We start from the raw sequence: 72,089 nt of genomic DNA, 5'->3' as shown, positions 1-72,089 counted from the left end.
CCATTTCAGTGTTACACCAAAGCTCCTCTTTCTGCACCTTGGTAACCTCTCTCTCTTTTCTTTTTCTCCCTTCACTTGCTTGTGTTGACACCTAATCATTGGGATTGGGTGAATAAATGTAAATATATGTAAATAATAAATAATGGAGAATAGGAATATGAAGAGATGCTAGGAGGTGAAGCCCAAGAGTCTCTCCCTACTTATATATATCCATGATCTATCTCAATGCAAAAACACAATTTAGTTTGAGGAGTTATCTCTTGACCTGACATGGTATCAGAGCCAATGACTTTTTTGGCATCCTTTTCTGCCCTTGTAACTCCCTTCTGCCATTCTTTTGCAATCTATCTTATGCCCCTCTCCTTTGACAGAAAATCTATCCTGCCTATATTCTGCTGACTGATACCTCTTTTCTTCTTAGAATCCAATACGTTGGCTCATCTCTGTGTCTGCAAATTGCATAGACTCTTGGATTGAATTGAAGCTTAGTTGTTGTGGATTGAACGGTGTTGAAACTATGTCAATGAGCATTGAAGGATTTGTATGATATGAGTTGCAACTGGAGTTGTATGGTATACGTTGCAACTGATTTGAGGTATGAAAATATATGTAGACTAATTTTTGAAGACCAGAATATGTTGATGCTGCCTCCATTGTGTTATTGAGGCCCCTTGACAGTCATTCAACAATGTGTTTTGAGCTATGTCAGTCGAATGCGGCCTCTCAGCGCTCTCGACTGCTCTATCCCATACTGGGTCCCTTTTCTGCACTTCCCATACCACCTGTGCCATGGCATATTATGTGTGTCCAACCTTTTTGTGAAGGCAGTGTTGGAACACTTGTTATACTCCTCCCACTTATTAGCGAATTATTGTTGGCGTGATTGTGTATTAAAGCGCGGTTCAGTCAAAACATTGTGCATGTTCACTATGTATGGTCCCCCGATTTACGTTTAATCTTGCACATCAGTTGCTCCCAAGTGAATGGTATATACCACTCCAACACCCAAATGCAACAAACATTGTCCCGATCTTGTGTATCATGCCGGTCTCCCAGTTTTAAATTCACTCCACGCTGTAGTACTGCTCCATCCCACCAGTCATACCACCATACCTACATATTGTAGCCTCCCCATACCACTCTACTCGCAACACCGATACCGCCACTCGACCCCTCAATCTGATATATATTATATTGCAATTTTACACCAGAATTGTATTTTTTTACCACTACAAGTGCAATTTGTTTTTTTACCAACAAAAGAACAATCTTTTTACACAGTACACATTTTTAAATGCATTCATTGATCTCTATAGTTGGAGTAGTTCTCTCTGGCAAAGATAACCATCCAGAATGGTCGCGGAAGATAAAACACACTCTTATTTTCAATGAGTTGAGGAAAGGAGTTTGGATAGGAGAAGGAGATAATGAACCTGTAAAGCCCACCTCAGATAAGGAGTTCACCATTTGGGAAAGCAAGAACAACAAGACCTATGCCTTGATTGCAACATTCGTAAATGAAGAGGTAAGTCACCATATTTCACCATTTTCAAATGCTTATGAAGTCTTACAGAAGTTGAAGGAACTCTATGACTCACACTCTAGACTTGAAGTTGTACAATTGATGATTCAATTGTTCAGTCTTGAATTGGAAAATAATGATCCTCTTGCTTTCGCATCAGAATTAAGATCTATTATGCATGATACCAAAGCCATTGATGTTCAACTAGACATTCCTCTTATATCTTTTGTCAAGGCACTTTATTCCACTTAGTCAAATTATCTTGATTCATTGCAAGCAAATGGAAACCTCAAAGATATTACCCTTGATTCCCTTATGAAGAAAGTTGTTGAGAGAGAGAAAGCTTTTGGGAAGAAGAAAACTCCTCAGTATTCTGAAGAAGTTGTGTGTCTTGCACATAGAGAGGAGAATCGTGCCCAAGATTCTTCTAGAGGAAGAGGTGGTCGAAGAGGAAGAGGAAGAAGAAATTTCAGAGGGGGGGGGGGGGGGGGGGGGGCAGACAATTCCAAGGAGAAAAGTTTGATCTTCATTGCACATGTTGCAATAGAGATGGACATGATGCATCCACATGTAAGTTTCCTTGGGACAAAATTGAGCAAGAAAGAAATCAAGCCAAAGGTAAAACCAATGGCAAAGAGAAAAGTAAATCTCCTGAATCCGTTCACTATGTTGTGGCACATTGTAATATTGGAGTAACTGAAGACTTGTTCAATGCTTCACTTGCTTCTTGGAAAAATGATTGATTGCTTGATTCAAGGACAACTTGCAACATGACTTTTAGAAGATATTTTTTTTGAAGAATTTACTAACAATGTTGATGGAATAGTATACTTTGTAGACAAATCAAAACTCAAGCCATCAGGGCTTTGCACAATCAGGCTCAAATTGTTTGGTCTTCCAGACCTTCTTCTACATGATGTTTTATATCTCCCACAACTGAGGAGAAACTTGTTGTCCTTGGTTCACATCTGCCAGCAAGGACTCTCCATTCATATATTTGATGGCAAGGTTGGGGTTAGAAAAGTATCAGATCACTCGCTTGTCATGATGGGGATAGAAGAAGAAAGACTTCTGAAGTTGCAAGGTAACTCTATTTGTGCACAAAATTTCTCATACAATTCTCATTGTGATGAAGGTACATCTCCATCAAGTCTTTTATGGCATGCTATATTTGGACACTTGAACTATGACAACCTTCACTTATTGAAGAAAAATGGTGTTATTGGTTTGCCTACAATTCCTAGGAAACTTAAGCAATGTGATGCTTGTATTCTAGGAAAGCATAGAAAATAGCCTTTTCATCATTCACATTCCAGAGCACATAGAAAACTTGAACTAATTCACTCATATTTATGTGGTTCAGTGCATGTTCCTTCTGCAAATAGAAATAAATATATGATGACATTTATTGATGATTGCACCAGAATGTGTTGGGTTTATTTATTGAAGAACAAATCTTATGCTTTTCAAACATTCAAGAACTTTCATACATGGATTGAAAATGATGCACAATCTCATATTGGCTTTATTCACACTGATAATGTGAAATAATACACTTCAAATGATTTTGAAAACTATTGTCGCCAGCATGGGATCAAACATCAAACAATTGTACCTTATAATCCCTAATAGAACGGAGTAGCTGAAAGAATGAATAGGACAATCTTAAATATCGTACATTCCATGATGTTTTTAAAGAATGTAAAATTGATGTTTTGGGCTGATGCAATTCTATGTGTTGTGTATGTAAAGAATAAATGTCCTTCTAATTCTATTAGAAACAAGACACCTTATGAAATGTGGCATGGCCACATTCCTTCGGTAAATCATCTCAGGGTTTTTGGTTCCACCCGTTATGCCTTGATACCAAAGGAACAAAGAAACAAACTTGGTGCAAGGAGTCATAAGTGTATCTTCTTAGGGTATTCAAATACCTCCAAAGCATACCATCTATATGATGAAGTTAATAAGAAGTTTGTTGTATCTAGAGATGTAATCTTTCTTGAATCTTCCAAAGTTGTCAATGTTGTTGAGCGATAGCTTGATCACTTGGATAGATTCGGAAATGCAAAATCATTTCAAGAATTTGATAGTCAGATTCCACATCTTGAAGGAGGGATTTATATATTGTATCAATCTGTTGAATCTTCTTCTGAAGCACTCTCTCCCCCACATGAATCTCCAACCAATGATGATATTTTGAGTGATGTGATTGAAAGAATTAGAAGACTCAATCTTGATTCATTCCCAATGCACTCAACTGAGCAGCCTAGACCATCTCAGAAAGGTCCCCCAAAATGGCTCACAAAAACACTTGAAAGTATTGATCCTGATAAGGTTGGAAAGAGAGGAACAAGAAATTCAACCAGGAAAAATGGAGGTGATGTAGATGATTTTGATTCACCTATTGATATGGATGTTTCTTATGATTTTGAACTGAATTTGTCTACAGATTTTGAACCAACTTCCTTCAAAGAAGTCGCTTCTCATAATGAATGGAAAGAAGCAATGAAAAATGAGTATGATGCCTTGATAAAGAATGACACTTGGAAGTTGGTTGATCCTCCATTGGGAACCAAACCAATTGGTTGCAAGTGGGTCTACAAGAACAGGTATAAATCTGATGGCTCACTTGACAAGCACAAAGCCAAGCTTGTGGCAAAAGGTTTTGCATAGAAGGAAGGGGTCAATTATGAGGCAAATTTTGCCCCCACAACAAAATGGGCTACCATACGGACACTCTCTGCCTTGGTGACTCAAAACGATTGGAAAGTCCATCAAATGGATGTAAAAACTTCTTTCTTGAATGGAGATCTGAAAGAAATTTTTATTTTTATTATTATTTATTTATTATTATTATTATTATTATTTTATGTCCCATCCAGAAGGATATTTTGTGAAGGGACATGAACATACAGTATGCAAACTTGTGAAATCCTTGTATGGCCTCAAGCACGCACTACGAGCCTGGTATGAAAAGTTAACTGAGCATATTCTGAAACTCAACTTCAAACATTATGATCTTGATGATGAAACTTTGTTTGTCAAGAAAGTTGGCAAAACAGTTGTATATCTTGTGGTATATGTAAATGACCTTTTGATGACAGGGAACAATGAGAGCTACATTGCATCCATAAAGAAGGAATTGGGGAAAGGTTTTGAGGTGACTAACTTGGGCTATGTTCATTACTATCTTGGTATTGAAGTAAATCAACATCTGAGGTATATATTCCTCTCTCAAAAGAAGTACATTGGAGATCTGTTGAACGGGTTTGGCATTGCTGAATGCAATCCTTTGACTACTCCAATGGAACAAAACTTAAAGCTCACATCCATTGAAGGAAAAGAATTTGAGGATGAAACAAAGTATAGACAACTTGTAGGAAGTCTAAATTACCTAACTACTGCCAGACCATACATTTCATTTGTTGTTGTGATCCTCTCGAGGTTTATGCAAAAGCCTTGTGAGGGACATTGGTTTGCTACAAAAAGAGTTCTAAATACTTGAAGGGAACTCAAGACTTTGGACTCAAGTATACTTCATCTTGATTGGATACTTTGATTTAGACTTCGATGGAGACAAAGAAACTAGGGTATCTACTTCAGGTTATGCTATGAGTCTTGGATCAAGAGCTATCTTTTAGAGATCACGCAAACAATCAGTTCCAATGGATTCCACAACAGAGGCAAAATATGTGGTAGTAGCTGAAGCAAAAAAGGAAATTGTGTGGCTTAGGAAAATTCCAGAAGATTTGCAGTTAAAATAAGTGCATTGAACTTCACTCATGATTGACAACACCTATGCAATAAAGGTTGCCAAGAACCCAAAGTTCCATGATTAAACAAAGCACATTAATACAAATACCATCTGATTCGACATCACGTTGAGGCCAAGACAATCCATCTATGCCATTGTTCCACTAATGAGCAGATTACAGACATCTTCACCAAACCACTTGGAAGAGAAAATTTTGAAAGGTTCAGAACGATGCTTGGACTCACCAACATCCCTTCAGATTAGGGGAGAATGTTGACACCTAATCATTGGGACTGGGTGAATATATGTAAATATATGTAAATAGTAAATAATGGAGAATAGGAATATGAAGAGATGTTGAGAGGTGAAGCCCAAGAGTCTCTCCTTGCTTGTATATATCCATGAGCTATCTCAATGCAAAAGCACAATTCAGTTTGAGGAGTTACCTCTTGGCTTGACAGCTTGTCCTGGTTGTGTGACTGCATTAGGAGATTGCATAAGTTCATCTACATTGACAAGATGGGATTGAAGCCATTGTTGATATGCCTCACTTAGTGCCTTCAGTTGTCTTGGATTACTACCAGAATCCTAGAGCTGAACAAAACCTTGGCAAAATGGACTTGACATGTTCCTCTCATATACTGCCCTTGGAATGCTGACAGGCTCCTGCAGTCTGCTAGTACTTTCCTGACCGGTGCGCAATTGTTCTGGTGACAATAGAGTGCCACTCCCACTCTCTTGTGCCATGCTCGAACCCTGCAAAGGTACCACATCCTCCTTTTGATCGACACAAGATACATATGGTCCTAGCCCACTTCCAGTGGGGTACGCAAGAATACAGAATCAAGAGTGCAAACATGTGGAGGGATCCATCACATTGTGGTTGCACTAAGATATTGTTGATCCTTTTCCCTCACCAACTCCATCCATCTCTTCAGAACACCCATAACCAACAACTATGATAGTTGAATCATGGTCTTAATTAAGAGATATTTTAGACCATGCTCAGTTGCAACTTTATGCCAAAATAAATTTGACATGTGCATTGCCAAGAATGAAGAGGCTTTAATGATTGATTCTTAATTTGTAGCGTGTTATGTCAATATGGATAATGCCTGGAAGGAAAAAGGAAAAATTGATTTGGCCTTCTACCATACCTTTATCATGAAGTATTCAAAGGCCCTTCTCTCCAATATGTCCAAGCCTTTGATGCCACAACATGGTCTTCTCTCTAGAGACCACTAGATTTTCTACTCCACTTTCAGGAACCACAAAACTGTTGCACCCATCAATAACAGCGCTACCTTGCAACTTGTACAGAGTTCCAATCCGAACTCCTTGCGTCAATACCAGTGCTCCCCGAACCATCTTGCAGGTATCCTTCTCGAACACTGTTTTTACACCTGCATCATCCAGCTTACTAACAGAAATCAGATTTCTGGCTAATGCAAGAATATGCAGAACACCCAGAAGTGTTCTAACCCTTCCACCTTGCAACTTCAACTTTACTTTTCCGTGACCAACGATTCTAGCCTTCCTGTCATCCCCCAAGAAGACATCACCACCATCATATTTCTCATACTCGTAGAACCACTCTCTATGGGGAGTGAAGTGAAAAGATGCACCTTAGTCAATCAACCATGCCTCATGATCTACATGTGTACTTGAAGAAGCCAAGTACACATTCCCACCTTCATCTGAGGTGGTTTTCGCCTCTATAGAAGGAGCATCATCAGATCCCTTTCCTTTATCAGGAGCTTTAGATTTACAGTCCCTTTTGTAGTGCCCTTGCTTTCCACGTTTCCAGCACACCACCTTTATAGGTTTTCCTGGAGATTTAGATCCCCATCTAGATTTAGATCTCCCACTCGATGACTTATTTTTGTTTCTGTTTTGGGACCGTCCTCGTACAGACAAGGCATCACCATTCTGGCTCTCCATATTTTTCCGTCTCATCTCCTCCGTCAGCAAGGATGAGACTATTTCATCAAACTGCAATGCAGTTGCATTGCTACCTATTGCAATAACCAGACTATCCCATGAATTTGGTAGAGAACACAACAAATTGATGCACTTACCTTCATCTAAAATTTTAATATCAACAGATGCTAACTGACTTACCACAGTATTAAATACATTCAGATGCTCTGTCACCGAGTCTCCATCTTTCATCCTCAAGTTATACAACTTTTCTGCAGGAATAGGTTATTCACCAGAGACTTAGATTTGTGAAAGTCCCTAACTTGTCCCACAAAGCCTTCGCCATAGATTCCCCTGACACATTCAGCAATATTGAATCTAAGACACACAATCGTATTGTGCTCTTTACCTTCCGATCCAACTTCTTCCATTCTTCATCGACACTCCTGTTGGTTTAGTACCCGGATCTACCGCAATGCATTGATCTTTATCCACCAACAGATCCTCCATCTTGAGTTTCCACAACTCAAAACTCTGACCATTAAATTTCTCGATCTCTATCTTTCCATTGCTCTCCATCTTCTTTCACCACTAGAATCGATCTCGTAGATCTCCCACTGAACAGGGTCTACCACAAGCCCGAGCGAAACCCTTCAGCAACAAAGGCGTCCCCTTGAAGCCAAAATCGCTTTGATACCAAATGTAGCTTTTAACCCCGTATAGGAATTACCTGCATACGAATTCTAAAACACATCAAATAAACAATGCGAGAGCATAACACATAAACACATATAGATAGAGATTTTCCCCTGGATCCCAAAACCGAGACTACTAACTTGATTTTTCATTATTTCTTTCAATGTTACAATACATATTTATACATGTCGAAGCATCCAATACCATGGACCGAAAACTATTGCGTCCAAAACCATGGACCGAAAACCATCGCGTCCAAAAAACATGTGCAAAAATCATACACCAAACCATAGGCGTGTCGCCCAACCTAACATAGGGTCCAAAACCAAAATTTTCTGGGGCGTTGCCCTGGGCCCCATAGAGTGGGGTTACCTGCACCCCTCAAACCCCCTGTGACTCCCCCCACTATGCAATCGGCACAACAAGGGGGGCTCTCCCACCCCCCCCCCTCCAACCCCCCAGTTAACTACGTGGGCTAGTCATGGAAAGAATATAACCAACCCAACAAAGGACACTTTAGCACCAAAAGGGAAAAAAATTGATCAAAAATCTAGTCAAAGGAAGTCAAACTTGGGCTTTCTCCTCCTTTTCTCAAATGCTTCAAAAGGACCAAAGTCATGTAAATCCGTCACCCTCATCCATTTCCAACATCCAACCATCATTTCCAATTCTTTCTCATTCATTTTCCTCGTTGTCCTGAAATGCTACAGGAGGACTCTGTTTTGCTAAAGGAAGCCAAAATACACAAAGCAAAACATTGTTTTAATCATATCTTGAAAAATGTGGATCTATTTAATGAGATGTTTCATGGGGAGATGAATATGGATGATACTAACATGCTCAAACAATTTCAGAAAATTCCAATGCACACTTTTCAAGAAATCAACCTCCATCACCTACAACTATTTTTTAATTTTTCTCAAGATTAGTGCATCCACTGGCCAAGAATTTTTATGGGGAGGTGCATAAAGATGATGGAAACATGCTCAAAAACTTCAGGTCAATCTAGTCTACCATTTGAGAGATATACATAAAACAATTTTTCTACAGGAGGTTGTCTTGAAATGCTACAAGAAGGTCTAAATTGCTACAGGTTAGCCAAAAAGAAGCTACAAGAGGCAGATCCAATTGGAGAAAGGGGTCAAAAGGTCATGTATTCTTTAGGGAAGGTTGAGAGAGGTCCCCCAACACCACTTTCATCACTCATCCACTCCATTTCACCTAAACTTGCTCAAAATGTTCACTCTGTCCTGCCTAAAAAAACACACAGAGAACATTGTTCTCCATTTTTCCATTCTTCACATTACCTCCTCATGACTCCAACCTTGTTTACATGGCTTTTCATCACTCCCTTAAACACCAACATGCCCAACTGAAGACTATAAGAAAGGATCAAAAGGCTGCTACAGGAAGAAACTCCTCCTATAGAAACTTGTGCAATCAAAATAAATCTATGATATTTTTTTCTCCCCACCATCAAGAAGCATAAGGGAGAAATGTCTACACCCACGAAGGGACTCATCACCCTCAGAAAATCACTCCATCAACATATGCATCCCATTCATGAGAGAAACACATGCATACACATGAGAATATCATCAGTCAAGGTGCAATCGAGTTCAGAAGACATGCACACCAATCTTACCTCTGTTTAGAAATAAGATATGATTAGCTACAACACTCACATCAATAGCATATCAAGAGTAGAACAACAGTGATCGCAAGATAACCTAGAGGACCTCTAGAAAATTATCACATGCAACTTCAATATCATTAGTAACAGCTGGAGGACCACCAAATGAAACTTCAACATTCATACCGGCAGCCTTAATATCACCTGCAAAAACACATCAAGGGTAAGGCTCAGGTATGAAATATTTTAAACCTTTCCTAAGAACTTATTTTAGCTTGAAAAACATTGCAAGTGTATCAAGGAAAAGTTTTTTATAGCCAAGATTAGTAAAAGAGCAACCTCCACCTTATCTAGCAATTAAATTCAACCAAGACACCCGCACATGGGGGAGAGGACAAGATAAAAGTGAAGAGGACTTTACAAAGTAGGATGTAATTGTTTATTCATGATGGAAGACAAGGAGTGCAAAGGGGTAGGTGAGGGCTAGCTCATTTAACACAAAGCACTTTGAGTTTATTTTGCATGCAATGAAAAAAATAGAGAAAATTTGGGGAAAAAATAAAAAAAATAAAAAATAAAAAAAAATAAAAAAATATATATATATATATATATAATGGAAAAAATCTACAAAAAAAATAAAAATAAAATAACTAAAAGGTGGACCCACCACCTCTTGGCATGAAAATATTAGTTTCCACAGGATTTAGGTTGTGTGCAGCTCATGTACTCACCACTCTCGATCATCCTAGTAGCTCAAAAATAAAATTTTAGCCCCTCTCTAGATTGCTGCAAGAAGATTGTAATTGCTACCAGAAGATCATGTAGCACTATAGGAGGGATCCGAAAAGCTACAAGAAGCTATAGGAAGCCTGCAAAATCTACAGGAAGGCCGAGAAACTGTTATAGGAATTTAATAAGAGTGTTATAGGATGGAAAATTTCACCCTAAAGCCTTGGGGAGCAAGGAAATATTCAAAGGAAATGGCAAGGGTGCAAACGAAGATGCTAAAGGAGAAAAACAGAGTTTCTACAGGAAGTAACAGAGTTTCTACAGGAAAGAACATAAGTGCTACAAGAGTACCAGTAGTGTTGCAAGAGTACCAACAATACTATAGGAGATCTTCTTGATAAAAAAATTATTAGTGGGGTGTTGAACAACGATTAATTAATTTCCAAAAGGTACAAATAAACACAATAGAGTTGCAGGAATTTTGGGCTACATAACAGTAAATTATCCAAGGGTAAAAGGTATCCAATTTAGTAGATTGGTAATCACATCATTCCTTGTTTTGCTTTAAGTTATTCACCATCATTTATACCTCTATAAGAAGAAAGAGCTCTATGTTAAAATTCTATAATTTAATGAGAAAACAATGGATAGTATGATGTGTCATGGCCAAGAATACAAAAATTCACTCCTACAATTGAAGTGCTTACCATTTTCTAAAATTACAACCAGATGGGTTTCTTTGAAAAGGTAAGGGGGTATGATGATGAGATTTCACATGAATTTGCAGTTAATTTACAATATCCAAGTGGCGAAAAATATGAACCAAAAGCAAGATGTTTCCCTAAAAAACATGACTCATTACAGTTGAAGAATCCCATGAGAAAAAGAAGCAACCTCAACCTACATTAGGGCTTCCTTGGGAAACTGAGATAGAAAAAAAATGCAAATAAAAGAGTAGAAAGAAGAGCAGTAGAAAGAGCGTCAAGTAGACCAACAAAAAAACCATGAAACATGTCATCATACATGAAGAACAATTGGGCAAGGAGGATGGATAGATTTCTCAGAGGATGAGCAATAGTTTCAGTAGGGGTATGATGGGCCAATAAATTAGACATAAATTAAGGCCCATATAGCCTTTATTAGGCACTTGAAGGCTATATTAAACCTCTCCTTCTACACTTAATAATTTATTTATTTTTATCTTTAATGTGTTCATTAGAAAGGTTTAGAGATAATTGCATATTTGTGCATGATATTATTTAATTTTAAATAATATTGGGTAGATTATGAAGATTTGGAGGAGGAGATAATCTAAGGACTTTCTCCCTACTACAGAAGGATCAATATTGGATAATAAATCAACAATATATTATGAAATTATTGCACAAATTATGGAGCTCCAATGATTGAAAAAATCTAGGAATGTGTTCCCAGTCATTTAATGTAGATTCCTAGCATTGGGAACCAGATCCACTCTTTGAGGGATTTTAGAGGGGAAATATTCCTCCTTTCAAGGATAATTCTTCCTCTACATTTTGTATAAGTACCAATTTGAATTTTCCTCTAGGGATTGGTTTTTCTTAGTCTTCTTGTGGAGAAAACTTGTATTTTTGCAATTCCACTTTCATTTCTAGCAAGGATGTACTTAGATTGATTCAAATAATGAAGATTGATGCCATTTTTAGTTTATAAAGCTTGGTCTCCTTCATATGAATCTGATTATCCTTGGTCTTGTCCATACCGAGAGCCTTAGAACCCTTTTATATAATTTAGTTTTCTTATTTTCACTTCTTATTCACATACATCTCTTGTTCTTGTTTTTCCTATATTTGCATTTAATATCGATAATTTCTTGTTGTAGAATTGGGTTAAATGTTGAAGTGATTTATTTTGCAAGATCATAAGCATTATTTCATCCTTGGAACATCTTTGGAAGGTCATATTAATCATTGAGCTACTTGGATTAGTTTGCTTATTCACACATCTAAAATATTCTAGAAGTCCCTTGTAGCAAATAGTAGTAATTTTCTGCTATTTTTTAGCACATGCTAAAGTTTCATTTGAGTTTATTCCACTTGCATTATAACATAAAAACATTCAATTTAATAACAAAATTTACCCCATTTCATTTTCACTTGATTAGGTTAGTCATTTGATAGGTTAGCTATCTCACTAGTTCTTGAATTTCTAGATTTTAGACAAGTAATTTTCTGTTATCTTTTAGCACATGTTAACAGGGGTATTTTTGAGTGATTCCACTTTGAATGGAGACCAAAGAAATCCTATTCATTAGAAAAAATTGTTTCATGCCATTTGGATTTGATTTACTTGGTCATTTGGTGAATTATATCTTATTGTCGCAAACTTGTAACTTCCTGTAGCAAACACTATAACTTCTTGTAGCACTCCTCTAGCATGTGTAAACTTGACCATATTTGCTCAAAGCACTTGGTTTTTGTCTCTTAGGGTTTATTCATAACCCCTAGGCTCTAAATCCATGATTTTGGAAGAATAAAACACTAATTAGACATGTCATTTTAAAAAATAGATTACGTCTATTTATTTGAATTCATGCTCTTAGGATTTCAATTACAAATTGTTGGTTTTGCCTAGGATTAATTTCTTTTCAAAGTAAAATTTCCATTTATGCAATTAGTTTAAGATTTGATTTCATTACATTCACTCCATTACATCATGACAACGAAATAAGGACACATTATATGTTGCACATATAGTATTGATACATCTTAAGTTTGTACGAACCCCGGGTTGATAACTAAAGTTGGTAGCGTTAGTCAAGAATTGTCATTGATGAAATATATATCGTTCAACTCTCCTAGTAAGTGTCACCATGAAACCTTACTCAAGTCACCATTTCCAAATGACCTTACTCTCCATGAAGTCATTATGTCCTACCTCCAATTCTTCTCTAATTGATGACCAGTCACATTAAAAAATGTTTTTCACTATCTGAGAAGAGTCTCTCAATATGATACCTATACCATATTTTAGAGCATAATTTTTCCTTTCCAATGAGCTCTTACTTGGCCCGAAACTCAGAATAGTTTGGGAGATATAGATTTTTTAAATTAAGGATATTATTCTGGACAGTGCGCTAACCTCTACTAGCCTCTCATGTCGGCTTACCTATGAGACATGTCTCTTCGCTTGTTCATTGTAAAAACACTGTAAATATAGGATGATGGACCTCATTTTGATCCAGTACTTCAACACACAATCACAAAACAATTGAAGAAGGTTCATATCTCGTGAACACTAATTAAGAAAGGGTTAAATATCTCAGAAAAGGTTATACTTCTAGACCTTGGGCTTCAAAGAAAAAAATTGTGCCTTATATACCTTTGTTTGACTGTGCCTCTATGTGATGCAACTTGGACTCACTATAGGACTGCACCTTGGATTCACTGCAATATTTTTATCTCCTTGGCCTCTTTGCAGGACTGTAACTCGAACTCAGTACAGGACTGCACCTCGGATTCACTGCAGGATTTTCCTTTCATCAACCTCTTTGCAGGACTACAACTCGAACTCACTACAACATTGTACCTCGGATTCACTGCAGGACTGGTCTTTCCTCGGCCTCTTTACAGGATTGCAACTCGGATTTAAAGATTACTCTCGATGATAGCTTCAGTACTCTAAACATGGTGCAGAGGACTTGGACAATCCTCCATGGTCTCATCCTTCTTAATTTGAGACATTTCTTCTTCCATGGCTTCTACCCAATGAGGATACTTGCTTACTTGAGAGAAATTATGTGGTTTTATCATTGATAAATGAGAAACATCATCTTTCCTTTATGTACTTTTCATTCTTCTCCGAGTTTGTATTCCTTCATCTATGTTTCTAGTAATTTGTTCTTTAGGATGATGCTTTTGGAGGAATTTCATCTTTGAAGGAGTTTGAGATGATTCTTTTGGACTTTCTTGATCTTTTTCTTCTTTTGTTGGTTATTCTTCCAATTCTTCAAGGATAGGATCTTCTTCAAGGACTTCAAATTCTTTTTCTAGAATGACTTCATCAATTTTAACATCAATGCCTTGAACTATCTTTCATAGTCAGTTATTCTAGCATTTGTAAGCTTTGCTCCTTGTGGAATATCCAAGGAATATTCCTTCATCAACCGAGAATCGAATTTCCCTGGTGAGTCATCATTGATCTTCATAAAACATTTTCTTCCAAAGATTCTAAAGTATTTTACTAGAGCAGGTCTCCCTTTCCATAGTTCATATGGTGTCTTGTTATTATTTGGTCTTAGTTGAGTTCGGTTCAAGTTGTGGATTGTTGTCCCAACTACTTCCCTCCAAAATTTGGGCTGTAAATCTGCCGCTAATAACATTTTTCTTGCCATTTATTGTACGGTTTGGTTTCTTCTTTCTACAACTCCATTTTGTTTAGGAGTTCTAGCAACAGAGAGTTCTCTCTTTATTCGATGAACTTTGCAAAATTCATCAAATTCTTTTTAAGTGAATTCTCCTCCTCTATATGTTCTAAGACATTTAATCTTTGTATCTTTTTCATTTTTACAAAGGCGTTAAGATTCTTGAAACATTCAAATGATTCAAATTTGAATTTTATAAAGTATAACCACATCATTCTAGTATAGTCATAAAAAAAATAAAGCAAAGTACCTTTCGCCTCGTAGAGATGGAGTTATGGTTATTCCACATAAATCTACATGTATGATATCCAAAGATTTTGATGTAGAGAACTGTTTAGTCTTGAAATTGATTCTTGTTTGTTTTCCATGTTGACATGGTCCACAGACAACTTGATCCGGCTTGATGATTTTTGAAATTTCTCTTACTACATTTGTTTTGTTGATATTGATCAAGTTATCAAAGCTTATATGTCCAAATAGTTTGTGCCATAGCCAACTTTCATCTGCTCGGCTTACATAACATTTATCTTCTTGAATTTTGTTCAAAATGTATACATTATCTGGTGTTCTTATTCCTTTAGCTATAAGTTCACCTGAGGAGGAGCTCTTTATCTCACAACCTTTCATACTAAAGACAACCTTGTGTCCTTGATCACAAAGTTGGCTTACACTCAAAATATTGTGTTTGAGTCCTTCCACCAACAATGCATTTTCGGCTTTTCCTTTTCCATTGATGAGAGAAATAGTTCCTTTTCCAGCTATCTTGGTAGATCCACTTCCAAAAGGCCCATTTACATATTTCTTGATTTAAGGGGTAAATTCCTTTTGGCCACCTAACATGTTCTTGAACATACATTGTCTATGATACATTAATTTTCATCACTATGAGCACATAGAGATAGGCCACATTTGTCAATAACGGGTTCATCCTTTTGTAGATCTTCCTTTTTAAATGGACAATTTTGTTCATCATGACCATTGTCACACGGAAAAAAGTCTATTTTGCGGACAAGACAGACCTTCCTAGATTCTAATAAAGACCTAATGACAAACAAGACAATCAGACGCTATCTTTCTCTAAATATGCTTTGATTAAAAAAAACAAACAGGTGTTTTGAGGTCCTACCTTTGATCCAATGCAGGTTGTGGATGACCTTGCCTCTTCGATCCAAATGAGCTCCTTTGTCACGAATCTACAAACACAAACAAGGCAAACAATTAAATAGCACCTGAAGAATTGATGGCATAAAACATATTTAACATGAAAGTCAAGGAGTCCATGAAACAAATAACATGAGATACTTGTTGAGAAAAATGAGTTGATTGCATTAATTCAAATAAAAAGAGCTTTACAACCTGAGCCTTGACGCTGCACAAGCTCCTTCCAGGGTCCAGCAAGAAGTCTCCCTTACTTTGACAAGCTTCACTCACTTCCAAATGGAGTCAAGAGGTATGTGATCTCTCCTCTCAAGCTCAACTAAGGAAGTCCTAATTTCACCAGCATTTACCCTCAAAAGTTCAGCTTCTAACCTCTCTAGTCCTCACCCCAATGCCTGTATTTATAGTGCAATGGAGGGAGGTTACTAGCTCCTCCTTCAAAGGGATAAAGCCCTCCTTTGAAGGGATAACTCCTCTTATCAAGGGGTTAGCTCCTTCTCTTTTGGGATGCATGAACCACCTCAGGGCGAACAATCCACGTCAAAATTCCTTCTAGAAAGCTCTAGAATTAATCCAAAGTGAATTTTTTAAGATAAAATCCGCACCTTTTAACTTTCACAGGGGTCTGCACCCACACCCTTAGGGACAGAGCGGGCAGGTCCGCAGGTTTTGTAAGCAGAAGGTGCGGGACCGCAGGTCACAATGAGAAAAAGTGCGGAACCAGAGTTTGAATGATTTTTAATGTCTTTCTCCCATTTTCAAAGTTTGACTTGAAGAGCTGAGGTCTGAGACTTGCTTAGGAAGTCAGCACAAGTGATCATGGACCCATACTGACTGCAAATAATCATAGTGACGATATTTTTGTGTAACAGATTGCCCCCTAAAGTGCGAAGTCTGTAGTAGATGAGGATTTCATTTATCATTTAGGAAGAGTGAAGTACTTTATCATTTCGAGGATCATCTTGTGGAGAGCCCGGTCGGAACCTGTAAAAACATTCAATGCAAGATACATATATGAGATCATATCATCGCTGAGGTAGGCATTCCCATACTCAGATCAAAACTTAACTAGAAAACCTAACTACTGCTCTGATACAGGAATGATCTTGTAATACATCACAAGTATAGACTCATTTGGACACAGTATGGACGCATCCATCTGTTTATGAATAGTCCATTATATAATTAATACAAAATTCCTTGCAGCCTGGATTGCGGAAACTAGATCCATGGTCTTCATTTCTGCTTCCCGAAATAGTACTATTATATCCATGCGAATAAATGAGTTGATGTCGAACATGGTAGAAACCACTTGATTACCAGTCAATGATGTAAACTGTTAACAAGTGTGAGAGAAACCACCAGTGATGTCAATGGCTCCCAAAGCACCCAGTACAATCCATGAGATGCAAATGAATGTGTTGATGTCGAACATGTCACAGAATCCTTTGATCGAAGGTCATTGATGCAACCTGTCATCAAAGGCGATAAACCTGCCATTGAGGTATGCAGATCCCAAGGTACTGACGATTTCTGGATCATCTTTCTAGATAATAAGCTGAAGTCGATAGAAAGCGATCCGTTGCAGGCAAGCCCACAACTCGAAATCGTAGATCAAGTTGAAGAAATTTAGTTGCAAGGACTGACTCAGGGATGGTCAAGATGGATGACATATATTTTGCAGATGAATGGCTTATTGGCAGTGACCTCTTGAACACATAACGACACAACAGATGGCTTGGTGACAATTGACCCAAAGTTAATACCCAGAAACCGGCTGAAGACTTTCAATGTGGTTTGACTAACTGTTAGGCAAAGGATTTCCCAACCCAGGTGAATGAAAGTGTCGTGTTCAAGAGTGGTTACAAAGCATGGCAAACAGATTCATTTTCCTCTCTTTTCCCCCACCATTTCTGGCAAGTACCTCTTTATTTTTAACAAGCTTGAGAAGGATAACATTTGCTCGATGATAAGCTCATCCTTCGGATGAGTCCAACTTAGTTTAAATTCGAACCCTAAGAAGGAGTGGTCCGTTCCTGTTTGTAATTGAACAGGTCCTTTACTATGAAATTTTAACAAGCCCAGTATAGGAGAAACTCGGCGTTTTTCAATTTTAGAGAATCTGAAAAACTTAAGGAGACTCCAGGGTTGACCTTTTTCGTAAATTTGTGTCTCCCAAGCCCGAAAAAGTATAAAATAATACTTGAGAGAACCGCTTGATCTTTACGACCAAGGAGTACTTTCATGATTAGTGTCTCTGATCTGAAAAGTAAAAAGCGACCAAAGACACGTCGTTTTATTACCAATATCGGAGTTGAAACGACAAAAATCCGATAATCTTTTCGTGTTTTTTCGGTCAGAAAAGGGCTGTAAGAGGACCGTCTTTTTAGTTCCGTTTTAACGAGTTTAAAAAGAAAAACTCGGCAATCTTTTCATGTTTCAGGAGTCAGAAAAGAGCTTAAAGGTGACTCTGGCGTTTTTTCTACTGAAAATGACAAATTTCGGCTGAATAATCCGTTATCCTGAACAAAAACACAAACATTACTCATACCTGTTTGAAATGGATAAAAATGTCGCAAATACCTTTTCGAAGTGAAAAATAAACAAATTTTCGATTTATTTACTCAAAAAACTTATAAAAAGGACATTTATAAATTCATTTTTACCGTTTGAGTTTTGGGTGAGAAAATAGTGCTTTTGCTTAGAAAACTTCCCGTGAAGATTGCGGAAAATCCGACCGTTGGAATCGAGCGTCGTCTTCTCCAGGTAATCCACATTGTCCTCCTCTTCATTTTTAACCATTTCAATTTTTAATTTGATGCTTCATTTGATTTTTTAGGAGAATTTTAAGGCGGAAAACCCGCGCGCGGGGGTACGCAGGTCCACCACTGCGTACCTGCGGACCCCGACTTTTTCTCCATTGGGAAAAAGCCAGGGGTCCGCACCTTCCATGTACACACAGTGCAGACCCACGCACTGTGTGTAACGGGGAGGGTGCGTACCCCGGCGCAAGGGTTTTTAACCCAAAATTCTCCAAAATTAGCCAATCCAAAAGATTTTTAATGTTCTAAAACATGTTTATACTTAGTGTAGGGGCTACATCATGTTGGATTGGCGCGAACGGGAGCACGAGGATGTGGATGCAGCCGCATGGAATCACCAACCCTCTCTTGATGCTTTGAGGGCGTGCGGACTGTACAAATACTGGGCCATTCCTGGCATGAGGGCTCAGGTGGACTTTCTACAGTGGTTGGTTGATAGGTGGAGCATTCAGGACCAGTGCTTCTTCATTGGTGGCCACCAGCTCGAAATCGAGCCGGAGGACATATATTTTTTGACTGGTTTGCCTAAGAGAGGCGAAGACTTGACTTTATTCGGGGCTAGGCCAAGTGGCCAGTCTGTCGATAGCCTCCGACTAGAGTTCTGCAACAGCCAGGCTAGAGACAAAGGGATTGATATAAAAACCATATCCCGTCCTGAGCTCATGGTGATTGCATTCACTGTCACCAGACTTTGCGGAGCTGCCGCATTACATATTGCCACCGGATCCCAGATGCGGATGGCAGTGGATTGCTTCCGAGGCACCATCTTCAACTGGTGCGGTGCTGTATTGGCCAATATGAAAGGCCAATTGACCAGGGCCAAGAACGGCCAACTAAAGACCTTTGGTTATGGGGCTTTAGTTGTCAGTTTTGGCCTAGAGAGGGTTCCTATGCTGATCCCACAGCACCTTACTGTTGGAGCTGGGCTTCCTCGAGAGCCGAGACTGATGCGATGGGTTGCAGTCATGGCCCGTCACCCGGACGAGAGGACAGAGGTTGCTCGGTTCAAACCTGAGTATTTCCGATGGTTGGAAAACCAGGTTTTTTGTATACAGGACTTTCCTTATGCTGGGATAGATTTCCGTGGCGACCCAGACATGACTCTTCCGCCGGGAGAGCAGTGGGATGATTCAGGTAAAATCATTTTAAGTATTTTGCTTATTTTAATTTTTTTTTTTATTTGTAATCGTCTCAAAACTGATAGCAAAAATTTCGAATGCAGATGTGGGTCCACAGCGACCAGCCACTCTCCGGCCTTACGAGAGGAGACAACCAGCTGCGGTCGGGCCAGCCCCACAGGACAAGTCAACAGAGGTTTTGGCCGAGCTAGAGAGTCATCTAGAGCAGTTAACAGGTGACATGCCCGAGACCACGATAGATGACATTCCACTTCGACTTCAGCGCTATGTGATTGGAGTCCCAGGACCCTTCAGGAGGTTCCTTTGCAAAGTGGCTCACGCAGTGGTGTCTTATAGAGATCATCACCAGTGATAGGATGATCGCCCTTGTGGGCACATGTGACATTTTTGTTTTTTGTACTCTATCATTTTTGGCGATCATAAGGTGTTTTTCAACCTATGATCGAGGACGATGTAATTTTTGACACACTCCTATATATATATCATTATTACCGGCTTATCTTGTAAATCATGTTATGAAATGGTTTTAAATTTACATGTATGATTATTGCAAATGTCTATTTAACATTCGAGAAGCGATCGCATCTGCTAATGTATTTAAAGACCTTGGAATATGCTGATATTCAATATAATCAAATTCACGTTCCAAGAGACGCACTCTAAAAAATAACCTAAATAACATTGGATTTCTAATGGCATACACTCTATTAAGCTGTAATACAACGAGTTCAGAATCTAACCTCACTATCAAACTTTGAATCCCAAATGAAATAGATTCAGATAATAACTCAATCACTGCACTATATTCGTCAATGTTGTTCGTTGTTTGACCGAGGCTCACCCCATGCATAGATAGTAACTCGTCAGAGGGCGAATAGATAACCCAAGCTGCGGAAGAAATATTCCGTGTACTACGACAAGCACCATCAGCGAAACCAATGTATGTTTGGAGAGGCATCGACATCTGCAATATCAAGAGCAAAGCCAAGATAAGCAGGAATAACGACGAAAACACACTTTCTAAGCTAAGCACATTGTCTAAACTAAAAAACACACCAGCTAGAAAGAAAAATTATCCTAACTAAAATCTCCATACCCATTCTTTAAGCATAATACCTCTTTAGGTAAAGTCCATTTCTGGGTTTACCCAAAGATTCCCTGTCAAAGTCTACCAATTCATAGGCCCCTTTTGCTAACTTTCGTTTGACAACATAGGGACCATGCCACATAGGAACGAATTTTCCAGCTCCTAATTTATCATTAGATTGATCGTAAACTAAGACTAAATCTCCTTCCAAAAAATTTCGAGGGGTCACATTTCGGTCATACTGAGCTTTCATGCGTTTTGCATGAGCCTCGATCGCCAATGCAACATTACGTCGATTCTCATCTAATTGAGCTAAGTATAACAAATGTTTTTCCTCTTTGGAAGTGGCTGGAAGTAACTCGATGGCCATTTGCAGTGACGGGATTTCGCATTCAATGGGCAACACTGCTTTTAAACCATAAACTAGTTGGAAAGGAGTGAACCCTGTTGATGTTTTCACTGAAGTTCGGTACGCCCAAAGCGCTGAAAATAGCATGTTATGCCAGTTCGATCGATGAATCCCAATGATTCGTCGAATCATGATGACTAAAACTTTGTTGATAGATTCAACCAGACCATTAGCTTGTGGATAATAATGGGTTGAACTATCGTGACGTAAACCAAGCTGGCTTGTAAGTTCGGTCATCATAACGTTTCGAAAATGACGCCCATGATCAGTGATTATCGCTTGTGGGACACCAAACCTAGCAATTATATGATTGAGCACAAAAATTGCGGTTGTTTTGCCTTCTGCGTCAAATGTAGGCATCGCCTCGGCCCACTTGCTAAAATAATCTACCACAAGGATGATATACGCATGCCCCCCGGCCGAGTGAGGGTTACATGTAATAAAATCGATACCCCATTTGGCAAAAGGACCAACGGCAATTATAGGGTGGAGAGGAGCAGGTGGAGCGCGCATCTTTCGATCAAATATTTGGCAGTTGTGGCATTTTCGGACCGCAGTGATACAATCTTTGAACAAAGACGGCCAGAAGTAGCCAGCGCGCAATATCTTTTGGGCTGTGGCAAACCCAGACATATGACCGCCACATGCTCCAGAGTGGCAATCATTTAGAACCCTTTTAGCTTCTTCGTGAGTTAAACAACGGCGAAAAACAGAGTCCACCGCACGGCGATAAAGAGTATCTCCAATAATCTTGAATTGTTGGGACTGGAATCGTATTTTTCGACGTTCAGACCTTGAAACTTCTAGCCGAAAGGATTGGATCTGGAGATAAACGATGATATCTCCATACCACGGATCTGAAGTACTGATTAGAAACAAGGATTCGTCCGCAATGAGCTCCTCCGCCACAGTTGCTGTATCAGTACGCGGGAAGTCACACATTAACTCCGCAAAGACTAAAGATTTCTTAGACTTAGATTTTTCAAACTCCAAGTCGAACTCTTGCAGGATAACAATCCATTTAGAGTACTTGCCCCCCAGCAATTGTTTGGTCAAAATATAGATCATAGGGTTGCAATCTGAAATGATTGTAGTTTTACGTAGTAAAATGTAGTGACGAAAACGTTGGGCAGCTTGAACAGCCGCCAATGCCAATTTCTCCACATGTGAGTATTTTAGCTCAGTAGGATTTAAAGTTCTACTAAGGTAATATATCACATGTTCAGTTCTGAATTCATCTTCCTGAACTAAAACCATCCCGATGGTGGAATGAGAGGCGGCGAGGTACAAGAAGTAATCCTAGTTGTAGTTTGGAGGATGCAATAACGGCGCATGGATCAACACGTGTTTAAATGCATCGAAAGATTTCTGAGCTATCTCATCCCAATAGAATGGAATATTCTGTTTCAACAACCGGGTAAAACCCTTTGTAACCTCGGCGTAGTTAGGAATGAATCGTCGTAAAAAGTTTGCTTTCCCCTGCAAACTTTGGAGTTGGCGAAGACTCGAAGGAGGAGGCAATTTGACAATAGCTTCAACTTTCGAGGGATCGACGCGAATGCCGGCTTTCGAAACTACAAATCCCAGCAATCGACCCGTTTCTATACAGAAAACACATTTTTGTGGATTCAACCGAATCCAATAATGCCTACAACTCATAAATATTGCTCGTAAATGGACGAGGTGATCGGCTCGATGTAACGAATGAGCAGGCAAGTCATCGAGATACGGTTGCACAATGTGCTTGATGTCATGAAACGCATAAGACATGGCCCTCTGAAAATTTTCCCCGGCATTCTTGAGTCCAAAAGGCAATTTGCAATAAGAAAATGTCCGCCATGGACAAATGAAAGCCGTTTTTGGTTGATCGGCAGGTAGAATATTGATTTGATTGTATCCGGAAAATCCATCCATAAAAGAGAATATTACGTTGCCGGCACAATCATCAATGATTTGATCGATATAGGGAGTTGGATAATTGTCCTTTGGACAGGCTCGATTAATGTCCCTATAATCGATGCATATTCTTATTGTTCCCTGCTTTTTGTTAACCGGAACAATATTCGATACCCAATCCGTTAACAGGATCGGATAGATGAACCCTGCTTTGAGTAATTTTTCAACTTCTGCTTTAATTGCAGCAGCTTTTCTTGGGTGAATCTGACGCAAACGTTGTCGGACGGGTTTAGCGTCCGGGTAAGTCTTGATCTCATGAACAACAATCGCGGGATCAATTCCTGGCATTTCCTCATAAGACCAGGCAAACACGTCGCGGAATTCTTGAAATAGGGCCTTGTATATTTGAATTTCGTCATTTGTACACGAGGCACCTATATGAATGTTCTCAACAATTCCGGGCTTAACCGAAATGTCGATAGGAATAGTTTGAGAAATGTTTCCCAAATTCAACTCTGAATCAGGATGTTTCATGGGATTCTGAGCTTCCTTGACATATTCAGCTGTAAAAATTGATGAGAAATCATTTTCAAAACGATCATTCTCGGGTAAAAACAAAGATCTGTGATGGAGATCGTCCCATGGTAAATCATCTACACACAGGACTTCACGAAGTTGCTCGTCAGATTGAACAAGTTCGGGAAACGCCATTAACTCTGAGGTTGATGTGAAAAGTGATTCCTCACGGACCACATTCATTAAGTCGATTTTGGTTGAAAAAGAGTTGGTAAACGATTGCACAGCTTGATAGGAAACTTCATATGGACTCAAAGGCATAGCATCACCAAATGAGTCTATCTCAGATTCAGAAGGAATGATCCAAGGATCATCATAAACAATGGTGTCTGATGTAATCATATGAATGGATGCAAATGAAGACGATGCGTTGATTGGAGGAAAAGGAAAAGTTCCCAGTAAACCAGCGTCTTTAACTAATCCTACTCCAACATCCTTATATGGGATAATCATCTTACCAACATGCTGAATACTCTCTGAAGAGGCTGGGTCGGATGAAAAATAAGCCAGCTGGTCTACTGTTACGATCTTTCCATTATGTGGAAACTTTATTACTCGAAAAATCGATGAAACAACTGATGTCATAGCGTAAGACCAACTTCGACCCAAGAGAAGGTTGCAATCTAGATGGGCATCAAAAACCTCCACATCTAGATTAACGGTTTTTCCTTCAACCCCTATAGGTAAGTCCTGTAGAATACCAAAATGATGAAACCCACGGCCATCGAAGGCCTTTAAAATCGTCGGGGATTGATTTAACGAAGGAGAACCAAGAGATCTCCAACACTGTATCGACATAATACACTTTGAAGCTCCCTCATCAAGTACAGTTCGATGAATAGGCCTGTTTTTGACTATCACTGGAATCTGGAAAGCCATTTGATGAGGTAAACGCGGTGTACTATTTTCTAGATCGAAGATTATTAGGTTCGGGTCCTGAATGTCAACAGCTCCTATAGCCGACAAAAGTAATTTGCGCTGTGTTGGACACGATTGCAGCACTTCAAAAGCCGACATTGTTGAGGGTGAAACAACTAAATCCTCAACAATGTTATAATTCTGAGCCGCTCTCGCATGTGGATTGAAAGCGGACTTTCGAAGTATACCCTTGGCGGGCGGTTTGATTACCAAGTCTGGGTTAGGTTTCTCGATCTGTAGTGGATCGGAACCGGGAGCTGAGGTTGATGGATTCAACTGAGAAGATTCTGCTTCTTTACCATCAACAAGACTTTTACTACCATAATCGTGCGATCGAGTCGCAATCCTAACATGTGACATCATCAATATGGGTTCTTCATTGGCATTCGAGGAAGAACCTATCATCTTACTGTCTTGAGCTGGAAAAGGATCCTTCAAAACAGCAGGCGTTTGGGAACCTTTGACAATCTTTGCAACTTCTGCCCGATGGGGGCAGTCTCGTGTAAAATGTTCCTCGTCACAGATAAGACAAGGATAACGAGGTTTGCGTTTTTCGTCATTGGTTTCCGATTTTTCAGTTTTCTCCTTTGGAGTTTTGTCCGTTTTATTCTTCTTCTTCCCTTTCTTCTTTCCACCGGATTTTGATTTAGCTGTAGATGACTCTACAACATGAATATCGGCGGAAATCTCAGCAGAAGAGTCTCCTGTCGGGGAATCTGGTAAGGTTATAATAGGAGAAGAATTCTTGGAGGATTTCTTCTTACTTTTAGTGCTAACCGTACCAATCATACCATCAGCAGCATGAGAGCCCGAAGGAGCTACAGCGATTTGATTCTGCTTGGGAAGATCAGGGATTTTTTCGTGTAACATACTTGACTGAGTATAAACTAAGTCAAGGTACTGTGCTTGAGCAATTACTTGCTCCGCAGTAACTACTCTGGCTTTAGCTACATCTTCTATAATCTTCGGTAACAATGATTTAACAAACCATTCAGCTAAGATTTGGTCCGGGATAAAAAATTTCACTAAACGCCTTCGACGTCGCCATTCATGAATATGATCGGAAATATAAGTGGACGTCGATTGCTTTAATGAAGTTAGTAACTCCGTGCCATTATCATATCTGACCGACAATTGAAAATGAGTTAAAATCGAGGTAGCTAACTGACTAAAATTATAAAAAGAGGCCCGTGGTAACTCAATATACCACTTGCCCGCAAGACCAATGAGAGTGCGCTGGAAGAGACGTAAGCGGATCGAATCATCCGATATGGAATTAGAGGCACACCAGAGGTGATAAGTCATTACGTGATTTGATGGGTCCTCTCTTGGCTTACCTTCGAACTTGGGTATGTCACTAGGCAACTTATTCGACATTGCCGGCCAAAACGGAAGATAATTGATTGGATCGTTCGTTAGGCGCGACAAGTTAGGTAAATCCAAAGTTGCGATGAACGGTAACTGACGGTTAGGGTCCCTAAAAGTCTGATTCATTAAACCAGCCCCAGGAGGAGGATATCCAAGATAACTAGGAATGGGAATCGCATTAGGGATATTATATCCCCCTGGGAAACCAGGATTAACCGGACCATACTAGGGTTGTTGAGGTTGTTGATATGTATACCCAGGGTACGGTTGATACTGATATACTGGTTGTTGCACAGCGGGACCGTATTGGTACTGTCCCTGGTACGGTTGATAAGTAAACTGAGGTTGACTTGTTACAACCGTACTTGGACCAGGTTGCCCTACAGGTATCTAAACCGTAGTCTGAATTGTAGGTCCAGACTGAGGCAAAGATGCTTGAGGGACTGACGCAGGAGCAGTAGAAACTGGGGCTGTAGATACTCCAGACGTAAGTGGGGTAGATGGAATAGATATTGCAGCAGTTGCAGCAGCTGTTTGGGGCGGAGTACGAGGCGTACTAGGCCCTGGCTGTGAAACTACAGAAGGTGCAGAAGTTTGAACGGTAGACTGAACAGGTTGTTGGGTTGAACCAGAAACTAAAGGTTGTCCAGTTGAAGATGACGACTGCACATTCGGTTACAATACCGGTTGATGTTGATTCCACACTAACGTCATTCTGGGGTATGGACTCATAGCAGGTTGACCACATTGAGGACCATAACCTGGTTGAGGGTAGGGTTGATAACTCAAAGGTAAATTTTCGGTTCCTTGAACAAAAGATTGACCGGAAGGTGGTTGATAACCCTGAGGTATATACTGATACTGAGGTTGACCTTGAGGTACGTATTGGGTTTTGGGTTGACCTTGAGGTATGTACTGTCCCGTAGGTATGTACTGACCTTGAGGTTGCCCCCCAGACACAAATTGAGTACCTTGAGGTTGCCCCCCAGGCATGATTTGAAGACCTTGAGGCTGCCCCCCAGGCAGTAACTGACCACCTTGAGGTTGCTGACTAGGAACGGTACCCGACATCATAAGAATGTCCTCTACACTTAACGGTTTAGTTCCGTCATTTCCAGTTAATAACCCTTGTTGACTAGGTTGAGGAGACGCTCCCGAAAAAGTACCAGCAAGAGACTGATACCCAACGGGAACAGAAGGACCACCATGAATAAAAGATTCTGAAGATTGAGACATCACGGATGACTGTATCGATATATTAGACGAAGGATAAAAACCTCTAGGTGTCGGGTGAAAAGGAGCTCGAGGTGGTGAAAAACTTAACCCTGGGTTTTCTAAGAAATTCGTTAAAGAAAGATACCAAGTAGTACTCCTTGGTGGACTGTAAAAAATTGATTCACGCTCCCTTAGTTCGATAATAGGTTGATTTTCAGGGATAGATAAACCTTCCTCCTCTTCTAGAGAAGCAAGTTCTTCAATAGCAATAAGCCCAGAAGGAAGATCTTGGGTAATTACTCTTTCTACCCTAGGTGAATCAGGAGCACTAGAAGTCGGAGAAGCTACCGCTGATATAGGAGTAGCAGCAAATTCACTTTCAGGTTCTGATATTTCAGGTTCTTCACCTATATCACTAGTAGACGAAAAGCTACCAGTTACTTCAGAGACAGACACTGACTGTGGATTATACTCTGCTACTGACGGTTGAAAATCAGGATGAACTATCAAAGAAGATTCTCCTTCTTCAGGTGATCCAACTCTACTGTCACTAGGAGTTACGAGGACTTTCAAGCCTTCAAGCTGGCTCAGAACTTCTTCAGGAGGTTGGCCCCGAAGTCTATGGGACTTCCTCAATAAATCAGCCACGGTTACAAACTCAGGAGACTGGCCCCAAAGTCTACGGGACTGTCTTGGTAATTCAGCCACAGTTAAAAACTTTTAACTACTGCACACGCAAACAAAGTAAAATCTCAAAGAAAACCGCCTAAAGTCTCTAAAGAACCAAACAAATTCGAATCACACGCCTAAAGAATCTAGGGCGTCAAACCACACACAAACAGTAACTTTCTGTACTGAAAACACTAGTTGGTGATGAAATCCAACATCGCAGAGTTCAATACAGAAATGGCGGGTGGAACAGTTACCCCAGCAACCTGCTTAATGAATAGACTGGCACAAGTTCCTCCACTAAAAACCGTCTTGAGTGAAGTGAACCCCCTAGAAAATCCAAGTGAGTCTAGCCGACGTCTACTCCAGGTACAGTGGGATCTTCCCTCCACCGTCACCTTAGGAAGAATCCTAAAGATAATAGTCACTAAGGTTACCAACAACAACAAATATATCTGGGGGAACAGTCTACGATCCGATACACATGCAAGGGCAGAGTAACAAGCTCAATCCCCTTGCCGGCTCCTTGACAATAATCCAAGGTTTACCAACAAGTGACCCCAGGCTCCTCGACAATGGTTAATTCGAGGTTTATCGTTTTTAGTACGTGCATATCTGGCGTCTTTCCCATGAAGGAGGATTGATCCTCTCACTGGTTCGGACACGATCTCGTGCTTCTCCTTTAAGAGGAGCTTTCCCAGAGCATGAATGTAACAATTGGATTTATCCTACCGCAAGATAAGCTACTTGTTTGTTTTTACTGTCTTGGAGAGTTAATTACTCTCCTACTCCAAGACACTAGCCTGATCTATGTTGGTGTATCAGAGCCCTAGAAAATAAAAAGTTACTAAGTGAATTTTACTTTAAGCGTTATTTTTTATGGCTTTTCTTTAGGACAAGAGGTGGCGGAGATGAAACTCGTGATGTACAGACTCGACTCAAATCCACTATAAAGATGCACCTAAGATGAAAAAACAATCTTTCCTTTTCAATGAATTCCCTAGCTAAGAGAGTTTGAGAATGCAAAATTTATAAACACAACTTTCTTAACAATGAAAATCAAAGAAAAACTCTTTATCTTTTCCGAGACACACAATACAAGACCACTAATTATTTCACAAAAAATTCCTTTTCTTTTCCAAGACTTCAAATGCTACTAAAACAAACTTTCCTCAAAAGAGATTTTGTATTTTTCCTACCTTATCAAAGCATTCAAAACTAATAACAAAATTAATTTTAAGATCTATGAGAATCTAAGAAAAAATTGTCTAAAAGCTAATCTAGTAAGGTAAAAGCTTACTAAATATATATATATATATATTTGAGGATGTTTTACTTAGCCAAATGTGAGCTAAGGACTAATTTATGCAGAATCACAATTAGTCAAAGAACAACCAATCTTTCGTTCCCTTTTTTAAAAATGAAAATCCAAACTTTTAAATACAAGCTTTTTCGAAGTTTTTTAAGAGAAAAATCAAAGCAAATTTCTCAAGCAAGGAGGGATTTCATAAATGGTCAGACTCATAAGAAGACAAGCAAAAACCAAACTGATCTGAGGTCCCTACAGCTTCTAAGCTTAGAGCCACTACACAACCAAAATGAAAAACAAGCCCAACAAGCAAAACTCCTAGGAAATTCACCAAAAACCCTAACACTAATGAAATTAACCTAAGGAAGGCTTCTGACAGGTGATATGCAAGTCTGGGTAGTAGATAACAATTCCTAAAAACACAAATAAGCTAATTAACAGAGGAAATCTTAGGTTTGTCAAAGTTTTGACAGGGTCCGCAGGCCGAGAGTTAGCACAGGTGCGGTCCCGCACTGTGCTTAACAGCAACTCGCAGATAAATACGCACTGTGTTAAACTGACAGAGTGCAGTCCTCTCCCAAAGCTTTAAAAAACGCAAAATAACCCTGGATCTACAAACTCTACCCAATTTCACACACAACAAGCCAAAAACAGAAACCCTAACAACGTTTCTCAGGTCAAAGTAAACAAAAGAAAACATTCAAGTCCCCAGCGGAGTCGCCATTCTGTCACACGGAAAAAAGTCTATTTTTCGGACAAGACAAACCTTCCTAGATTCTAAAAAAGACCTAATGACAAACAAGACAATCAGACGCTATCTTTTTCTAAATATGCTTTGATTAACAAAAACAAACAGGTGTTTTGAGGTCCGACCTTTGATCCAACGCAGGTTGTGGATGCCCTTGCCTCTTCGATCCAAATGAGCTCCTTTGTCACGAATCTGCAAACACAAACAAGGCAAACAATTAAAGAGCACCTGAAGAATTGATGGCATAAAACATATTTAACATGAAAGTCAAGGAGTCCATGAAACAAATAACATGAGATACTTGTTGAGAAAAATGAGTTGATTGCATTAATTCAAATAAAAAGAGCTTTACAACCTGAGCCTTGACGCTGCACAAGCTCCTTCCAAGGTCCAGCAAGAAGTCTCCCTTACTTTGACAAGCTTCACTCACTTCCAAATGGAGTCAAGAGGTATGTGATCTCTCCTCTCAAGCTCAACTAAGGAAGTCCTAATTTCACCAGCATTTACCCTCAAAAGTTCAGCTTCTAACCTCTCTAGACCTCACCCCAATGCCTGTATTTATAGTGCAATGGAGGGAGGTTACTAGCTCCCCCTTCAAAGGGATAAATCCCTCCTTTGAAGGGATAACTCCTCTTATCAAGGGGTTAGCTCCTTCTCTTTTGGGATGCATGAACCACCTCAGGGCGAACAATCCACGTCAAAATTCCTTCTAGAAAGCTCTAGAATTAATCCAAAGTGAATTTTTTAAGATAAAATCCGTGCCTTTTAACTTTCACAGGGGTCTGCACCCACACCCTTAGGGACAGAGCGGGCAGGTCCGCAGGTTTTGTAAGCAGAAGGTGCGGGACCGCAGGTCACAATGAGAAAAAGTGTGGAACCAGAGTTTGAATGATTTTTAATGTCTTTCTCCCATTTTCAAAGTTTGACTTGAAGAGCTGAGGTCTGACACTTGCTTAGGAGGTCAACACAAGTGATGATGGACCCATACTGACTGCAAATAATCATAGTGACGATATTTTTGTGTAACAACCATAATCATTACATGATGAGAAAATTGGATCATACTTATCCAAAGGATCAAAAGAGTTGTAAGTCTTGATTTTTCCTTGTTCTTTGAGGCCAAGCGGCTTGCTTTGTTGATTCTTATTTCTTAAAGCATTGTCCTTACGAGCCTTGCAATGCTTGGCTTGATGACCAAAGTTTTTACAATAAAAACAATAACCCATAAAGATTGTTTGGTACTTGTTAGAATAGCCTTGACTTGAGGTAGTATTCTTCCTTGGTGCTGTCCTTCCTTCATTCCTTGGATTGGACCTTCGCTCTTGGTGGGATGACTTCTCTTCTTTTGGATGACTAGTTAGAATACTAGTATAGCTTCTTTGGATTTCCCCATTCACGTTCTTCTTTGTATTTGATAATTCTCCTTTGAAATCAATCCCAGATTTGTCATATTGAGGTCTTTGAGTATTAAGGATGTTATCAAGTGTTTGAGAGATTTTCCAACTCCTTCTAACTTGATCCAATTCTTTTCTTAGGGAAACAATTTCAGCTTCACGTTTTTCGCAAGTTTCTTCTTCCTCTTCTAGTTTATTGTTCAATAAGTCTTCTCTCCTTTTTGTTTCCTCCTTTTCTACTTTGAGAGAAATGATCTTCTTTCATAATTTATCATTTTATTCAATGGAATTTATTAGTAACTCATCCACACTTCCTTTGCCTTCTTGTTCAAATTCATCATCATTTGTAAATGCCATGAATAATACTTCTCTGCTTCCAGCATAGTAATTTTCCTCATTTAACTCATCATCATTTATTTTGTGAAAGTTGATATTTTTAGTTGATTTCTTCTTGGTGATTATGAATTCATCTTCATCAGAATCCCCTTTTTTGGAGAATAAGTTCTTCTTGTTAGATCCTTTCTTTTTGAACATCCCCTTTTTATATTCCTCCCCATCATCACTGTCATATTTAAGTGAACATTTTGCAGCATAATGACCTATCCTTCCACCTTTAAAACAAATGAGAGGATACTTACCTTTTATCTTGGATTGTTTTCTTAGCTTTTGTACAAATTGTGAAAGTTCAGATTCAGTATCGGAGTCATCACCGTTGGTATTCCAATTATTCCCCTTCTTTTTTTATTTTGAATCTTTGAATGTTGCTTCCTTGGAGTTTGGGATCCCCTTTCTCATTTCATAGGAAATCATAATTCCATGAAGTTAATTCATTGTTAAATTATCCAAATCTTCATTTTTTCTATGGTAGTTACTTTAGCGTCGAATCTTTCTAGAAGAGATCTAAAGACTTTTGAACAATTGTGCTTTCTTCAATATTTTATTCTAAACCTTTAAGTGAGTTGACAACTTCAGCCACTCGGAGAAAGAATGATGCAATATATTCTTCGTCATCAATATTAAGACTCTCACACTGACTTCTATGAGTTTAAAGCTTTGCATTCTTAACTTTGGAGTCCCTGCCATATAAAGAAATGAGCTTGTCTTGCATTTGTTTTGCAGAATCACAACCCATGACTTTTGTGAATTCAAAGTCAGTGATTCCACTAGTTATGGAATTCAATGCTTTGGCATTTTCAATGTAAGCTTTCCTTCCATCTTGATCAGTCAGGAGAGTGGGAGGATATTACCATGCTTCAGGTCCAAGAGAAATTAAATAGTACAACATCATCTTCTTCCAAAACCCAACGTTTGTACCAAACAAAGGAATATTTCTTTTCATTGCCTGATTCTTCATTATGACCTGTGAATCCTTCTTCCAGTTATTGGGTTGATAATGAAGAAGCTTTCTCTGATACCAATTGTTGGAAATACTATGAGGGGGGGTGAATGAGTATTTCTTTTCAATTGTTATTTTTACCAGTTAGATTTTTCACAATTTAATCAGATAAATGTAGAATAATAATTCTATTAAGTAAAAATAATTGAATACAATAATTGTTGCCAAGAACCTACTTGGTCTTTGGTGAGGCTCCAAACTCTAGGGCTTTGACCCTATCTTATCCAAGGCTCCAACCCCATGTTTAGGAGAACCAACTCCAAGGACACCAATCTTGTTGTTTAATAGAGAATGTGTAAAGCACTTACTTGAATGTTCTTGGCATATTCTTCACTGTCTTCACCACTTAAAAAACAAAATCACTTTGGATTTACTGTGTACTCGTCCTTGATTTACTTCACTGTCCATTGTCCATCAAATATACTTGTTCTTTCTCAAAAGTCACAATGATTTCTGTCATTGTTTTCACAGTGATTGAATCATTGTCACATAAATTTGTGTAAAGAATCAATTCCAAAATTAAGTGCACTTTTCAACGTTTAAAGGTATTGTTGTCCGATAGGTGATGAGACCATGGAGCACTGTCTGAGTCCATTGCACTGTGTTCAAAGTACTGAAGCTATCACCGAGAGTAATCTTCAAATCCGAGTTGTAGTCCTGCAAAGAGCCCAAGGAAAGAATAGTATTTTAATGAATCCGAGGTGCAGTCCTATAGTGATTCTGAGTTGCAGTCCTGCAAAGAGCCCAAGGAAAGAATAGTATTGTAATGAATTCGAGGTGCAGTCCTATAGTGATTTTGAGTTGCAGTCTTGCAAAGAGGCTGAGGAAAGAACCGTCCTACAGTGAATCTGAGGTGCAATCCTGTAGTGAGTTTGAGTTTCAGTCCTACAAAGAGGCCAAGGAAAGAACAGTCCTGCAATGAATCCGAGGTGCAGTCCTGTAGTGAGTCTGAGTTGCATCATAGAGAGGCATAGTCAAATGAAGGTACAGAAGGCACAGTTATGTTATTTGAAGCTCGAGGTCCATAAGTATAACCTTTTCTGAGATCTTTAACCCTTTCTTAATCAATGTTCACAAGATGTGAACCTTCTTCAATTGTTTTGTGATCGTGTGCCGAAGTACTGGATCAAAATGAGGTCGAGCATCCTATATTTATAGTGTTTTTACAATGAACAAGCGAAGAGACATGTCTCATAGGTAGGCTGACATGAGAGGCCAGTATAGGTCGCCTCACTGTCCAGAATAATATCCTTAACTTAAAAAATCTATATCTCCCAAACTATTTGGAGTTTCGAGCTGGTAAGAGCTCGTTGGAAAGGAAAAAGTATGCTCTAAAAGATGGTATAGGTATCATATTGAGAGGCTGATTCTAAGGTAGTGAAAAACATTTTTTAATGTGGTTGGTCATCAATTAGTGTAGAATTGGAGGTAGGACAGAATGGCTTCATGGAGAGTAAGGCCATTTGGAAATGGTGACTTGAGTAAGGCTTCATGGTGACATTTACTAGGAGAGTCCAACAATATATATTTCATGAATGACAATTATTGACCAACAATCTCCCCCTTTGTCATTGATAGAAATATTCTTCCATTCTCTCCCCCTTTGACATCAATGGCAAATGGAGTGCCCACGTACTCCCCCTATCAAACTGCTCCCCCTATCATGCTGCTCCTTAGTAAAAATGTATGATTAATGTGATGCAAGAGAAATAACCCCCATCTTTTGGCGAAGATGTTCAAATGCTTCTCGTGGAAGAGGCTTTGTGAATATATCTGCAATTTGTTCTTTTGTGTTGATGTAATCCAACTTGATGTTTTCTTCAACAACCTATTTACGGATAAAGTGATATTTGATTGGAATATGTTTGGTCTTTGAGTGCATCATTGGATTCTTTGAGAGACTGATGGCACTAGTGTTGTCACAATAAATGGTGATTAGTTGTTTAGTTTCTATATTGACATCCTTCAAAGCTTCCTTAATCCATAATATTTGTGTGAAACAATCTGCAGCATCTATATATTCGGCTTCCTGTGCAGAAAGAGATATATTTGATTGTTTTTTACTGAGCCAAGATACTAGACAATCTCCCATGAAGAACGCATTTATGTTGGTACTTTTTCGATTGTCCACACTTCTAGCCCGATCAGCATTGGTGTAAGTTGTCACTGTAAGAGTTGTGATTTTGGGATACCAAAGACTAAAGTCAAGAGTTCCTTTCAAGTACCTAAGAATTATTTTCACATCCAACAAATGGGATTTCTTAGGAGCTAATTAAAATCTTCCCACCATTCCTACTGCTTGCATAATATCGGTTCTTGTAGCAATTAAGTATAAGAGAGCTCCAATTATTGACCTGTAAAGAATTCCATCTGTCGAGGGGGATTCATCATCTTTTCTCAATTTGCAATATGTTGTCATCGGTGTGCTCATGGGTGCACATTCTTCCATCCCATATCTTTTAAGCATGTCTTTAAGATATTTTGCTTGAGATATGAACATGTATGTTGTGGTTTGAGATATGTGTAGTCCAAGGAAGTAAGATAATTCACCAATCATCAACATTTCGAACTCTTTTGACATATTTTAAGAAAATTCATGGCTCATCTCATCATCATTTCTAGCTAAATCATATCATCAACATATACAAGAGTGACTAGTAATTTATACTTGTCCATCTTCATGTATAAATTACTTCCTGCCACCCCCTTTTTGAAGCCTTTTTGTTGTAGATAGTGATCCAATCTTGCGTACTAAGCTCTAAGAGCTTGTTTCAACCCATATAATTCATTTTTCAACTTACATACAAAGTATTTTCCTTTTTCTAGATCAAACCCTTCTAGTTGCTCCATGTAGACTTCTTTCTTGAGTTCCCCATTCAAAAATGTTGATTTTAGGTCCATTTGATAGACTTTGAATCCTTTTGAGCAAGAAAATGCCAAAAACATCCTTATAGACTCCATACAAGCTACCTGTGCAACTATTTCTTCAAAATGAGTTCCTTCAATTTGTGAATAACCTTTACAAGCAAGCGTTGCCTTGTTTCTGATAATTTGTCCATCTCCATTCATTTTGTTTTGAACACCCACTTGGTTCCAATTATATTTTTATTTTTTGGACGAGGTACCAGCTCCCAAGAAATATTAATTCACCCCCCTCTCAGTATTTTCAAAAATTGGTATCAGAGCCATTTTCTTCATTATCATCCTAATAGCTGGAAGAAGGATTCACAGGTCACAATGGAGAATCAAGAAATGACAAGAAAGATTCCTCTGTTTGACAATACAAACTTTGGTTTTTGGAAGAAGAGGATGTCCTACTATTTGATGTCTCATGGACTTGAAGTATGGCAATCTATTTTTGATGAGTACAAAGCTTCTCCCACTCTTGGGAAGCATTCTCCATTAAAGGAGGAAACTTTCCCCTCCAAAATCCCTCAAATTGTGGATTTGTTTCCAACACTAGGAATCTTCATTAAATGACAGGGAACACATTACTAGATTTTCTCAACTATTGGAGCTCGAGAATTTGTGCAATAATTTCATAATATCATATTGATTTATTATCCAATCTTTATCCTCCTATATTTGGGAGAAAGTCCCTAGATTATCTCCTCCTCCAAATCATCATAGTCTTCCCAATATTCTACAAAAATAAATAATATTAGGCACAAATATACAATTATCTCTAAACCTTCTAATGAACATATTAAAGTTAAAAAGGAATTATTAAGTGTAGAATGAGAGGCTTAATATAGTCTTCTAAGTACATTCTTGTTAGAATGAAAGTGGTGCTGTAAAAAATACAAGTTTTTTCCACAAGAAGACTAAGGAAAACCAACCCCTATAAGCGAATTCAAATTGGTACTTATACAAAATAATGAAGAAGCATTATCTTTGAAAGGAGGAAGTTTTCCCTACCAAAATCCTTCAAATAGTGGAATTGGTTCCCAATGCTATGAATCTGCATTAAATGACAGGGAACACATTTCTAAATTTTCTCAATCATTGGAGCTCTAGAATTTGTGCAATAATTTCATAGTATCTTGTTGATTTATTATCCAATATTGATCCTCCTATAGTACGGAGCAAGTCCCTAAATTATCTCCTCCTCCAAATCTTCATAATCTGTCCAATCTCCTCACAATATTCTTTAAAAATAAATAATATTAAGAATGCATATCCTTTTGTATAATTTATTTTTATTTTTTCACTTCTTATTCACGTGCATTCCCTGTTCTTGTTTTTCCTATTTCTACATTTAGTATTGATGTTTTCTTGTTATAGTATTGGGTTAAATAGTTAGAGTGAATTCTTTTGTAGAATCACAAACACGATTTCATCTGTGGAATAGATTTAGAATGTCATACTAATCATTGAGCTACTTGGATTAGTTTGTTTATTCACAAATCTAACATTTCTAGAAGTTCCTTGTAGCAAATAATAGTAATTTTCTGCGATTTTTTAAAATATGCTAATGAGTTTAATTTAAGTTTAATCTACTTAAATTGGGTCATAAAAACATCCAAATTAATAACAAAATTTACTGCAATTGCATTTTCACTTGATTAGGTTAGGCATTTGATAAATTAACTAATTCACTAGTTTTTGAATTTCTAGATTTTAGATTAGTAATTTTCTGTTATTTTTTAGCATGTGTTAAGGGGGGTATTTTGAGTGATTCCACTTGGAATGGAGAACTAAGACATCATATTCAATAACCAAAATTGTCTCATCTCGTTTGGATTTGATTTACTTGGTCATTCAGTGAATTATATATTCTTATGGAAAACCTTTAACTTCGTGTAGCAAACATTGTAACTTCTTGTAGCACTCCTCTAGTATGTATAAACTTGACCAAATTTTCTCAAAATGTTCGGTTTTTGTCTCTTAGGGTTGAATCATAACCCCTAAGCTCTAATTCCATGATTGAAGAAGAATAAAACACAAATTAGGACATGCCTTTTTAAAAAGTAGATTAGGCCTATTTATTTGAATTCATGTTCATAGGATTTCAATTATAAATTGTTGTTCTTGCCTAGAATTAACTTCTTTTCAAAGTAACATTTCCATTCATGCAATTTGTTTAGGATTTGATTTCATTACATTCACTCCATTACATCATGACAACAAAAGAATGACACATTGTATGTTGCACATATAGTGTTGATACCTCTTAAGTTTGTTCGAACCTCGTTTTGATAATTAAAATTGGTAGTTTTGAGAGTTGCAACATTCATGTTGCAATACTAAGACTCATCACTTTGTTTCTTTGTACCTTTTGGAATTTAATTAATCATTGTTAACACATTAATAACAAAAATTTTATCAAGGAGCTCTCATGTAAGACTATTGGTATTCTTGTACCACTTATGCTCTTTCTTATAGCAACTCTATAACTTCCTGTAGCACTACTCTAACACATGTAAAGTTGACCAGATTTGCTTAAAAATATTGGTTTTTGTCTCTTAGGGTTGAATCACCACCGTTGGGCTCTAAATTCGTGATTGAAGAAGAATAAAACACCAATTAGGACATGTTTTTTTTAAAGTAGATTAGGCATATTTATTTGAATTCATGCTCTTAGGATTTCAATTACAAATTGTTGTTCTTGTCGAGGATTAATTTCTTTTCAAAATAACAATTTCATTTATGCAATTCATTTAATATTTGATTTCATTACATTCACTTCATTACGCCATGATAACAAAAAAATGACACATTGTATGTTGCACATATAGTGTCGATACCTGTTAAGTTTGTACGAACTCAAGTTGATAATTAAAATCGGTAGCCTTAGGAGTTGTAGCGTTCTTGTTGCAATATTGAAGCTCATCAAACATTTTTCATATTGATAAACGTTACAATGTATTATAATTTTACAAATCATCATCATTTTTTAGGTCTTCATTATTTATTTTACACATTTATGTCCAAACATTATGTCACCATTATGTCTTCTACTTGTATCGTCCTTAATTAGATTTGAAACAATGAATTTTAATCATTTTATTGCTTTCAAATTTTCATAATGACAAGTCATTCTAAAAATTTAGTTTGGACAATGATTTTATTTATAGGTTTGAAATGATGTTAAGGTTTCATTTATGTATGTAATTAATATTATTTAAAACATATCCCTTAAAATATTTAAATGTTTGTAATGTAAATAAAAATTGCCTTTGAATAATTTGTATTTTATAAAATATTCTTGAAATTAATACAGGTTTTTCCATTTGAACAAGAGACGCTCCCTAGCCCAATATAGAGGGATGTTGTCATGTCTTGTCTTATCTTGTTATGTAAACATGTCAACTTAGTCAAATAACACAAATATATATATATAATGGTAAAAATGCGTAAAGTAATGTAATGCAAACAATTTTACTGTGTCAAAATAAAATAAAAATAATAACAAAAATAACATTGAAATAAAAATAACTTCATGGCACCCCAATAGGGGAGACTATCGAGGAGAATGTTCAACATGAGGCATGTAACCCCTGCCCATCTCGTAGCACATGGAATGTAATTAAGAAGGCATTCCATGCGCGAAGAGGAGGAACCTTCACAAAGGCGTTTTAGTCGCTTTGTATGTTTGAAGCTAGGCATTTAGTAACATGCAGGTGATTGGTATGGGCGGAGCTCTCCTAGAGAAAAATCTAGTTCATGTTCTGCAAGGAGATTGTTGAGTGCACCCTCACTCTGTCCTTCTGGTCACATTAAGTTTGTGGGGGTGAGAACACTAAGGGAGGTTGGTTTGTTCAAATTGTAGGGACCTTGGCCCCTATGAGTTGAATTAGCCAATTCGAGTCCCTTGGGAAGATACTAGAGTGGGCAAGCCAATTTCGGTTGAGCGAAACTCTCACTATCTTTTTTGGCAGGGTTTGCACCGAAATTCATATGTTGGTGTTATGAACATTGGTTAGGGTTGTGTTCTGGTGAGAGCAGTGTGAGGCTAGTAAGGGACGGCTTTCGCCTTGGTTGTTGAGGCAGTGAGTAAGCGGCATGGGTGGTACATTTGGGGCCTTGTCTCTCTTTGGAGGCTGAAACACTCAGCTAGGTGCAGCGATCTGGAAGGGCATTGGTCGGTGAGGGAAGAAATTGGAGCAGCGGGACCAACAATGCAGACCATCTCTTCTATCTCTTCAGGCTCAGGTATTGGCTAAGTGTCTAATTATTTGGGTTTTAATTACTTACTCGATTGGGTTTCTGGTGGGCATGGTGAGAAGAGGAACGCATATGTCATCAGTTTTGGCACAGTGTCTGTCTACTTATAAGTTGTAGCTGGAGTGCCTAGGAATTTGTTGGATTGGACAGTGAGTTAAGTTCGAGTGCAAGGTAGCATGGTGGTGGGGATGTTGTCGTCGTGTTAAGCGGTCGATGAACCTTGAAGTGAACTTCAGAGGTCTTGAGGTGGTTACAACAGGGGTAATTAGTGTGGGTGGTCGGTGATTCATCATAGGAATTGCAAGTGTATCAAAGTGGGAGGTGCAATGCAAGCAGACGGAGAGAAACGGTATGTAGATATAGCAAGAAAGGGTGAGGAGAGGGATCAAACATAATTGACAAAGGGTGGCCTCCCAAGGAGAGCATCTGAATGATGGTGAGTAAGTAGATCAGTGCCAGTCACCTGGTCAAGTGATACTTCCTCCTCCTTTTGATTCCTTAGAGGCCCAACTACACCAACTTACAGTTCTCATGGAATAACTCGTGAGAGACCGACATAAAGACTAAAATGAGGTCATCTCTTTTATGAATAACCTCCAACATAATCAGTGGCCAATGTTGGAGAGAATGGCATCACTTCGTCAGGATCAGAAGAAGCTACAGGAGAGAAGTTACAAGAGAGCGTGGCTCGCCCAGAGGGATGCGTGGAACACACGAAGGCCCATACAAGGGATTCTGCCATCAGAATGGAAATGGTCTAGCAAATCCAAATGTTGTAGTATGTAAGTAGGATCCTGATTGTGGGTTGTATATAGATTTTGGGACGTTTTTGGCCCTCTTACATTGTTAGTGTATGGACATCTTGTTTTTTGTTATTTTTGTCTCACCTAGCCAACAAGTCTGGTATGAATGAGGTCAGTGGAGGATATAAGTGATACTATCATGGATGTAAAATTTTCCTAATTTAATAGAACTTTTCAATTTACGAAAAAAAAATAACTTCATGGTATTAATCCATGATATTTAGCCATGGTATGAGAACCCGTGGTATTCATGTGGAATATAGCATATTTAAGGGGGGAATTAAACCAACCTAGATCCATCTTAACTCCGAATCTACCAAGCTGCAAGTAGGATCTAATTTATTGAGATGCAAACTTCTTTTAGAGTGAAAAGAGATTTGGTCCCTCTTGGTGCTTGGTAGATCCAGAGTTAAGTAGAGGTTTTTTCATGTATTTATAATTCTATAATATGAAAATATCTGTATTGTGTAGATTAATTGGTTTGTATGCAATTTGATCTCAATAATAACAACCTACATATAGACAAAACATTAAAATAGTTAATTAAAAAAATAAAAGAAAAAAATCCAATGTGAGGATATGATTGAAAAAATTATTAACACAATTAAAACAAATATCATCCATATCGCTATGAGTGTAACTTGGTATCATTATTTATATACAAATCTAAACTCTAATTCTAATATATACCAAGAAGTATTCAATGTTCTAATATTTATAGGGAAAATACTAGTTAAACATATAACATGTTTCTTTCATATGGATTTATTTATATGAAATCTATAAATAAAATTCATTAATACCTTTTGGTAAATCCAAAATTAGGATAAATTTTAGTTGATTATATAATACAAAATTCATAATTTCGAAATTTAATATTTAGATAACATTATATTATATAATATATAATATTACATTAAAACTCTTTATCTTAATATATATGAAATATTAATTTTAATATTACATTAAAACTCTTTATCTTAATATATATGAAATATTAGTTTTATAATATTAAAACATGAAATATTAATTTTATAATATTAAGACATTTTAATGTATTAATACATATTATAATATATTAAATTTAATTATATTAAACTTAATAATATAATGATTTGAAGTTATTAAATTTGATATACCCATGGGGTTTTGGATGGCAGTCAAGTGTCCTATTAAAGGATTCTCTTAATTAGTGTTATTGTTAAACATGAGCATGATGTAACGTAACTAATATCAAACTTAATAAATTTATTAATTAATTAGAATTAAAATTGATATATTATAATAATAATATTATTATTATATTTAATAATTATATTAAATATGTTGTTTCATTTAATATATTAAATTTGATATTATTTAATATATAATAATAATTTGTAAAGTAAAGAAAGGTATAAATTTTATTTTCTATTATGTGGGTGCAATTATTCGAAGAAAGATAGTAAAAAAGAAAAAAATACACTGCAGATGTCAATGATTCATTTAGGTTTAGAAATGATTTGATTCTTATTATCTCCAATGGGGTGATTTTACGGCCAATACGTTATAACCACAAGACGCTCCGGCACCAATTCTCGCCTATGGTATTTTCCCATCAGCGTCGTCATAATTAGCATTCACAAAATTTGGGTGGTCAACAAGGTGGTGATTCTCGGTGGTAATGATGTGCCTTCACAAAATTTGCGTGGTCAACAAGGTGGCGATTCTCGATGATAGTGATGTGCCTTACCCATGGTGGAGCAGTACATAAGCGTGGCAGTATTTCGTAATGCATAAATATTTACAAATGTGTATAGCTCGAAGCGCCTTAAATGTCTGCATCAAGGAGTGTCAATCCCTATGTCTAGTAAAATGTCCGGCTATACATTCCTTTCTGCTAGTGTGGAGATGAGGTGCCCCTCTCATGGCAAATTGGATGCCTTTGCTCTCTCGTTTGGCAACCAAGATAAAACTCATTTATGAGCAAATTATGGTTCTCGGTCTCGGAAGGCAAACTTGTGGTTTCTTACTATACCCTTGGTTAGCAATGGAATGCATACCAACGTCTCTCATACACCCACATTTTGGATGCCTTATATTTGCCTAGTAAAGGAATCGGGGTGGCAGAGGGTTTTGGTCACAACAAAGCTCTCTGTAAGTTAGCTACGAGGCCCTCTCTAATATGGTCAAGGACTATTTCAGCGAAAGTATTTGTTAAGAAGTAGGGTCATGGTGCATGTAGTTAAGAACGTATTTGCTACCAGGCCCTCTATAATATGGTCAAGGACTATTTCGACAGAAGTATTTGTTACAGGCTCTTTACCTATATAATCAAAGACTGATTCTACAATCGCTCCATCACTATGGCTGGAGCTAACCAGCCATATATTGGGTATTTAATGCCCTCAGAGCAGCACGCAACTTAGCCTGATAACACAGGAGCAGGCAAATATTATTTAATGTCGAATTTGCCCGCTCCCGTGTTATCGCGTTAAGTCGCGTGCTGCTCTGAGGGCATTAAATACCCAATATATCGCTGGTTAGCTCTTTCCCCATCACTATTGGGCGCTCGTTGGGTATTAAGGTAATTTCTCAACCTACCTTTTTCATAGTGTTAACGCAACACTTCGTTACTATCTTTCTAAGGTCGACCTGTCTCCTTAAACTCAGTCTTGGGTCTTTAGTGATAGGGTTTAATTCTAATCCTCTTCCATTTCGGTCGATGGTGGGTTATATACTAGTTATTGGTCACCATTTGTGTTTCCTCTCTTCTCAAACTATGGTTTTTAATTCTTCTAAGGGTCAATGTCCTTTGTTCTTTTTCTCCATAATTTTGGGTTTGGACCTTCAATGAACTTGTTGCAATCCTTCCCTCCACGACTCCAAACAACTTGGACCTTGAAGGGTTTTTGTTTCCTTGTCCGGTTTTGGTGTGCAGAGTTTGGTATCCAAGTACCTTCTCCATATGGTTTTAATTGGGCCATTGGGAGTGTCTGCAATTTAAACTTTCAAGTCATTATTGTGCCATCACATCTCCACAACCATTTGCTTCCCTTGCAGTATCATCTCGTCTATAAGTCCATTCAAGTGGGTCATTCAACCCCCAGTGGTAGCTCTATTTGTATTGCAGGTTTATTATTCTCGCAGCTCCAAGGTTACACACTCCTAGCTGTAGAGAAGGCACTTCAGGGTCCTCTTCAATGCATCATCTGAGATTGTTTGGCTAGGAATCAGTCACCAATTACTTCAAAGTTGTGCCCCTGGAGGTACTAAAAGAAATTCTTCAACTTGAGGCTAAGAAATTCAAAGATCGTGTTTACTTCTCAGACTCGGATATAGTAAGCAGTAGCCTTAAGTTGATACTAGACCCAAGGAAGTCTCACAGGGGAACAATCCACTTCCCTCATTCCATCACTCTACATCGTCAAATGGAAACTCTTCTCAACATGGTCATTAGAGACAAACAAGTAGACAATAATAAGCTCTTTGCAGGTCAAGAAGAACGCTATGTAGTTTATGACTCAGACATTGAGTTGAATGAGCACTAGGAAGAGCATGTGGTCATCAATGCTCCAACTCAAACCTCCCCTCAAGCCAACTCTACAACCACATCACCCGTGATAACCTTGAACTAAAAAGTCCACTAAGAGATCAGGTTACTGGCCTATCAGAGGAAAATTTGGTTTACTCTTGGAATTTGGGCAGCTTTTTGTTCTTGTGATATATATATATGGTGCATAGTTCCTTTTTCTTGTTATAATTTCCAATAGCAGATTTGTTTAAGTTTCTAGACTAGATAAGTACAAATAGTTACTCTTGGGATTTGGTCAGCTTTTTGTTCTTTTGATATATATATATGTGGTACATGGTTTCTTTTTCTTGTTATAGTTTCCAGTAGCAGATTTGTTTAAGTTTCTACCAAAACCAGTTTTACGATCTTCTATCCTTTTGTTTTTCATAGGTTTTGAAAAGCACTCAGGAAATGGTTGAGATGTAATTTTTAAAAAATCAAATGATCGATTTACAAACAAACAAAAAATATTCGTATTAACCTATATTATTAATATTCGTATTAACTAATATTATTTTTTGATATTATGGTCCAAAAGATTATACATTTCCGTTTGTTTAGGAATAATATCCCAAAGTGACCCAGAAAAAGTAATTAGAATCAACAAACACTTATATTTCAATATCTCATTAACTCGATCCTCGGATCCTGACTTGACCTTCAGATCGAAGCCCATGCCAAGCCTTACTAAACTATACACATCGATCAAAACCTGGCTCTCAGACACTGCACAATCTTTACAATTAGAGAATGATGACTTAGATCAACAGCAATGTTCCAGTGAGATCAATATTGCGGCACTGGATTCTTGGTTCTCATGATCAGATGGGTGTACTGGCTTTTGCATTAAGAGAGATGCAGGAATTTTATATGGCCCCATATAACTATTCTGTTTCGGATTTGAACTCTTAGAATTCGACCTAAACTGGTCCACTGATGATGCAGCTGGTCTGCCATGCCCATCTTGTTTACTGTCATAAGCCGCTGCCTTCCAAACGCTTCCATGGCTTCATTTTCCAATCTCCTCTCCAAAATAATAACGAATCACTGAAATCACACACGAATTGGTGGGATTCTCCACCATCAGCTCTCCCACCTTAATTGCCTTGACATCTGCGCCATATGGAAGGAACACTGATCGCGGAGAAATCATTTGATCGCTGAGAAATCATTTGAAGCATAATAAAAGGCCAACCTAAGATGTTTAAGTACTCTGAACAAGAAACAAAATTGAAGTCAGAAGCATTGTTAGTGTGAAGAAAAGGAAAGAATTGATAACTCATAACCTGAGTATGCAATATGTCATAATAAGCATGTTGATCCAGACGCAAGCAAATTTCTCGTTCTAAGAAATGGTGGGGGTTGAAGTACCATAGCTACTGAAACACTAGAAACAGTCGGCCAACAGAGTTGAGGATTTATGAACAGACAGCAACTTCTGTAGTATAAAACTGATTGGCCTACCCTCCCTTGAAGAAAGTTAGCAGATAGAGAAAATTGAGTCCTCATTTCTTCGTTTGGCATTCTCGTTTCCTCTGATTGACCTACCCTCCGTTGAAGGAAGTTCGCATATAGAGAAAACAGATTCCTCGTTTCTTCGTTTGACCACCGCGTTTCCTTTCGGTCTGTTACAGAAAATGTTAGCAAATACTTGTGAATCAGGCCACTGAAATAATCAACATAGTTAATATACTAATTCTTTCCCTCAACTCTGGGAAACAAATATAGTACCAAACATAAAGCCAACCATCAAACCCACAAGGCTCTTGAAAAAGTCTAGTACTGAAAAAGGGCAATCTTCTGTGAATTGAATTCCATAGAATATACTAGGAACCCTTTGTACATCTCCAAGTGATGTCAATATACATTAACACAGACGTCTATATTCTTATTATTGATTATAAGTACGCAAGATATAAATATATATATAAAGGTGAAAATAGCATCCCAGGTAAAAAATACTCTAAAAGAATCGACTGTGATAACTTCACCTCGTAGTATGATTCTTCTTGGAGAGTTCAAGAACGAAATCATTCAAAGTCTTCCTTATTTCCGTTTAAAAAGCTCGAAACTTTCCACAGAACCTGGCATTGACATGAATAGGCAACTGAAGTCTTCAAAATTAATCCCTCTAAGCATGCCAAAAACTAAGAAGTACCTCCGAGTAGGATTCCTCTCAAAGAGCTGAAGTACCAATTCATTCAAAGTTTTCCTTATTCTGTTCGAGGAGCTTTGAATGATTGAATCTTTCCATGGAGCCTAGCATTGACAAGAATGTGCACCTGAAGTCTTCAAAATGTATCCAAGCAAGCATCCCCAAAACTGAAAATGCACAACCTAGAGATAGTAGCAAATACATGACACTTGCCCGTTACCAATGTGCAATATATCTAGCTATTATAATCAGTCTGATAAAAATAGCTTTATACTGCAGAGAATTCCTTATTTCTGGTTGAGAAGCTTGAACCTTTCCATAGATCCTAGCAGTGACAAGAACGTGCACCTGAAGTCTTCAAAATGTATCCATCTAGGCATCCCCAAAACTGAAAATGCACAATCTAGAGATTGTAGGAAATACATAATGAAACTTGCCCATTACCAATGTGCAACATATCTTCAGCTATTATAATCAGTCTGATAAAAATAGCTTTATACTGCATAGAACGATGTTCCGTTGAGCCATTTATATAATTTCAAGTTAGCATGTGATTATTTTCAAGTTCTACATATAGTGGACCTTTCTGGCCCATGAATAACAACACTGCCAATGAATTTGGTTAGATGATAATCATGCAGATGGGGCATTGCAACCTTTTGAATTAAGTATATAGAAAGTTCTAAAAACACTGTTATTTCAATTCCAAGCATTCAAGGAATTTTGCTAAACAGATAGTCCTCATTTTCTGGATGTTCAGTGGATTGGCTAAGTGACAACTTCAGGAAAGTTGGGTAATTCCAAAAAGTACAGACAATGACCATATTCACTTCTAATGAAGTTCTAGGTCGCCATGAAGGAGTCAAACTTCTTGTACCATTGCCTGGGAGACTACCTCAAGCCATACAATAATTTCATGAGCTTGCAAACTAATCTTATGGTACGACCTTGTACAAAACCTTTTGGTTGTTCCATTGAGATTTCCATTGGGATCTCTATTAAGAAAAGTTGTTTTAACATCAACCTATTGTAATTCAAGGTCAAGTAATGCAGTTAGTGCTAACATGGTACGAATAGAAACAAGTTTTATGACTGGTGAAAAAATATCATGAAAGTCAATACCTTCTAACTGAGAGTGCCCTTTTGCTACCAGCCTCGCTTTATATCTTTCAACACTTCCATCAACATTTCTCTTCAATTTGAAGACCCATTTACATCCAACAACACTTCTCCTTTTAGGAAGTTCTAGAAGATCCCAAGTTTTGTTCTTGAATAAGGAATCAATTTCCTCATCCATAACCTTCTTCTATTTTCACTATCTGCATCATCCATTGCTCCCTGATAACAAGAAGCTTCCCCATCTTCAATAATCAATGCAACAGATGCAGTAGTATCTTCATACCTCTTGGGTGTTCTTCTTTCCCTTCCAAACCTCCTAAGAGTGACTAGTTGTTGAACTTCTACAGTTTCCTTTACATCTTCTTCGCATTTTCTTTCAAAGGTTTCTTCTTCCTTCCAACTTTATGAAAAAAGTTGAGTCCCCAACTAAATTTGTTGATTCAGTGATACCTATTCTTTTTCAACCTTTACAACATCCGATTTTAGAAGAGAAGATTCATCAAATGTTACATCTCTACAAATGACGACCTTGTACATAGAAGGATCCCACAAACCTGTATCCTTTCATAGCATCGTCACACCCAACAAAGACATAACATTTTTCTTTTGGGTCTAACTTAGAACATTGATTCTTTGGAATAAGAGCATAGGCATTAGAACCAAAAATTCTTAAATATGAATAATCACAGGACTAACCCGACCAAATTTCTTCTAGAATTTTACAATTAATAGCAACTGAAGGTGATTTGTTCACCAAATAACAAGCAATGGATATTGCTTCTACCCACAGCTCCTTCTGCATATTAGCAGTGTTGATCATGCTCCTAGCTCCTTCCATAAGAGTCTTATTCATACTTTCAGCGACACCATTTTGTTGAGTGTAGACAACAGTTTCGTGTCTAAAAATCCCTTCATCCTTGCAATATTGTTCAAATTCTAAATCAGTAAATTCACTACCATTGTCAGTTCTTAAATATTTAAATGCATTGTCTGTTTTCTTTTCCATCATAGCTTTAAACTGTTTAAAAGCATTAAATACATCAGTGTTTCTTTTTAACATATAGACCCAAATTTTCCTGGAGTAGTCATAAATTGTTACGAAATAAGATGCACCTCCATAAGATATTGTAGGAGTTGGTACCTAAAGATCAAAATGAATATAATCCAAAAATTCTTTACTATTATGACTACTAGCTTTAATTTTTTGTCTACATTGTTTTCCACATACACAATGTTTGCAAAACTCCAAACTAAACAATTTCAAATTAGGAAGTAGTTTGAAATTCATTAATACCTGAAGGCCCTTCTTGCTCATGTAGCTTAGTCGTTGATGCCATAGGCAAGTATCTTCCTCCTCAGATACAGCTATTGCCTCATTAACCTGAGTACCTCCTTTAAGTCTGTAAAGGTTTCCGGACTTTTCTACCTTCACAACAACTAGAGCACCCTTTGAAACTCTCAGCTCTCCACCTTAACCTATAAACTTGTAACCTTCTGAGTCTATGTAAAGTTTTGTAGATGTTCTATGCTAAGAGCAATTTCACTTTTCTCACAGCAATCATACAAGTAGATAAGCAAAATGCAGATAGAACATATAAGCAGATCTTACAGAAGACAAATCAGAAACAAGAAAAATGAATGTGTTCGTTTCGGCGGTCAACAGGATGCTTCAACCAGCAAAGTCTCCTTTGGTCAGCCAGCCCAGCATGTGTCACAACAACCCTCTTGGTAGCTCGTACTTTTAGGATGAGAGAGGAAGATGTGAGTTTAGTTGTTCAAATTCTCTCCAACTTTTCCTGTATATATATCCATCAATGAGGGTGTGTGACACATCTGTTGGGCATGTGAGCCTACATTACAAAACTGGCTGACCTTGCACATATAATTTATTAAGAATAATAAATTCAAAATATAAGTTCTGCTCATCGGATTAAGACTATTTTTATATGGATTTTACACCTCTCAGAAAGAGGGATCCAACAAAAATATTAGCCTCTTAATCTGAGCATCAGAACATGGAGTTTGGACCTAGTTGTCCAATTTTAACACTCCCTCTCAACTAGGGAGAACTCCATCTATTAGTGCAATTAACATCGTGAGTCATCCCGCCGAAACTTGCTTTGCTGGCTTCTTTATTTCAGAACAGAAGTGGGTCAGTCACAAAGACATCATTCCCCGACTGACATAATCAGTCCAGAGGTCCCAGACCTCACAAATCTTGATCCCAGATCAAGTGGTTGGACCATGCCATCCTAGATAGAGAGTACGGCAATCTCTGATGCGTCCATCAGTCTTTGCTAATAGTCTCTAGCTTTTCCACACCTCATTGGCCAAATGAGAGGTACTTCCCATGAGCCCTGAACTCAATGGGTAGGATGCATACGGGGTACAGATTAAATGAGTGGCGAACCAGCGCAATAATCACAAGGGTGGGGCAGAAGCATTATGAGTGCTTATAGCTCCGAGAAGCTATCCCCAAAGCCCCCCAGAGCTCCCAGAGCTCATCGTCCAACAGGACCCATATCATAGGGTCTTTCCACGACACCAAGACTCTCACGGAAGGTTAGGAACTTGACCTTCCCCAGGGGCTTAGTGAGAATATCCGCGACCTGCTCATCAGTTCCTATATGATCGAGCCTTACGGCGCCTCGCTGTACCATATCCCGGATAAAGTGGTACCTGATATCAATATGCTTGGATCGGTCGTGGAACACAGGATTCTCAGTCATACGAATCCCACTCTGATTATCACAGAGTATTACAGTGGTATCTAGCACATGTTGGAACAGCTCACTAAAGAGCTTCCTCAACCAAACTGCTTCACAACAGGCCATACTAGCAGCAATGTATTCGGCCTCCGCTGTGCTCAAAGCCACCGACTTCTGCTTCCTGCTCATCCATGAGATCGAAGTAGAACCAAGATTGAAACAGCATCCAGATGTGCTCTTACGATCCACCACACTGCCAGCCCAATCGGCATCAGTATATCCCCGGAGTATCACACTCCCGGCAGTGTATCTCAGCCCATGGTTTATCGTGCCCCGAAGATATCTCAAAAGAATCTTGGCACCAACCCAGTGAAAATGATGAGGCTCAACCATCTGTTGACTCAAAGTATTCACTGCAAAACATATGTCCGGACGAGTGTTCACTAAGAACATCAAAGCTCCTATGAGTTGACGATACTCAGTAGGATTGGCCAAGATAGGCCCTGCAGCGCTGCCACTCAACTTCTTAAAGTTGAGTTCCATTGGTGTCGACACGGACTTACAGTCCACCATCCCAAATTTTTCCAGAAGCTTCACAATATACTTTCCTTGAGAAAGGAGAATCTCTCCAGGTCTCTGCCAGACCTCCAGGCCTAGGAAATAGTGCATTAGTCCTAGGTCTTTCATCTCGAACTCAGCAGCAAGCTCCCTCTTACATTGATGAATGAGAGGGTCATCACCTGTCAGGAAGAGGTCGTCCACATATAGCACTAGAATGAGAGGCTTTCCTTCCTCAACCTTAAAGTAAAGGTTTGGATCAGCATTGCTTCGAGTGAAGCCCAGCTTCATCAAGTAACTATCCATCCTGTCATACCAAGCTCTGGGTGCTTGCTTTAACCCATAGAGGGCTTTCTTCATGGTTTTCTTCAGATCTAGGAAGATCTACTACTTTCTTCAGGGAAGCATCTTCGTCAAAAGTGACATCATGGCTTATCTCTACTTCCCTTTGACCAGGTACATAGACTCTATATGCCATTATAACCAGGGATATTATGCGAATGTCATACCACATCAAAGAGACGAATGTGAGACCATATACCAATGCGATTGTATGAAACCTCCGCAGCCTCAGCGAATATACATAAGAGACATTTGCATACTCTGTTTGTATATATAAGTCTTTGGCATCCTCTGCGTGTATATATATAACCTCAGACGATGTGTACAGGACTGTCTAGCGAATGTGTATAACCATAACTGCAATGTATGACATGACTGCCCAACGTATAATTGCACAACGTATACATAACTCCAGCTACACCTCAGGACTGTGGAATTTAGACTGCGGTTGACTGTGTCTTTTTATTACTCCATTAGATATGAAAGGCCCTCAACTCCGCGGGACTTCAAGAAATTTTGAACTGCACTGTAAGCCTCATTGGCGCCCACCGTGTATTTGTCCGCATTGACGCTACCCACCGCCTGCTGCGCGCCGGCGATGTCTGAGAAACAACACCCCATCGTTTCGCTGGAATCTTCGAGCAAGACGAATGAAATAAACTGGTTATGTAGATCTGAGACGGGCACCCATGGGCCATACTAAATATTGCCGTTTCAATCGGGGGCTCGTCGTGATGACGTGGAATCTGTTTCCGTGGCTTCCAAGCTGTTGGTCATCGAATGTGCTCCTGCCACGAGGGACATCACCTTTAGTTTGGTCCATCCGGCACGCTGTCATACGCCGGACAGAGTGCTCCCCCACTACCCATGCAAAGGGTGCCGGGACTCTGTGCGCCACTGTTGCTTATTATGTTGGGACATTTAACCGCGGTGTTAACCTTGACTTGACCTTTAATTTTTCACGCGTTTCCGTGATTCGGAGGACTTTTCTTCTTTGCTGTGCGTATTTCCATACCTGAATGCGTTTCCCGTATAGACTGTGGGTTCCAACATGTCAATATATCTATGCGGCTACCATGTGAACAGCGGCTAAGTTCTCCAATTGTGCGTGTATAGACTGCGTTCCAAGATATATGTTATGACTGCGTTCCAAGATATTTATATGAATGCCCAGCGTATATATTTTCAGCATTTACATTACTGCAGCGTATATAATATGACTGCGTTCCAAGATATTTATATATATGACAGCATAGCATATACATAATTTCCTGCATGATGTATCATGAAGTGCGTATATACTTCCTGCGTGACTGTATGATGTGCATAATTAAGGTGTCGTATATATCGTGAATGTTGTGCTTCCTCTATGACTGTATCATACGTAATGACCTCTTCATAATTGCAGCTTGATCACTGTGGCACCCAAGACTGCGTATGAGTCTTCATGACCAGCGTATAGGGTTTCATATTGCTGTGGCTACCCTTCATAGTACTGTAGATACTCAATGCGGATACTCGAGTTATGCTTGGACTGTGCCTTACGTTTAGACTGCGGCTAGAAACCTTTGTCATGTTCTACCATACCAGCGTATAGGGTTTCATATTGCTGAGATTTAGAGCTAGGGCATCATGGGCCAGCATCTTATTCTTGATGTCTCACTCCTTCTCCAAAAACCCAAGACGTGGAGAGGAGGAGATTACCTCAAGAATGTGTTTTCTTCGATGATGATTGCTATAGATAGAGTTTGTCTTCACCTCAGCTCTGATACCATGTAAAGTTTTGTAGATGTTCTATGCTAAGAGCAATTTCACTTTTCTCACAGCAATCATACAAGTAGATAAGCAAAATGCAGATAGAACATATAAGCAAATCTTACAGAAGACAAATCAGAAACAAGAAAAATGAATGTGTTCGTTTCGGCGGTCAACATGATGCTTCAACCAGCAAAGTCTCCTTTGGTCAGCCAGCCCAGCATGTGTCACAACAACCCTCCTGGTAGCTCGTACTTTTAGGATGAGAGAGGAAGATGTGAGTTTAGTTGTTCAAATTCTCTCCAACTTTTCCTGTATATATATCCATCAATGAGGGTGTGTGACACATCTGTTGGGCATGTGAGCCTACATTACAAAACTGGCTGACCTTGCACATATAATTTATTAAGAATAATAAATTCAAAATATAAGTTCTGCTCATCGGATTAAGACTACTTTTATATGGATTTTACACCTCTCAGAAAGAGGGATCCAACAAAAATATTAGCCTCTTAATCTGAGCATCAGAACATGGAGTTTGGACCTAGTTGTCCAATTTTAACAGTCTAATAATCCCAAAGAAATCAAATTCTTTTCCAACTCAAGTACATGTTTAACATCAATCAATGTTCTAATCGTACCATCACACAGCTTAATTCTGACATTTTCCACCCCAATAGTTTGACTAAATACATTATTACCTATAAACACAAACTGCCATTCATAACTTCATATGGAGTGAATCAGTTTCTATGCGGACTCATGTGATGAGAAGCACCAGAATCTAATAACCAAACTTCAAAATGTTGAACAACATTGCAATTAGACAAAGCTTCATCTATCATACCTAATTTAGCAGACAAAACTTCATCAATCATACTTGACTCAACTTGATTTGCTTCCTTCTTTGGGTTTTCACTATGCTTTTCTTTTCCAACAATCATTCTTGAGATGCTTTGTTTTGTTGCAGAACCATCATTTACCTTTACACTTTTTGCCTTTTAACTTTGATCTGGAAGAACTTTTTGATTTTTTTCCTCTCCCTGGACTGGCCTCTAGATACCATAGCTTTAGTGTGGAAGTTTCAATGCTAGACTTCCTCTATACCTCTTCATATAACAAAGCTCCCACAACAGAATCAAATACTAAATATTCAATTGAGCTCAAACTATTAGAAGTCACAAAGTGATCCCAAGGCTCAAGCAAGGAGCATAACAATGTAATGGCTTTATCTTCTTTTTCAAATTTGACCTCCATATCAGTCAACTGGCAAATAAGTGTATTAAACACATTTAGATGTTCTACAATTTTAGTGCCCTCCTTCATCCGAAGACTATGCAACTACCTCTTCAAATAAATTTTGTTGGTTAAAGGCTTGGTCATATACAAAGTTTTCAATTTATTCCACAAACCTATTGCTAAAGTTTCTTTAACAATGTTGAAGAGAACATTATCTGAGAGACACAACCTGATGGTACTGAGAGCCCGAGCATCTAAGTCCTCCCATTCCAAATTTGTCATGCTAGCCGGTCTTCTTTTTACCCCATCTAATGCTTTGTGCAAGCCTTGTTAGACCAACAAATCTCGTACCTTCAATCTCCACAATGCAAAATTGTATTTTCCGATGAACTTCTCCACCTCAAACTTGGCATTAGTCATTTTGGCCATTTTTCTTCCTACATGGGCTCTTTCAAATTTCTTTTTAACTTTAAAATAATGAGTGGGTTTTTTCAAGGTTCCTTCACCTAGGGTTTTCCTTCCTTTCAAAATTTTTGCTTTCAACTAGGGTTTTCCCTTTTTAAATTTTCTATCTCCCTATTTGAATTTTAATTTTCTAAAATTTCTGCCAAATGGATTTTCCACCAGGGTTCCTAATTTTTCACAAAAATTTGTCTCTTTTTCCAAACAAATTTCCAGAATACCCAAATAAATTTTGTATTTTTTTCTTCAAACAAAATCCTGCTTTCCCCTTTTTATTTCAAAAAACCATAACCAAAAATATTTCCACTAATTCTTTAGAAACCCTACTCCATTTCAACAGAAAAAATTCCAGAGTTTAACTTCCATGAATTATAAACGGTTCTAAAACAAGTTTTCATTTCTCCCACAATTTTTTTTAAACAAACCCAAAGAAAAATTTCAACTCATTCTTCACAGAAAAACAATTCTTTAGTGATTATTTTTAGAAATAAATATCTGCAAAAGATTACCCTGGCCCAGTGGCTGGATTTCTGCCTGAACCCGGCTAGTTTTGTTTCTTTCATTTGGTTTTCTACTGGTCACAAGACCATGCTTCCTCAGTTGGCCCGGACACAACTTCTGCCCACAAACAGAACTTTATTGCTGAAGCTGGCGGTGTTGGAGGCCACCCTCTTGGACTTGCTATGATCTCATTGTTGGCACTGTTATTGCCCAACAGGCACAAGAGGCTATGCAACCACGATCTAAGTGGTTTGTTTACGGTTGGTAGGAACAAATCTTTGTCTCGCTTATCTCTTTTTCGCTGCTCATCAGCTTCTTGACAGGGTTTTAACACTAATTCTCACGCACTTCTGACAGGCATTAACATTTTTGAGCCCGCCTGATTCCCTTGACGGCAGAAATAATTTACCAAAAAAAGATATGTTTACTTCTGCAGATCTTCCTCTCACAACCACATGGCTCAGATACCACTTGTTGGTATTTAAGCCCGTAAATAATTATTTAACAAAGGAAAATTATGCAGAAACAAGAAACTAAATTCATACACAAATAGACACAGATTTTACATGGAAAAACCCTGATAGTGTGTCAAAGAAACCTCCACGGGCAAGGGATTGGAATTCTTATTATTCATGGTCAAAAGATGACTCTCCAACAATACATCAAGCCATCAAGCCTCTCGGGCAACATAATTTTAATATGAAGACTTCGTTATATAACTTCCTATCGTTATGCAACTGTCTGAACGGTAAAGCCATCTTTACTGAGATAATTACATTTTTAACAATTTTTTTAATTTGTTGTCATTCTTAACAACTCATAGAACCTGCAATCATTTTTAACCAGGAAAGAGTTCTAAGATTCTAAATCTGATAGAATTTGTAATAAGCTTTACATAACACTACATTATTCGAGCAGTGACTTGTGAGGAATAGCCAAATGCCAAAAAATCATCTAACTAGCAGCAACCATATCAGTCTATAGACTGAATACAACATGAGCAAAGAGTTTTGTGTAAGGGTAATTCAGGTAAGCTTGATTCAGTCAGAATCAATTTACGTATGGTCGTTTTCAAGCTCCTAACTTTGTTGCATTAACTCTGAAAAGATTTCCATGACCACCAACACACCAGCACAGTGTTTGAGTATAATTTCAAGTTCAATCTATAGTTAAACATCACTGGCACAATGTTGTATCACATTTGATTCCCTTTAATCAAAGGAAAACAACGTTTGGAGTCTGGACCAATATTTAAATTTCATAGAGACTACCTCAAACTGCAGATCGGATTCCTCTCTGTTTCCATCTTAAGAAAGAGTTTGATTCTCGAAAGACCCAAAATCTTATCCAGGTAAGTGTCAGCATACCTCAACAATCACTAGAGCAAACAAGCTTTGAGATAATTGCATATCAATTAGATTGATTCTGCTCCACAAGCCTGTGTCTAGTGCCAATCCCGCTACCTTATATCAATTGGAGATCAAAGTTCAAGTGGTAAGTCAATGGTAAATCAACACAACGCCATTTGTTTCGTACAGATGGATTCAGGGAAATCTTACGCACACAAGTGCCAGGCTGCCAGCATACGCTGACAATCATTACAGCAAACAAATTTTGCCAGAATTACACATCAGCTAAATTGATTCTGCTCATCAGCTTGTGTCTGCTGCCAGTCCGGCTACCCTAGATCAATTGGACATCAATGTTCACGTAGTTACTTAGTGGTAAATCAACAACGGTTAGGAGCCATTTGTTGCATAGAGATGGATTCATGGATGGTAACGGAACATAAATTGACCACTCTTGAATAAAATTATGTATTTTGAAACTGCCAGTCATAATTAAATGCATGGTGCGCACAAAATCTAAACCAAACCCACTAACTCACGAACTTAATTAATATATTCCTTCATTAATCCATACAGAATTGGATTTTCAAATATCAAGCCAAACTGAATTCTCATCAGCTCCAGAAATACCAGCCTTTACCATCTTTGTTTTCTCATATATCACTTACCAGCTATGTGACATGTGTGATAATCCTTGAAGATTGTGTGGACTCTAACCACCAGTCTTCCGTCTCAATTATGAAACGCAAAACTATGCAAATTGCTGAATTGCAGAGCATCCTCACATAAGTGATGCATGCTGGACATGGCCACAAGGCTCCGTCTATAGTTCTGCCTCTAATCATGCCCTCAATCTCCTAATAATTACACAGGTGTGCTGCACAATTCTAGTTCTATTCCAATTCTTACCCATACACCCATTTCATACTCTGCAATCACTTCAAAGTTCAACTTCAATTTCTGCCAGAAGTATTGCCTGCTGTAACAGCAAAATGATACAAGTTACTTGCCATCAAAAGCACACCCACAAATATTTATGGGTTGTCAACATTAATCATGACACAAATACTTGAACTGGTGGATAACGGAATACCCACTGGGAATTCATACAAAGAACATGTAAACAAGCTCCTATGATCCATTGATGCAAATAACTGCAGTCAACTTCTTGCAGGAGATATGTCCAGGGTAGTACTATAAATAAACAAAGCCCTGACATTCATGCATTTATTTACGAAATTTTTCTAATGGTTTGATTAGCATAAACTATGTCCTGACATTCAAGCATTTATTAATGAAAATTGTCAAATAGTTTGATCGGTATATGTGAATGTCATGGTAAATATGTTATGAACATTCTATGTCTATTCCATGTATCATCCATCTTTCCGGCCTTTAGAATGTGAAATCATTTAATGAAATTGTTTGCCCAATCTAAACCAAAATTAATAAAATGGAATTCCAAATATTCCCAAGAAAACTACCAAAAAAACTGAGTTAGGTTAGCTAACAAGCACCATAAAGCAAATTAACAACAGCAAGAATGACAAGAAATTAGCTTCCTTCTCGTACCAGCTTATGTTCAAAGCATTTTTACTGAATATTTGTAAACCCTACAAGACGAGCTTCAATCCTTCCAATGGCTAAGATGTGTAGTTTCCATTGGATATGCTAAAAAGGGGTTTCCCTCTCTGGAACATTTCTCCAATAAAAGAAATAATTGAATTTGTACAGTAATGCCTGCTTACCAAGTGCAAGCTGCGTAGCTGCTTGTGGTTGTTCATGTAAATCTTTCCTTGTGCCCACAGTTTAAGTACCCACATGTATACATGCCACTGTCATGCATCTGTAAGCCCTTTATGTAGATGCCAACTTTTTGTTTCGTTTGAATGCAGCTACACAATGTCAAAAATACTATACATCAGTTCTGCAAGCAAAGCGGTTCTCTTCACTAGAACAATTCTCCAAAAAAGAAATAATTGATTTTTAATAGTAATGGCTGCTTTCCAAGTGCAAGCTGCAAGGTTGTTTGTGGTTCATGTAAATCTTTCATTATGCCAACAGTTTAAGCAAGTGGCACATGTATACATGCCATGCCATGCATTTGTAAGCCCTTTATGTAGCTATCATCTTTTGTTTCGTTTGTAATATGTATGCTGTAATGTAAAGTCAAAAAAGACTAGACATAACTTCTGCAAGAAACTAGAAACTAAATCGCCATACATGATGTATCTATTGAAAGAATGAACACATCCAGTACATAAAACTACAGAAGACATCTGAAATTCAAGGCCAGGTCCTGTGTTGATTTAACCATGCAATCTACCATTCAAATACGTTTAGATGAGAATAATCTAACATTAAAAGAAAGTTCTACCACTTCATTAATCTCAATCTTGACTTAAAAAGTGCATTCAACTCGATATTCGTCTCAAAAGACTAATTTTGCTACCTCTCTCACTGATCTAAATCAATATATCATAATTTACCATAAGGCTGTATGCAAAGTGGATCAACATATATTAATTAGTAATTACAAATATACCCCCTCAATGCAGCAAAGTAGAAAGAAACCTTTTAGTGTTACACCAACAAAAATTAGAAAAGACTGATACACAAATAAAGGGGAGTGTTGAGTTGCTATTAGTACACAACACGTGCATTGAGCCAAGAAAAACTGATCATCTATGGGACAATCCAGCCTGGTATAACTTTAGATAAGGACCTTGAAGTAAAATCCCTTACCCATCAAAAAGGGCAGCGTAGCAGGAAGAAAAATCAGTCATTCCCACCATAAAATTGTCACAAAGTTATGAGAACTAGTAATTTCAAGCTCCTGTCAGCCAATATTTGGTACCAAGAACCTTATGGCAATAAATTTATATGGGGAGATCAGAGGCACACACAAACCCAATATCTACTTAGAAAAATGGCAAAATCAATTTAAAGAGCTACCAACAAAAAATAGTAGATGCAAGAATACACAAATATATGGGAACACATTGTTGAACTGCCATTAATCCACCACACCCAAGAAAGACCATCATCCATGGCACAAAAAGGGTTAACAAAACATACAATTATGAATTTTGAAGAGAGTCTTCTTACCCAAAAAAAGACCAATGTAGTGTGACGAAAAAACAATCACAACTTATGTCACAAGGTTCAGCAAACTTCAACCTTGAGGTTCAAAATTCGGTGGACTTCAAGAGAAATTTGAGGTTCAGCAAACCTCATCATGCATCATGGCCTTTGACCAAGTCATAGCTCAAGCTCATGACCTCATGTTGCATGTCACACTCATAATCTATCTTTGTAATTTCCAAGTTTATGATAGCATTTTTTATTTTTATTGACGTCGATTTCTTACAATTTTATGCTATATTTCATTTTAAAGGTGATATATTTATACATATAGAAAATGCATATAGACGAACCTAATGGCGAACCACATTCAATCCTCATCAAAAGAAATTGAACTTGAACCGAACCAAATCATTGCCGAACTTAAACTCGTACCAAACCATGCGACTTAGGTCACAACCACCATAATATTGATACAAACTTATGAAACCAGAATATAATATCATGAATCTTATGGCAATAAAGTTATATAGGGAGGCCATAAAGCCATGTACCATCACAATATCTACAAAAAAAATTTAGAGAAACAATAGATTTTTAGTAGGGCAGCCTAATATTCAAGCCTATGGCCCTCGTATTTATATGCAATTCATGGTAATGTGAAATTCTTAAAGTAAAAATGGCATTCACCATCACAATATCTACAAATTTTTTTCAGAGAAACAATAGTTTTTTTAGTAGGGCAGCCTAATATTCAAGCCTATGGCCCTAGTATTTATATGCAATTCATGGTAATGTGAAATTCTTAAAGTAAAAGTGAGATTCTCCTTTCCGACCTCATTGGATTTCATACGGAGAAAGTAGAATTTTAGATCTCACTCAAAATCCAGCAGACTTATCAGTTTTTCAAGATTTCAGGAATGGGGAGATTGCAATGTTTCCATTGGATTTTGTCATGTACTAGGGTATGGAATTCGTATTTAATCAAGAGCATCAAGCCCTCTATGTACCTTGATGTTGGTTGTCGAACTCCTCTGTCATAACCCTACTAAAAATGTACCCATCACTCAAACAAAAACTTGACTTGACTTGCTACGGTTTTTCTATCTTATGTTAATTGCTTAGAGGGTGATATTAATGACAGAGATCCCAAGAAAGGCATTGATTTTGATGACATGTAGGTATTTGTTGTAGCATGATATTTTTGGATGCTAGAGGCCATCTAGAGCCTGTTTGTTGAATTATTTTCAGTTTAGAGATGGATTGCACTCGATACTATTTTGGTTATGTGCACCCTTACATGGTATAAAAAATGAGAACTTGTAACTTTTGGACATATAGTTGATGAACATTATAACTTCTAGAGGATTGATGTTATATGGTTTAATCCAAGTCTTTATGTTTTTTATATCTAATTCATCATTCTACATGCTTTTATTGACATATTTGCATCAACATATATAAAAATATATATTATATAAAAATTCACTCTTGACCGAGGAGATTTTGAAAACGTCGCTCCCGCTTCTGCTCTCTCTCCCAAGCAGCCTTGCCATAAAGCCATGTACCATCACAAGCTCTACAAACTCGTAAAAGAACGAGAAAATCAACGCTTATGCCATGGACATAAAAAGCAGAAAGATGCAACAGATGACCAGTATAAATAGACGGATGGAATAGATAGCTTGTACAAACAGAGGGATGAAATACTTCGCGAGTACTATGAGGCAGATTTTTCTTAATGTGGCTTATCTTTGCATGTACAGCAGGTGCAACTGGATTTGGCAACAAATATTAAATCCTATATACTTTCTCATAAAGTGATGGTATTTTGCTACAAAATCTAAACCTACAAAACAAATATGAATTAGTATATTTCATGGAGAGATACAACAACACAGAATAAGAAAGAAGCTGTTAGTCAAGAAATCAACAACTCACATTTAGGATATTTGGTGGCCCGACCTACACCATACAAGCAACCACTAAAACTAAGAGAAGTGAATAGGAAACTTCCATGGCCTGAAAATGCCACAAGAACAGAAAAATATATAAAGAAACTGCATATTGTGTCAATTAATAGTGCAGAAGATTAGGTCCACTAAGTATAGAAGACAAATTATGTATGGAAAACGTAACACATAAATAATAATTGTCAAAATAAAAAATAAAAAATTTAGAGTAATATACATGAAATAAGAGACCTTTGCATGAAATGGATAGGCAAACCAAGGACACTTAGCTATATGCTGAACATATTTAATATCAAAAAATAAGTCTCATTGAAATTTATATAGATAATGCATAAATGTGTTTCAAAATACACATAATGTGACTAGTCATCATATACACAAATAGCTTGTGAGCTATAGGGTATAATGTCTGAATGTGTACAAAAATGCACATAGAGCCCATGGGGTATAACATATGGACTCCTAACACAGAATCTACTGCACTGGCATGTCTGGGCTAATTAGTGAGATGATCTTGCTGGTCTCACCAGTGCTGCTGCTCGTGCATTTTTGTACACATTCAGACATTATACCCTATGGCTCAGAAGGCATTTGTGTACATGATGACTAGTCATATTATGTGTATTTTGAGACACGTATACATGATATATATAGATTTCAATGACAATTATTTTTTGATCTTAAATATGTTCAGCTGGTAGCTAAGAGTCGTAATAGTCCTCGACTTGCCTATCCTTTTCCTGCAAATGTCTCTTCTTTGATGTATATTACTCGCAATTTTTATATTTTATTCTGACAATTATTATTTCTCTCGTCCTTTTTCCATATATATTTTGTCTTCTAGACTTAGCGGGACGAATATTCTGCACTTCTGCACTATTAATAGACACAATATGCAGTTTATTTATATATTGTTCTTGTATTTATCTAAAGCATTAATTGACTTCAAATATAAGCGGCTAAATTCACTACTCTTGTGAGAACATCTACATGAATAATCTTTGCATACTTGTGAATTAAGCCGCACTGTAAGTGGAGCATTAGTGTAGTTGTTGTTTCATACCCAATTTATAGTACGTGCAAAAGCTACATACATGTATCCTCAGCCACATGCTCCACAACTCTCAACGGTCCTGCATCATATAATCATTTTCTTGCAGTGCCGTGAGACTCGTTTAAGACCTAGAAATGGATTCGTTCATTAGTGCAGCGTTAATGACTTCAAACATACACCCTCACCGATGCAGCTGTACAACTCATTAGCTTTGTTGAAATGATAACAACGTTATAAAGGTGATTCAGCATATATATCAATGGTAACATCATCAACTGTGTGCCATCATGTGAAATTCAATGGAGGCATTATTAAATTCGTACGTAATATAAATCTACAAAACATGCATGGAGGCAAGCATAAAACAATACAAGGTAATACACAGCCAGCATGTGGATTGATGGGTTGCAGGACAAGCATGTGTAGTATAGAAGGATGTGAAAAAACAATACTTAGAATTATACCTATAGATTAGGCCAATAAAAATATTTATACTCACAGATAATTTGCCCAGTTTATGCTCCCGTGCTATGTCTGCATCTCTATGAGGCGACTTCCCCTTGTCTGTGGTCTGCCGAACAGACTCTGCAGACCCTGAGATATATGAATGCCAATTTTTATCAAAAATTGCAACCGCTGTGTAGGTTTAAGTAACTTATCAACTTTGCTGAAAAGAGAGCATTATAAAGATAATTAATTATTAATTATCAATCATCATATTGATGGTGGCCTAATTAAATTCATGCATAATACAAATTTAGGAAAAATGCCTGGAAGCGAGAATGAAGGGTAATAAACCAACCATACATAAATGGCTGAAATAGGATAAGTGCGCATAGAACAGCCAGATGTGAAAATGTAAAAACTTAAACTTATATTTAAATATACTTCGCAGTAGAAAAAACTAAATCTCTGACAAGGAGAATGTAGTGACAGCCGTTCAGAGTTGCAGTTTGCCGCTAGATAGATGTACAAAACCTAAATACATAAATAAAAGTAACAACTCAATTTAAGCGAAATTTTTAGAGGGTATTATGTGCTCATTCTTGTATGATTTGACACCATTTGCTTCCAACTAGCCCATCACTCATTTTGCGTGAAAGACTTTTGATTTGGAATATAAAATATATATATATATATATATAAACTTACTTCAACCAAGGCTTGTGTTTGCAACTTGTAGGCCTTGCCCAACATTGCATTGCAGACTGATTTTTCTGTTTTCCAGACACTATGAATGCTTCAGATTGCTCAGGTGAATTGCACGCAATTCAAGGGGCTGCCGATGGCCATGGTAACTCATCACCTTGAACATCAATAGTGTGTGGCATCTTAATAGGGTTGTATTATGAACCCATATGATTGATCAGGTGAATAGGACGGAATGCTGAGGCTTCAATGGCTGTAATAGTGTCTTGTATCTCAAACTGATGCGAATCTGAGGTCATGTGTTCTTCCCCTCTTTGTTGTTCAAAGAAAAAGAAACCTAATCACCTTGCCATCCTTCACAACTAATCCCTGGGGAAAGGGTAGCTGTTCGCTTGAACCTAGAAATCGTCAACAACAGCAATCATATGTGAAGCACCAAGCAGCAAAGTGTAAAAGTCGCTATTTTGCAACTTAGGGAGCTGGAATGTCGATAAAACTCGAACCAGGTCAACATCAGAACTGCTGGAGTGCACTGCCTAGTCTATGCCGGTTAAAAAAACAGGGAAATTGTGGTCGGCCGTGTAGATTTTTAACCCAATGCCTCCATGGTAAAAAAGGCATAATATTACATAGAGCGACAGCATCCAAAACTGTGCTGCTTGGCGCTCCATATATGATTGCTTGAACCCAGAAATCATCAACAGCAGCAATCATATCTGAAGCGCCAAGCAGCAGAGTGTAGGAGTCGTTATTTTGCAACCTCGGAATTTGGAATGTCGATAAAACTCGAACCAGGTCAACATCAGAACTATTAGCCTGCACTGCCTGGTCTATGTCCACAAAAAAAAGAGGAGGAAAATTGTAGCAGGCCTTGTGGGTTTTTAACCCAGTGCCTCCATTGTAAGAGAAGGCATAATATTACATAGAGCGGTAGCATTCAAAACGTGTGGGTTTTTAACCCAGTGCCTCCATTGTAAGAAAATGCATAATATTACATAGAGCGGCAGCGTTCAAAAGGTGTGGGTTTCTAACCCAGTGTCTCCATTGTAAAAAAGGCATAATATTACATGATAGATCGACAGCATCCAAAACTGTGCTGCTTGGCGCTCCATATATGATTGCTTGAACCTAGAAATAGTCAACAGCAGCAATCATATCTGGAGCGCCAAGCAGCACAGTTTTGGAATCGTTATTTTGCAACCTCGGGATTTGGAATGTCGATAAAACTAGAACCATGCCAACATCAGAACTGTTAGCCTGCACTGCCTGGTCGATGTCCACGAAAAAAAGAGGAGGAAAATTATAGCCGGCCTTGTGGGTTTTTAACCCAGTGCCTCCATTGTAAGAAAAGACATAATATTACATAGAGCGGCAGCAGTCAAAACGTGTGGGTTTTTAACCCAGTGCCTCCATTGTAAGAAAAGGCATTATATTACATAGACCGGCAGCATCCAAAACATCTTGCAATGCATTGACCGCTACCACCGCCTCCACCCAACGCGTCCACCGTCATCACCATTGCCTTTGCCCTTTCCAGCAAATTTTGGCACACAAAACTACTGTTTAAACTTGATTCCACCACAAGAAACAAAAGCATCAAATTATCCTCACACTGAAAACCAAACAATATATAAAACCCCCTGATCCATTCTTAAACAAAACCCTAGTTGTGCCTGCGCCTACCCTCCATCCCATTTCCTTAACTCTAAATCCCAATGTCATACTTGCCATTGCCCGGCAAGGTTCAGCATTGCGTCCAATTTTCTTTAACAAATGCAGGGCTCACAATACTGCCCAGGGCTCAGCATTGTGTCCAATATATACTTTAACAAATGCAGGGCTCACAATGCTACACAAGGCTCAGCGTTGTGTCCAATATACTTTAACAAATGCAGGAGCTCACAATACTACCCTGTTGAGATGTCAACAAGGATTCACAATATAACCCTACCTTAATACAACCCTACAGAATACCTCAATACAACCCTATGGATGATTTGTCTATATATATAGATGATTTGTCGGGGAGACCGCAGTTCAAATCTCATTGACTACATTGACCTGCGGTGGTGGCGGCTAGAGGAGCGGACCCCCTCCCCAGCGGGTCTGCTCTTGCTAAAATTATCAATCATCGACTTGCAGGTGGTTGGTTATGCTCTTGGTGTTATAGTCGCAGCTATGAGGTTTGATTCTGGGTCTCCCGTGGATTAAACTTGATAGTTACCGATTCACCATGTGTTAAAAAAAAATCTGATAGGAATGAAAGTTGGCTTCTTATTTATGAATTTCTAATAAGTTATTCCAGGTGGTGTGGTTTTCTTGAATAATAATAAGAATGATGAGTCAATGTGCATTAATTACCTGATTTCACATTTATCATAAATTTTCCTACATGTGAAAAATAAGTATTTAATCTATATTTATTTTATTTTATGTATTGTGTATTAATTTTATTTCTTTTTGACCAAATCAAAATATTTATATAATGAGAGAAATGCCAATAAATATTCACAATAAAACCATAGCTAGTACTTCAACACAATTTTAAAATGACTTGTCTAATTTATTAGTTTGCTTTTGACCAAAGATTTATGTCACTTATCTATAATTTAATATCAGGAATTTAATTTTTGTTATTTACTATTATTATTTAAATTTATTTATTTGTAAAATGATTGGTTGAGGTTTTATTATGAGCTATTTAGTAAATTATATTTCTATTAATTATTTTTTATTTATTTTTTCCTTTTTATTTAACATTCTCATTTTGTTTTTTCTTTTTCTATTATTTCCATTTTCTTGACTTTTATTTTTTTTCTAATTTTTCAATTTAAGATGACTTACTACTATATTAAAAACATATTTAATGATTTTAATTATAAAAAATTATATATATAAAAACATATTTAATGATTTTAATTATAAAAAATTATATATATAAAAACAATATTAGTTAATCATATTTCTTAATTTTTTGGATGGCTTTCAACAATACAATATTTTATTAGTGGTTTTATTTTTGTGGTGAAATCTTTATCTTTATTGATTTTTATTTTAATTGGGTTTTATTTAAGCTAACCAGTATGTACTAGCTACTATGTAACCCTTATTTTATTTGTATTTGACCAAATCAAAATATTTATATAATAAAACAAGTCCTTAATCTTTCGCATAGTGGATAAAAGAGCACTTATCAACGTAAATAAAATATTAATAATAAATATAAATTTTAAAATATTAAAAAAAAAATATTTGCGAATCAAAATATTTATATGGGAGAATCTTTAATATTTATATGGTAAATAAAATATTAACAACAAATATAACTTTAAAATATTAAAAATTAATAATTAACTAATACAATTTTAAAATATTAAAAATATATTAAATAAATTTTAAAATATTAAAAATGGATTAAGTAATTAATATAAATTTTAAAATATTATATAATTATTAGTAGAGCTAAATTTAATATAAATTTTAAAATGTTAAGATTATTAATCAATTAATATGAGTTTTAAAATTTTATATAATTATTAATTTATATTAATTTTATTTTATGGTGTAAAGGTTATTGGTTCAAAACTTTCTGGGCAAAAATTTAGCTAAGTGTTAGTGTTGGTCAAGTGCAATCCTGGGTGATTTTGATGGCTTAGATGCCCCTTGGTCCCGGTTACTCAAACCACAAGTTAGGCATACCACTCATCAAAGGGCTCACATTACCTAGCCAACAACAAAAAATCATTTTAAAATTAAATTTAAAATTATCAAATAAAAAATATATATATATAAAATATTATATTATTTAACTCAATGTAATATATTAATATATTTAGTTATTTGTTTTTCAAAATTTTAATAAAATATTCCCGGGTGAGAGTAGGTGTAATGGTCTCGGTGGGAACCGAGCCACAAACAAAGTATTAATGACAATAAAGGTAAGGAGGTCGAGTGACGGCCCTCATTCATCACCCTGCATGCAAAAGGTGGTGAGGTGTGAGGTTAAGAGATGTGATAGCTATGGGTTTCGATTCCCAAACTTGGAATTGAAGTCTAGCTTCAGTTTTCATGTGTGGTCGTTGGCTTCAGACAAGAGGTCCTCCAGGTTTCAGGTGTGGCTACGGACAAGTGGCTTTTACACTTCCTCGCCTCTCAGTTAGTAATCTTCTGGTGCGGGTATGGTCTCCTAGTCACTTCTAATTTCCTCCCTTCTAGCATGGTTCTCTGTCATTGCATGAATATCATAATGGTTGTTTCTAAATTGATAAATGTGGCATGTATTGAGGGTCCATGGGTTGTTTTAGAGGCACAACTTGGTAGATGCGTTATCTGTCATGCTCCCCTTGCTAATTTTTTTGTATTCTCTAGAATTATACTTTCTTTGATGGCTATGTACTTAGTTACTATTGTGGGAGTCTTGTTAAGTATTCCGGGTTCATGGATTTTTGAGCCATTCACTTCTCTAAAGCTAGACCAGCAGCTCTGGGTGATCTGGGTTTATTATGTAAAGCATTGTTTTGCCCGTCAAAGAGATATGCGGCCTAAGAGTTTCCGGGCTTGGAGGACCCTCAAGTTTGGCCCTGTGGATTATGCTTGGCTCACTATTGTGGAGGATCATGGGTTTTCTCTCTCAGTTGCTCACAGTTTCTATGTATTATGTATACACATATTTTTAGGGTTTAATTATATTTGTCCTCGCAAAGCTCTTGCGCCTTACGACCTCTCTGTGGTTTGTGTGCCAACCTGGTCAGGTGATAGGATGGGAGGTTTTTAGTGCTCTTGGTTTCAAAATTGTGTTTTGTTGGGTAGCCTGCGAGCCATTCTTATGGCTCGTCCCTCCTCTAAGAAAAGGAATAATGGTTGGGGAGCCTAGGCCCTGAGCCACAATAATGGACGAGGGCGCGGAGGCGGCGATCCTCAGCCTCAGTCAACTAGGGGAAGAGATCATCGTGGCTCAATGGGAAGTCCCGAGAAGTCACTCAAGTATATTTTAGTACCACGTCTCCCCTTGTTCATCCACTGATTTCACGCTGGGAAACAGAGCTTCAGCATCAGGCAAAAGTTCAAAAGTGAAAAAGTAATCTTTTCCCGATTGGAAAAGTCATTAACTGAAAAATATCCTTCCAACAAATTCAACCATTTATCTATGGCGTCTGCAACTATTTGGCCCTCAAATATGGGAATATCGAAGTTAACTTGTACCTTAAAGGAGTGGCACCTCCAGAATGGCTGCGGGATGAAGATGCGTCGCTTGTGGGTAGTTGTCGAAGGATCTAGGCAAAGTTATCAATCATCGCATTCCTCTATCGCTCGAGGGCTTCCTCGAGCAATATTTTGAAAGGATCTCCTGCCCCCTCGTCTTTTTTTCTTTCGCTATGGGAGGTTGTTGAGGTTGCGAGGCTGGTCTTGCAAAGGTTCAACCAGATCGAGCCCTAACTCCTTATACCCTGACCTCATTGGGGACATGCAAGAAAAACAGAGAAAGAGAAAACCACTCTAATACCACTGATCTGAACTTAAACAGGAATGCAACAAATTACAAATATAACCATAAATACATAAATGCAGCAAAAATAACACCTCATTTAATTAATATGATAATATTGAAATATGCCTACAAACGAAATGGAAATAAACTAGCTTAGGCGATGGTAGTTTATCTCTAAGAAGAGATGTGGCGGTTAGATGCCTCTGAATTGTGTTACAATGAGGCTCCAATGCCTATTTATTATTGAGAAAAAATGGAAAACCCTAAACATCTAGAAACCTAACCCTTGGAGTGAAGCGCCAAAACCGTAGGCCCTGTTTGCGTAAATTGGTACATTAATTTCCTGGGGTTGTAACTTTGGCATACGACCTCTATTTGTCTATCATAATACATCGTTTCAAATATCTCGAAGAGTAGTCTATCATAATACATCGTTTCAAATATCTTGAAGAGTAGTCTACCATAAATGATAAGGGAGGTCCATTTGGGACTCTTTTGGTTACTTTATTTTCCCTAAAAACGTCATTTAGGGCCTCAAAACGGTGCCAAAAGTTTAGGACCCGAAAAATTGCCAAAAGTAGTGAACTATGCTACAATTAAGGGAACTGAAAAACTGAAAGAGACAGTGTTGAGGATCCAAGTGGAATAGGAGGGCAGCCACCTATATCCACCTAGATTAGTCCCCCCCCCCCTTAGGAAGCAATGGTCCTCATTGCATTGAGTGCCTCTGTGAGATGGGGAAACTTTTGCTGAACTTGGACCTTGGTGAGCCACTTTCCTTGGTGCAGGAGTTGGTTAGCTTTGGCAACCCGATATAGTTGGATCTTCTACTGGTGGGTGTTCTTGGTCTGTGTGTCCATGATTCGATCAATTGTGGTCTGCTCCATGCAGTTTGGGTTGGCTCTGTTGGTGTGAGTTGTTCTACAATGTGTCCAACGATGGTGGAAAGTATGGTCGAAGGCGGTCTACATTGAACACTGGGTGCAGACCAGGGAACGGTGGAATGTTGAGCTTGAAGGCATTGTCCCATATAGCCTTAGTGATGGTGTATGGCCCATATCGAAGTGGGCAAAACTTGCAATGGGGTCCAGCGAGGTGCTCCTTCTACAAATGTAGCCAAACTTTGTCACCCACCTAAAACTTGTATGATGCCCGATGTTGAACATAGCACTACTTGTACTTATCATTGGCTCTATCCAATATATCGTGGACCTGTTGGCAGATGTGTTGAATGTGCTCAATGAAGTTGTTAGTCCTATCGGATTCGGACTGGACATGAGTCGAATTTGCCTGAGTAGCTACAAATAGTATGGCCATATCAATGGGACATAATGGCTGAAATCCCAGCTCTCCTTGAAAGGGGTTGTGGCCTGTCTAGCTGTGGAGAGCTCTGTTGTAGCTATGTTGGACATAGGGGAGGATTTCACCCCATGTGTGGGGATGCTTCGAGTTATACATTCACAAAATGTGTATGATCATCATGTTGATGACTCCAATTTTGCCATCAATTTGGGGATGGAAAGTCGTGGACTTAGTGAGTTTGGTATCCAACATCGACCAAAGACTTGACCAAAATGCACTTAGGAATCTTATGTCCCGATCAGAGACAATGGACTGTGGGATCCCAAATTGTATCCATGCTCGCTCAAATAAGAGCTTAGTAGTGGCCTATGTTGTGATACTCTTCTTGCAGGTCGTCATAATGGCCATCTTAGAGAATATGTTGACGACCATGAAAATGCAGTAGTTGTTGTGCTTAGTAGAAGGAAGGCCTGAAATGTAATCCACGAAGATGGATTCCCAAGGTCGACTAGGACTAGGTAGAGGAGTATATAAGCCTTGCTTCTTAATGGTTGGTTTGGCAATGGTGCAGGCAGTGCAGGATTTAGTGTAACTCCCAACATCCCGACGAAGGTTTGGAAAATGAAAATACTTTTGCAGTACTGCCATGGTTTTCTCTACTCCAAAATTTCCATCAACCCGACTATAGTGGCTTTCTCTACACCAAAATTTCCATCAACCCAACTATAGTTCACCTCCAAAATAATCTTGGCACGCTCTCTTGAAGGAACACAGATGTGTCCCAAGTGGCATAACAATGCATCTTGGGGGTGAAAATTTGGAACTTACTTACCTTCCAGGAGTGTTTGGCATGTGTTTCCGAATTCTGGATTGCTCTCGTAAAGGTGCAGCCACCCTGAAGTCTTGTGCCCACATGAGTCGAGCACAATGCTCGACGCCATGACTGGTGGTTGGTTGAGGCAATCTGCAACATTATTTGTGCTTCCCTTCTTGTACTTAATGTTCAAATGGTATCATTGCAGGGATGTGGACCATTTCTGATGGCAATCATTTTGCAACTTCCCTTATGTCTGTATGAATTGCAGGGGTCAGTGGTCTGTGTGGATGATTGTTTCCTTCCTCATAATTTAATGCTTCCATTGACGACAAGCCTACACAATTAAATACATTTCTTTGCCATAAGTGGCATACTTCTGGATTGTGCCTAAAAGTGTCTCACTGTGGTAAGCCACTAGATGCCCCTGTTGAGTAAGAACTACACCAATAGCATAGTCGAAGGCGTATGTCTCAATCTCAAATGGTTGTTACAGGTTTGGTAACGTGAGCACATGCACAAAGAAGAGGTGATGCTTCAACTTGGAACACGTCTTTTGTTGGGTTTCAGACCAAAAAAGCTTTGCTTTTGCTCTGCCCTTTGTGACTTGATTTAAAGGCCAGGTGATATGAGAGAACCCCAACACGAACCTGCAGTAGAAATTGGTAGGACCTAGAAAGTTGTGGAGCTCTATTAGAGTGGTTGGGGTTAGCCAATCCCCCGAATGACTTGTCTCTTGGTTGGGTGCACA

General features: G+C 38.0%; 1 long non-coding RNA gene across 4 annotated transcripts; it reads right to left on the bottom strand.

Annotated features, from left to right (window-relative positions):
- Positions 1-45,212: 45,212 nt before the first annotated feature.
- On the bottom strand, positions 45,213-65,708 carry LOC149209868 (uncharacterized). Of its 4 annotated transcripts, none has more exons than XR_016252908.1 (6): positions 63,738-65,708; positions 63,085-63,252; positions 62,595-62,713; positions 58,223-58,369; positions 45,658-45,911; positions 45,213-45,499 (listed from the first exon to the last, which is right to left on the bottom strand). It is a non-coding gene; the product is annotated as an uncharacterized LOC149209868 (long non-coding RNA). The 4 variants fall into 4 exon arrangements; XR_016252909.1 differs by having other exon boundaries at positions 63,085-63,179; XR_016252906.1 differs by lacking the exon at positions 62,595-62,713.
- Between the last annotated feature and the right edge of the window lie 6,381 nt (positions 65,709-72,089).

Source organism: Pinus tabuliformis, chromosome 1_2 (genome assembly GCF_031772625.1).
Source record: "Pinus tabuliformis cultivar Carrire ecotype Pingquan chromosome 1_2, CPIR1, whole genome shotgun sequence".
In the NCBI taxonomy this organism is placed as follows: domain Eukaryota; kingdom Viridiplantae; phylum Streptophyta; class Pinopsida; order Pinales; family Pinaceae; genus Pinus; species Pinus tabuliformis.
Note: the sequence above shows the minus strand (reverse complement) of the source record. Positions and strands in the feature narration are given on the sequence as shown.